The following is a 60,948-nucleotide window of genomic DNA, read 5'->3' as shown; positions in this document are numbered from 1 at the left end:
AACCGTGATGGCCCGAATTTCAAAGGATGGCTTCTAGTTGATCTTCTAGGTTGACCAGCTATGACAGACTCTGCGAGGCAGTTTTAGATCATTGCTTTTTAGCGCTAATCAGTGCTCGCTCTGTGTGCCTGGTGCCAACACTTAATTGTAGCCTAGAGACCCTGAGAGATACAATGATCTCTCTCCACACCAGCAAGCCACAGATTAAGTCAATAGCCTGTGCTGGCAACATTGTTTCGCTGTCGTCTCCTGCATCTCCTCTCCTCTCTTGCAAATCACTTTTATTACTGCTCCTCATTTAATGAGACCATGGAGTTCGCAGCCAGATGGTGCCGTTTGTTAAAACTGGAAGACTCTAATGGAATTGAGTTCAAACCAGGTTAAAAGTAATAGAATTACAAATTTTAGTGGTCATTACCTCATAGCATACTGCTCTGAGTACCTGTTACACACCAGAAATGAGTGGAGGCTGCAGACAAAAACACTGGGATTAAACTCAGATCAATGATGCACTCTCATTCATTCATTCATTCCACAAATGCTTCATTGGGTGCTCCAGTATAGCATCAACAAGACACTCCTGGCCCCGCCCTGTGGAGCTTATAGTCCACCAGAGGGGACTGAGGGCATCCAGGGAACCAGCAAGGTCGCTATGTAACCAGCAAGGTCACTATGTAATAACCAGCAAGGTCACTATATAACCAGCAAGGTCACTATGTAACCAGCAAGGTCACTATGTAATAACCAGCAAGGTCACTATATAACCAGCAAGGTCACTATGTAATAACCAGCAAGGTCACTATGTAACAACCAGCAAGGTCATTATGTAATAACCAGCAAGGTCACTATGCAACAACCAGCAAGGTCACTATGTAACCAGCAAGGTCACTATATAACCAGCAAGGTCACTATATAACCAGCAAGGTCACTATGTGTTTGTGCAAGGAAGGGAGCAAGCAGAGAGCAGGTGCAGAGGGGTAGAGGGGGTGCTACAGGGGGGTGACCCACCAGGAAGCTCTCCCAGGAGCTGCTGCCTAGGCTGGGACCTGAGCAATGGGCAGGAGCTGACTTGGGGGGGGGATGTTAAAGGACAGAAACAGCACAGGCAAAGATCACTTAGTGTCTCCAAGGAAACAAGGATGCTCGGGCAGCTGGAACCCAGTGGAGGGAAAGCAGCCAGAAACTACTGGAGCCAGAGTCATGGCATTTACACCTTGGAGATCATCCCGGGATTTGAAACACTCTTGGGTGCCAAAGCGCTGATCCGTAAGATGCCTAGGAAGAGCACCTGTTGGGTGAGGGCAGGAGATACTCCCAGGAGCATCGTGATGCAGTCAGGGGTGGGGTCGTCAGAAGCGCGATTCTGCCCCTCCATGAAGAAGGCAGGCGAGCCCGAGGCAGCGCTCGGATGTAGGAAGCTGCTTGCTTACAGGGTGCGCAGTGCCCCTGCTGTGCCGCTCTCTGGTGTTGCTGGCTCCTCCCCCACGTGGTAGGCGACAGCAGGCCATGGCTCCGTGCTGTGCTGTCCTTGGGCAGAAAGCTTCAAGCCCCCTCCTGGGTTCCCCTTTCTGTTCTTTCTTCCTGGGCCTCTTGTGTTCTGTTGGATTAGTTTGTATCCATCAAAGGCCAAGTTCAAAGAGACAAATGATCCCTTGGCCACTGGGTGTCACAGGAGAGACCAAATCGCCTAATACCCCACCCTCTCCAGGAAGTCTTTCTTCAGCCCCTCTCTGAATTCTTCTAGGGATTTAAGCCTCCTCACTGGCCCCTCCCTCTTCTTTGGTCACGTGCAGCAGGCTAGCTCTAGTTCCTTTAAGGCCTTCTCTGCACCTGTTGCCTTACAGAGTAAAAAACTATTGAGTTGAATTCTTCCAAGTGGTTGCCCTTTATGGTGCAATCTGCCAAGCACTTTTCTTGGGTCTTGCCATTTCATACTTACCGGGTGATTAATTTTATGGGCCGACTTGGCTAGGCTATGATATCCAGGTATTTTGTTAAAAGTTTAGATGTTTCTCTGAGGGTCTTTTTAAGTGCAATAATGATTCACCACCACGAGGAGGGTGCACCTCACTGAATCAGTTGAAAGCTTGGACCATGAAGATGGACCTCCCCCTGTCCAGGAGGAACTGTGCCAGGAGACCTCAGCTCTCCCCTGGCTCCCCAGGCTGCCGGCCCACTCTGCAGATTCTGCACCTGCCAGCCTCCACTGTGTGGGAGGCTGTTCCTTAATGTGCATCTCACTGGTTCTCTTCCTCTGAAGAACCTGTGCCAACACAACACCTGATACCTAACATTTGTGCCCATTGCACAGCTGAAGAAGTTGAGGTTCAGTGGTGTTGAACACCATCCCCAAGGGTGCTCACCTGGCAAAGGGAGAGCCGAGATCCCGGTGCAGCTCTTCCTCAGGTGCAGGTCGGTGAGCTTCCCATGCCTGGGTTCGATGAGTAAGAACACAGTGACCTTCACATAACAAACTCTATTTCGTGTCGTGTATCCCTTTAATAGCTTACAAATGGCCTGGGGATCGAATAGTACATGAAAATAATCAATAAGTAACTGCCTATCACAGAGGTGACATGCAAACACGCCTGCTGGCCGAGATTGACAAGAGGGGGCTAGTTCACAGCCGTTCACTCACGCCCGTGTTCTTGCTCAGAACTCCAGAGCCCGTGTAGCATTCTCGTCTTCGTAGTCATAATTTCCCTCAAAGACATGACCTTGACTGTTTTCCTGAACGGTCAACTTCCAAGGTCTGGAGAACCGTGAGCGAAAACTCAACACACAACCCCCGAGAGCCGACCGTTTTGATGAGCGAGATTGTATCTCCTCCCACCAAAGAATAGAACTAAGAGGAGAAAACAAGGAGCCCAGGCGGATGAAACCCAGACAGAGAAGGTGAACAGCAAGCGTGGGTGGAGCCCCAAGCCCCTTGATGCCTTTTGCTGTGGGCTAAAGTCCTCCGGTGTGGTCTGAGCTTCCACAGTGGCCTCACGCTGGAACCTTTCCACCAAAGTCAGCAGTAAACATTGGCCCCAGGATCAATCGCTTCTGTGTAGGCCACAGGTTCTGCGATCAGAGAGCAAGCAGCAGGGCCACGTTGCACCGGGCTGGTGGCTCCCGGAAGAGCTGTCACTCCCGAGTCCCCACGGAGACAAGTCCCCTGGCCCCCAGATCGGAGAGATGCTGTCCGGCACGGAGAGGGTGGTGATGAGGGTGCTGCTTGCGTTTGCTCTTGGAGCGGACCTCTGGTCCTGCGCAGGTAAGGAGCTCTGTGCCAGGGCGCCTGCTGCGGGCGGGGCACAGGCCCCCGGCCCGTGCGGCCTGACTGCCGCCGTGTGCTTGTGTGCCCAGGCTTCCCCGTGTACGACTACGAGCCTGCCTCCCTCCGGGAAGCCCTCAGGGCCTCCGTGGCCAAGGTGAACTCGCAGTCGCTGAGTCCGTACCTGCTCCGGGCGTTCGGAAGCTCGCTGAGAAGAGTAAGTGATTCGGGGAGATTCCCCTCCCGCCTCGACTCTGCCTTCTCTCTTGGCTTCTGTCAGCTTATTGGCCGTGCTTTTCAAAAGCGTCTCCAGTTTAAAAACAATAGCGAGTGCACCTCTTCCGGGACAGAGGAAGCGTTTGTGACATCTTTGGCTGTGACGCTTTCAATGCCACCTCTGAAGCCTGATCCTTCTGCTGTCTCCTGCCCCTACATCCTCACCCCCCTCTCCCTGCCCCCGGCCCCTGCCCCCAGCCCCTCACGCATTTTATCAAGAATTTCTCACTGGAAATTCTGCTCCGAAGACTATAGGAAATAAATTCTGACTTCTGAGCTAAACAAATCCACTCTCCTCTGTCGGTGTGACATTCCATTTCCTGCTAGCCTTGGGGACTAAGCAAGGAGGGCCTGGGGTGGGGGTGGGGGCTTCTGATGGCTAAGTCTGTGACGTTAGACCCCTGGGGACAAGTCTCCACACCCCCCCTTCCCCGGGTGATTCCACTGGTTATTATCGACCTAATGGGGCTCATGTGGGGGCAGGGACAGAAATACCCTCCAGCGGATTCAGCTGAAGGTGGCAGCTGGGCGTTGTCTGTGACGTTACAGGTCCTGGGCCTGAGAACTCGGTGCAGCTGGGCTGCGTGGAACAGGCGTGAGGATTTGGCGGGGAGCGTCCCCGCTGCTCAGGCGGACTTCTCAGCTCCCTTCGCCACCCCTCCTGGCTGCCCCCTTAGCTTGCGCTTAGCTCATCCCCCCTGCTGCTCCGCAGTGCACAGGGCGCACGGTTTCCCAGCTCCAATCTCCAAGTACAGAATCTCCACCTTGACCTTCTCCTTGGGAAACTGCCTCCGTTTCACTTTTCCAAGTCCCAAAGGGATTTAATCAAATTGGCCCAGCTGTCTTCCCTAACTGGGTCGGCTACAGCTTACACGTGGTGTGTTTCCCCGAATTCATGCAAGAGTTAAATTTCCAAAGTCCTGTGTTAATGGAATGAAGAGGGTGGGAACTTACTGAGACCCCGGGGGGGGGGGGGTAGAGAGGGGTCTTCGGGAAGTGGCTGGCTTTAGCTAAGTTCGTTAGGGTGGTGGCCCCATGATTGGATCCTGGTGACGTTATCAGAGGAGGGACAGACACGAAAGGCACAGGCCTGTCTTTTGCCTTGTGATGTTCTGTGGTGCCCAAGATTCCACCACTAAAAAGGCACCTGCCATGAAGGCACACAGCCGGGAGCCTTCCAAGAGCCCCCGCCGTGTCGTGCTGACTTTGAGGCTGCACTGAGAGGTAAATGGCCCTCTTGTCTTCATCAGGTAGCCTGCCTCCGGTATTTCATTATAGTAACGGACAAAAGGCCAGGCTTTAGTTAAGTGCCCACCCCAGACCCAGACTACTGTGGGCACAGCCCTGGGTGCTGGGGTGTGAGAACCTCACAAGACACGTGTGGGCAGCTGCTGCGCTAGAGGTGAGCCCCTTCCAGAAGACTGCTGGGTCAGAACAGAGAGTCCCACATGGATTGGCTAGCAGGCACCAGTTTCTGTTGGCGTCTGAAGAAACCCACTTGTGGCTGTGGTGTGGAGGCTGGGTTGTCTTTCCAGGCTGGCAGATGAGCAGCCTGAATTTCCTTGCAATGTAGTTATTGCTCACTACAGAAGAGAGTTCTCATTAATTACACAAACTCGAATGTGAGGGCAGATCCTGAGGGAACCGCTCACTGTTTCCATGGGAATTTGGCCTGGGGAGATGAGCTAGTATGACGTATTAGACACCAGGGCACATTCCAGTGTGGGCGCCATTTTGGTGTGGGCACCATCTTGGTGTGAGCACCATCTTGGTGTGAGCGCCATCTTGGTGTGGGGGCCATCTTGGTGTGGGCGCCATCTTGGTGTGAGCGCCATCTTGGTGTGGACGCCATCTTGGTGTGGGCACCATCTTGGTGTGGGCGTATATAGCCAGACCCAGACTACAGGCTGGAAAAATAAACACCTCGCCCCGTATGTCATGTGATCCTTGATGGGCATATGGGCATGGGAATGAGAGATGCTGCTCTTCTACCATGGAGTTGGCCTGTCCTTGTCTCTCCCCAACCTCTGCTGCTCATCCAGACTTGTCGGTGAAGCTACTACCTTCACTGTGCCCTCTGCGGAAGCTCGATTTTTCCCATCGGAAGGAGGCCGTCCTTGAGCTCTCCTCTTTCCTCCTGGAAGCATTCCACAGGTGGCTTTATGCTGTGTAGTAATCGCATCTTCCACAAATGCCCCACAGCTGGGCCCGGATGCACCAGTGCTAGACAGGGGCCACACCTGGAGACATCGTCCTCAGGGAGAGTTGAGTGATTGGATAACCAGCATGGAGGATGCGGACAATTCAAATATTTGGGAAACATTAGGCCTCTCTATTGGCAGAGAGAGAGACACAGAGAGAGAGAGAGAGAGAGAGAGAGAGAGAATGAAAATAACAAGTGAAAAGGAAGACTAACAAGGTAAAAAAGAAATCTCAAACACTATGAGAGAGGTAGTAATTTGGTAAAATTTGAAAAGCAATTTGGAAGTGTGTGTTAAGTGTATTAACACACACTTTTATTTGCTTATACTTTATAAGTATATGCTTTATATATATAAATATATATAAGCAATATATATATATATATATAAGCAAATACATTAAACTTTTGTCTGCACCCTTTCCCTCCTAGGAACACGCCCACAGGAGATAAGTGCTTTAGTCCTGTGGATGTACATGGGGGAGATCCCAGGTAGAGGGCAGTGGGCTTAGGGAGGAGGGTCTGGCTCTTCTACTTTATCTCTGGTTTTGCTTAATAAGGCCTCTGGTTCTGGACCCCAGCTGCACATCAGCATCACCTGAGAGCTGTAAGTATTCCTGATGTCGAGCAGGGTAGTAGACTGTGTCACCACCCTTGAAAGCAGGGCTCTTCTTCTTCTTCTTTTTTTTTTTTTTTTGATTTATTTATTTATTTGAAAGGCAGAGTTACAGAGAGGCAGAGAGAGAGAGAGAGAGAGAGAGAGAGAGAGAGTAAGTTCTTCTATTTGCTGGTTCACTCTCCAGTTGGCTGCAATGGCTGGAGCTGTGCCGATCCAAAGCCAGGAGAAAGGAGCTTCTTCCAGGTCTCCCACATGGGTGCAGGGGCCCAAGGACTTGGGCCATCTTCTGCTGCTTTCCCAGGACACAACAAAGAGCTGGATTGGAAGTGGAGCAGCCAGGACTTGAACCGGCACCCATATGGGATGCTGGCACTGCAGGTGGTGGCTTTACCTGCTACACAACAGCGCTGGCCCCTGGGGCTCATCTTCAAAGCTCTCCTCATCATTCGAACATGCAGTCAGGCTTGAGAACCACTGGGTTTTACCAATAGACCTGGATCAAATACTCTAGCAACTGACTTCCCTCTCGGGCTCCAAGCTTGCAGAAGGATGAGAGAGGGTGGGGAAACGTGAGCAGCGCCCATGGCTTCCTTGCTCCAGGCTTGACCTTAGCCTCACTTGGATTGTTCCTCAGTGGACCCACGCGAGAAAGGGAAGGTGGGCACAGCCCTGCGCTGGGACAGAGGAGGCTGAGCTCAGGGTCTCCTGTGGGGAGAGAGGGAAGGGAGGTGCGAGGGCCACAATTAAATTCGTTAATCCAGTTCATTTCTTCAGAGAAAACAAAGCATGCTGACAGTGGAAGGTGCAGGGCTGGAGCAGGGGCCAGAGGGGACCAAAGTCCCCATGGAGGCTGTCATGGCTGAGCTAAGACTCACTTGAGTGACAACAGTTTCAGACGTAGGAAGATCTCAACTTATTTCAGCCATACTCTGGGTTCTGGGTTCTGGATTTCTTATTGTGGTGCTTTTAGGCTGTCCTACGTTTGTCACACAGCCTGGAGCGGAAGTTCACCGGCTATGAGTTTGTGAAAGAGCAGACGTGACCGGGGTTTCTCCATTTTCTAGAAAGAGTGGTTGAAGATGCAAAAAAGTTGCAAAGTCATCTGTTTTAGTTCAATAAAATTATCTGTGCCTGAAAAAACCCACAATTGAATCTTTTCAGCTTAAACTTTTGAGTTGCCAGTCTGCTGTCATCAAATGCTTGAAGGTCAATGCTGACATGGGGATGGACACCTGGCCCAGCAATTGAGATGCCTCCATCCCATACCAGAAGGCCTGAGTGGTGCCTGGATTCTAGTCCTGGCTCCAGCATCCTGCGAATGCAGACCCTGGGAGGCAGCAGTTTTTAGGCACTGGGTAGACCTCGGTGGGCTCCTACTTGGTCTTCCGGCCACCATCTTGCCCCTGGTCCCATCTGTTCACAGCAACCATGGTGACTCAGCAGTAACTCTGATGATTCTCCTTGCAATGAGAATGAAATAGGAAAGCCTTCCCAAGGGCTGGGAAAACAGGTGTCTGTGTCTCCCCATCTCTCCAGCACCGTGGGTTCTCTCCTGCGTGTCTCCATGGCTGCACCGTCAGACCTCTCTCTCTGCCTCAGTGCGTTGGCTCTGCTTTATCCTACATGGTGGGCTCCTTCCCAGCCTCCAAGTCTGTGTTCAGATTTCTCTTCTTCTGGAGACATTTTCTGGCACTTTCTCCAAAGCAGCTGCCCCCACCCCTATACTGCACTCTTGTTGCTCTGTTCTCCATGGTGCCTTAACGATCCGGAATGATCTGGTTTAGTTTCCCCTGATGTATTTCCTGGGTGGCATCCCCTCTGGAACCTAAGCTGTGTGGTTTCTTTCCTGTCTGCCTCTGGTGCTCACACACAGCGAGCACTCAGGGAATCAAAGACTTCTGCATCCACAGAACTTTCGGCACTCCTCAGAAAGTCTGGAAGCTTCCCCCAGTGTTGCACCCTTGGTAGAAAGGCATAGAAAATCACGCTCATTCACTCACATATCCCAGCTGCTCAAGCAGGAAGCCAGGGCTGGATAGTATTCTGTGCAGAACAGACACCCGTTGCTGGATGACCTACTTCAGAAATTGAGAAATTATAGAGCATTCCTTTAGGAAAAATGACACTTAAACATGCATGCAGTTGCTTCTGGTTATCTGCAGGAATAATGCTATTTAAAGTCGCCGTAAATACTGGGTTCATAAATGCAGAATCCTAGCTTCCAGGGGGAACACAGGATTAGGTTTCTGCACGTCTTCAGTGACACCGTTTTCACTGACCCATCAATACGTAGCCTTGTTTTTTGAGTTCTTGTTTGAATATAGCTTATTTATTACACACTGTTGGCTCATTAACATTGAACTCACCGCCAAAGGCCCTGTAAATTCACACCTAAACAGAGCTTGTCTAACATTTTCTCCCTAAGGCACATAGCACAGCTTCTGGCTTTTAGGAACGCTACACAGCTCTTCAGCTCTAGGCTGGGGACTATTTTAAACAGGGATAAATTACTGCCCCAAAAACAAGAACTTGCAAAAACTGGAGCAGTAAGCAGAGCGCAGGAGGCACACATGTTTACTGTGGGAGGGGCTGATGCAGAAGGGTGGCCTGTCCTGTGCAGCGGGGTTGGGAATGTGCATGTTATAAGACTCAAATTTCTCCCCTTTCTACACATGTCCATGAGTGGCTGAAAAGGGATTCTCAGTATTGATTTGGGGTTAAAGATAAGCTTTAGTGTACAGACACTGTATAAGTGTGAGATCCATGAGTAATGAAGGTCGATTGTCAACATAAATCGCTACACTATTAGGACGTCAAATTCTGGTAAATCTCTGGTCTTGAGGACTGTGGCACAAAACGAGGTGACTGCAAAGGCAATCGGTAGCTTTGGTGCTGAATGACTGTTTTACCACTGGCCAGAGGGGCTCCTTTCTAGGAGGAGGAACTTCACAAGCCCATCTATCGCAAACTGACCCTTGGTGTTTTGAAGGTCAATGCCTTGGACGAGGACACTGTGATCATGAATTTGGAGTTCAGCCTGCGAGAGACTACGTGCAGGGCGGATTCTGGAGGAGATCCTTCCACGTGCGCCTTCCAAAGGGGCTACTATGTGGTGAGTGTGCGAGGCAAGAGTGGACCCCAGAAAGTAATGTAGGGAGGAGCCCTGGTTCCTCAGTGTCCTGGAGCTGACTTGGAGTCACACGGAGAGCTTGGCTGCTTCCTGGGTGGCATCCGACCACACCGCTGTATCCAAACTCTGCCCTGGTGACAGCAGTGTGGTCCGGTGGCTGAGGACTTGGGCTCTTGAGCTGCAGAGTCTGTGGTCCTGAGTGAGCCTGGTATATTAACCCCTGACACCTGCGTTTGCTGCTCTTTTAAATGGAGAGGAATTGTCAGTGTATTCAAGTGAATACAAAAAGGCCAACACCAAAGAAACATCCCAGGCACATCTCAAAGCTACTACAAGTGACCATCAATCCCCGCCTGTGTTGCTGGCTCATGTGGCTTTATTTTGCTGTTGATAATTGTGTATAATGTCTTCCTCACTGGTCCAGGGTCCGTGAGACTGGGAACATGGTATGACCATGTCTGTGTCCCTGTAACCAGAACAAGGCACAATGCTTGGTCAACACTCATGGGCAGGAGTCCTATCTGAATGGGACAATGCAGGTGCCAATCCAAAATTTGCTTTCCAACGTGTTTGCATTCGGCTTCAAGGTTTGTTGCTTTGAAGAAGATTGATTGTTTAGCTTTTTGCTTCTTGAAACGTTTCACTGTGGCTTACAAAGGATCCCAAACGAAGAGTCATAGGTGTCTATTTCTAAGGAAATGCGGACAAAGATGGGGAGGGAGTGGGTGGACCCGAGGCACCCACTCAGTGCCCATGAGGGGAACATTTGCTTTCCTGAGATATTCAAGGATTTCATTTCTTTCTGCTTTTAGTCCTGAGAGATTTTCATTTTGGAAAATTGAAATGCCTCCGTAAATTTTTCCCTTCTGTGTCATTTTATCAGGTCCTGCAGTACTGCTTGATTTATTACGTAGAGTTCGCTCCTCCCATGACCTTCCCAAGGTGTGACTCATTGTTTTGTCTTTCCCAGCCAACACTCACGTGCAGGAGCACAGTGCAGATGTCTGCAGAGCAGGTGCAGGGTGTGTGGGCTCGCTGCCACTGGTCCTCCATGTCCGACTCTGACAGCAGTGAAGAGGTATGACCGGGGTCACACTGTCTTCGCTTAGCACCTCTTAGGGTCTGGGTGATCCTTCAAACAGCAGGGTGGTTTGAAACAGTCGTTGGATCATCACCCCGGGCTTAGCTAAGCACAACTTGGACACCTACCATCTCATTTTTCCATTTCCTCCACTTCTTCTATCCCTCACCCTCCCTCCCTCCCTCCCTCTTTCTCTTTCTCTGTCTTGCTATCCCACTCCAAGATTCGGGACGCGACCTCAAATAACAGTTATCAGATAGTTTTAGATCCAAGCGTGTGGCTCCTTAGTACTGTGGTTTAGTGGAAGGAAGAGGAACATTTTGGTTGGACCAGTGCTCGAAGCTGGGTACCAGTTCTGCAGTCCAGGTCAACATATTAACCTTCAAGATCCTCAGCTTCGTGGTCTGTTAAAGGATGGTGATACCGATCACCTTATAGGTTGCTGAGGAATCTTGTAATTAAGTTGATGGGTGTGACATGCCCATCCAGAACCTGGTATCTGTGGGTTCCCAGCGATGGCTGCACCCTTCTTTACTTCCCAGTGGCATTGAAGGCGATTCCAGTGAAATGAGTAATGTATAAATTTCCACCTTGAAATTATATTGCAGATTTATTGTATTGAATGGTAGGGAATGATATTGAAGAGTCTGGAGAGTGTGCTTCTGTCAGTCTAGGAAGATGTTTGATACAAGGTGTATTCTTGGTGATAAATATTTTTGAGTGAATAAAGAAAAAAGGAGAAGAAATGATCGAGTATGTGATACACAGAGGAAGTCTGTTGACTTTAAACTAGGGGCAGCGTAATTTTACACGACCTGTTCACTTGTACATTGCTTGTTCATGGGTATAACTCTTAACAGGCATTTACAAAATGTTTCTATTATTATACAAGCTAACCTGTTCCACATCTTTCTCTATTCTCACATTTTTATTAGTCTTTCAGGATCTCATTCTCTAGTGAAAATGACATTAAAAGAGTATGAAGTTTCAACTTCAGTAATTGCATCTACGAGTTAATGTCCCCATCGTATTAATATACCCACACCCTAACTATTTTAGAATTAGGAAGTAATGAAACCAACTACCAGGAAACTCCCATGGTGAGGTATTGTGTGTACAGGCTATTCACAGTTTCCCAAGTTTCTCATGAGTGTAACTTCATGGGCGGATCTCACACGCACACGGCCAGCTTTTGAGGGTCAGTTCCAAGGGATTTCTGAGCTTGCTACAGAGCTGTAGTCCAAGGATCTTTTGGTGATGCCGGGGCAAGTGCCCAGGGCCTCTTCTTTATCAACTCCACTGAAATGTCGGGGGAGCCCTCACACACGGGAGGCCCCGCTGCCACAGAGCTCACGGGGACCCAGTGTATCACCTCACAAGGGTGCTGTTAGCGTTGGCTTTGTGGTTTGTGTGGGGGAGAGGCAGTGGGGAACAGGACAAGCAGGTCCCAGGGAAGGCAGCCACTCTACGGGAGCTACTGTCTCTCCTGAGGCCAGCGCAGGGGACCATGTGCGGAGAGGAATAGACGTCCCGTGCATGTGTTGGGGGCAGGGATAGGAAGAGCAGGGAGAGTGTCCATTCCTGGGGAACTGACCTTCAAACCAAGGGTGGGGGAGGGACGCAGGGTGTGGCGGGCAGGGCGGAAAGGAGCGACAAGCACACTGGAAATTGCTGATCACATTTGAGAGGAGCTGGTGGATTAGGAATAAGCACAGTCCAGTGCTGAGAGGCCCGAGGAGCAGCTGGAAGGAGTGGCAGCTCAAGGCAGGCCTGCGGGTCAGCCAGGCATTCTTGACTTCACCCTAATGAAAAGGGGCACTTTTGAAAGGCAGTGATTAGATGGCCGGCGTCGTGGCTCACTTGGCTAATCCTCTGCCTGTGGCGCCGGCATCGCATATGGGCACCGGGTTCTAGTCCCGGTTGCTGCTCTTCTAGTCCAGCTCTCTGCTGTAGCCTGGGGTGGGGGGTGGGGTGTAGTGGAGGATGGCCCAAGTCCTTGGGCCCCTGCACCTGCACGGGAGATCAGGAGGAAGCACCTGGCTCCTGGCTTCGGATCGGCGCAGCGCCGGCCATAGCAGCCATTTGAGGAGTGAACCAATGGAAGGAAGACCTTTCTCTTTGTCTCTCTCACTGTCTATAACTCTACCTGTCAAAAAAAAAAAAAAAAAAAAGAAAAGAAAAAAAAAAGAGAGGTAGTGATTAGAGGGTGCCCGAATCCCATGAACAGACGGCTGCCCGGTAAGAGTGGGTCCGGAGCAGAGCAGGTGAGAGAGAACAGAACTTAGCAGCCAATGTTGGGAGAAATGGATTCTAGTTCCCTCTATGACCTGTAACACAATCGAGTTAATTTAACCATCAGCCACCTCATTTAACCCGTCTTCCATCTTCGATTCCAGAAGTTCGCTCTGATTGCACAATCCACACATCTATTGCGACTTTCTAATTGTAGGGCCAAGTCCACTCTTGATGTTCCTCCTCCCCCTCCTCCTCCTCCTCCCCCTCCTCCTCCCCCTCCTCCTCTTCCTCCTCCCCCCTCTTCTCTCTTCTCCCGCCTCTTACTGCAGGCAGCAGAAAGGGAAGCCACAAGCTACTCTAGACTCACATCCGCTGAGCTTAGGGGGACGAGGGAGCCTCCCCAGCACTGGTTAGAGAAATATTTTTGCCTCCCTTTCATTGTCTTGGGTCACAGGGTCCTGTGCTTTTTGTTCTCGCCTTTTATGCGTGTAATTTATTTATTTATTTTAAATTATACATATCTGTCCTATTCAATGTGATATTTTACACATATTGTATACTGTTTTGCATTAATTAATGTTATTTGAAAGGCAGAGACAGAGAAAGTGAAGCAGAGGCAGACAGAGACCAGCATCTACTGGTGCCCTGCCTAAACACCCACAGCAGTCAGGACTGGGCCTGGCCGTCAGTCTGCATTTCCCATGGGGGTAGCCAGGGTCCAAGTATTTGAGCCATCGTCTGCTGCCTCCCAGGGCACACGTTAGTAGGAAGCTGGAATCGGAGCAGAGCTGGGACTTGAACCAGGCACCCTGAATTCCAGGTGGCGTTTTAACTGCTGCACCAAATGCTCACCCCAAATAATCCTCATTTCTAAAGTAACGTTTTTATTGAGGCACAATCCTCATACCCTACAATGACTTTTCTAATTAGTGATTTAAATTTCTGAAGGCCATAAATACATGTATACATGGTATACAGAGTGATGCTTTGATACATGTAGACATTATGTAAAGATCAAATTAGAGTAATTGGCACATCCATTTCTTTAAATATTTGTGATGAGAACATTAAAAACCTTGTCTTCTAGCTATTTGGAAATGTAGAATACATTATTAAGCATAGTCACCCTTCACCAGAGCTAGATAGTTCTAGAAAGAGCTAGATGGTCACTTATCCATCACTCTGCACCCACTGACAGCCCTCTCTCTACTCCTCCTGGCCACCCCATCCCTGCCTTGTGGTGGCTGTAATTCTATACTAACTTCTGCGCAGTCAGCTTGTTTAGATTCTACACGTGGATGAGGTCATGTGTATTCGTCCTTTAATGCCTGGTTATTCTCCCTAACATGACGTCCTCTAGCTTCATCTGTTGTCATGAATGACAAGATTTCAACCTTTTATGGCTGACTAGCATACCATTATTTGTGTGTGTGTATTTTATATGATCTACCTATGTATCATTCCATTGTTCTAACTATATCCCCATCCCTATCCCCATCCCTATCTCCATCCCTATCCCCATCCCCATCTCCATCTCTATATATACACATACATTTTCTTGGTCTGTTCATCTACTGGTGGACACTTTGGTGGACTCCATATCCTGGCTGTTGGCAATAGTGCTGTGGTAAACAAGAAGTGCCAATGCCTCTTTGACACTGATTTATTCTCCTGTAGTATATCAGTATTGGAATGCCAGGTCATAGCATAGCTCTATTTACAATTTTTAAAGGATATTATACTATGTCAATACTTTTGGCAACTTATTTAAAGTGAATGCATTTTTTCAAAAACACAAATTGAAAAAACTGACATGGAAATAAAATAATTTTTGATTAGCCTCATATGTATTCAAGAAATTAAATCCATTTAAAATAATCCTCCTCTACAGGTAAGCAAAGGCCTAAGTAATTTCACTAATGCATTCCATCAAACTTTTTAAAAATAAATAACAGCCCACTAATATGTTCTTTCAGAAAATACAGGATAAGTATTTTCCAACTCATTTTAAAAGACCAGTGTAAGCCTGATATCAAAACCTAATGAATAAAAGGGAAAAAAGTACTGGGCCATAGTCCTAATTAATACAGATGAAAAAGCCCCTGACTAACTCTACAGTGAATAAAATCGAGAAAAAAATAAAAATTAAATATGAATAGTCTTAAATCCCTTCTCTTTCTCTTTTGTGTGTCTGCTCTACTGTTGATGTTTGCATTTTTGCATGTTTTCATAATGGCAGTTAGTATACTTTTGCTTTTTTTTTTAAGATTTATTTATTGTACTTGAAAGTCAGAGTTACACAGAGATAGGAAAGGCAGAGAGAGAGAGAGAGAGAGAGAGAGAGAGAGGTCTTCTCTCTGCTGGTTCACTCCCCAGTTGGCTGCAACGGCTGGAGCTGCCCCCATCCGAAGCCAGGAGCCAGGAGCTTCTTCCTGGTCTCCCACCTGGGTGCAGGGGCCAAGGACTTGGACCATCTTCTACTGCCTTCCCAGGCCACAGCAGAGCTGGATGGGAAGTAGAGCAGCCAGGACTCGAACTGGCGCCCATATGGGATGCCGGCGTTTCAGGTCAGGGCATTAACCCTCTGCGCCACAGTGCCAGACCCATACTTTTGCTTCTAATGAGGCTCCCTTAAGCACTCTGTCGGGGCAGTCTGCTGGTGGTGAATTCCTTCAGCTTCTGGCTGGCATGGAAAGTCTTCCCCTCATTTCTGAAGGGTAGATTTGCTGGGTCTAGCACCCTTGGCAGGCAATGTTGTTTATTCAGGACTTTGGATATTTAATCTCTTTCTCTCCTGGCCAGCAAAGTTTTATCTGAGAAGTCTGCTGTTAACCGAATGCAGAGTCACTTATGGGTGACTTGCTCTCTCACTGTTTTTGGAATTCTCTCTCTCTCTCTCTCTCTCTCTCTCTCTCCCTCCCTCCCTCCCTCCCTCCCTCCTCTCTGACAGTTTGACTACGGTGTTACTTGGAGAGTTTCTGGGTTGAATCTGTTAGGGATCCTTTGGGCTTCCTGGACCTAGATGTCCATATCTTTCTCTAGATTCAGACATTTTTCATCAAGTACTTCCTTGAATGGACTTTCTTTGCATAATTTACCCATATTTTCTCCTTCTGGAACAATATATAACTTGATGGTGTCCCATAGTCTTGAAGGCTGTTTTTGTTCTTTTAAATTTCTTTTATTTATATATTTTTATGTATTTGAGAGGCAGAAAGACAGACAGAAATGGAGAGCTCTCACACTCTGCAAGTGCCTGCAATGGCTGGGGCTGAGCCAGGGCTGAAGATGAGAGGCAGTAACGCAATACGTGGCTCACATGTCGGTGGCAGAAATCCCGCTGCTTGAGCCACTGCCTGCCTCCCAGGGCCTGTCTTATCAGGAAGCCGGAGTCAGAGTCAGAGCCAGGAATTGCACCCAGGCGCTCGGATGGAAGATGTGGGCATCCTGATCAGGGACTTACCTGCTGGGCTCTTCGTATTTCTTTTGGGGTAATGGGGTTATTTCAAAAGACCTGTCTTCAAGCTCAGAAGGTCTTCTCACTCAGCTCTGCTGTTGAGGTCCTCAATTGTATTTTTAAATTTTATTCATTGAATTCTTTAGCTCCAAGATTTCTGCCTTGTCGTTTTCGTGTTCTGTATGTTTCCTGACTTTCTCATCCATATCATGAGTTGTCTTCCTAATGTAATTGAATTATCTCTCTGTATTTTTATGAATTTAATTAAGCTTCCTTAAAATCATTATTTAGAATTCTTTGTTAGGCTATTTGTCCATTCCCATTGTTTCACAGTAGAGTTACTATGGTCCTTTGGAGGCATAATGTTATCTTGTTTGTTCATACTTCTGTGCCTCTCCATTATTTTTTTAAGGATTTGTTTATTTGTGGGAAAGGCAGAGTTATAGAGAGGCAGAAGCAGAGAGAGAAAGAGAGAGAGGGAGGGAGGGAGAGAAAGAGAGAGAGGTCTTCCATCTGCTGGTTCACTGTCCAGATGGCCAGAGCTGATTGATCTGAATCCAGGAGCCAGGAGTTTCCTTCAGGTCTCCCACACGGGTGCAGGGGCCCAAGGACCTGAGCCGTCTTCTACTGCTTTCCCAGGCCACAGCAGAGAGCTGGATCAGAAGTGGAGCAGCCGGTACTCGAATTGGAGCCCATATGGGATGCCGGCACTGCAGGCGGTGGCTTTACCCGCTATGCCACAGTGCCGGCCCCCTCCGTTGGTTTTTTGCATCTGGTGGGTTAGTTATTCCACCAATTTTGTAGGGTGGCTTTCACAGGAAGACTTTCTGCTGGGGCTGTGACCGAGGGTGTGGACGAATGCCCTGCATTGGCTTTAGTGATGCGTGGGGTTTCAGTGCAGTGTCTGTTTCCTCCTTCAGCCTTCATCTACACTGGGGTCCTGGGCTGTAGGACTGTGACAAATGCCTGATGATTGTCATTTGTAAAGCTTCCTGGAGAAATACCTACCAAGTCATTTTCTCAGTCTTACTTGTGTTTTCTAATTGCTGGGTTACGTGTGTTGTGTTTCCACTTTCTCCGTGGTGCCCTTTGATGAACTTCAGTTTGCTCTTTTTCCGTTGCAGTTTGCATGTCCCACAGCTAGGCTGTGACCCCTTCTGACTTCTGTTTTGTGTGAGGAAGGGACTGCAGTGGGGATCTCCAGTTGTGCCAGTGCCATTTGTTGAAACCACTGCTGTTTCTCCACGGAATGGTCTTGGCGTACACCCCTCCTAGGCCACTGGCCGGGGGGCACCGTGGGCACCAGGGCCCTCGGGGAAGGTGGTGATCCAAGCAGTCACCTCGCTTTGGGGACTGTTCTGTGGAATTTCAGTGGCTCCATGAAAACCTTTCTCGACTGGAGATGTCATGGAGACCTCACAGAGAGAGAATCCTAGAATTCAGCTCGGTCTGTCAGTATATAGAGCACAATCCTGCTTCCGACCCGCGCCATCTGGGAGTCCGTTTGGAGTGTCCTGAAAGGTTTGGAGTCCGTTTCAACTCCGTGTAGGTTGTTCTTGCCTGAGTGCTTTTGTAAATGTCCATCTTTGGTATCTCATGAGTTAATAAGCCACTTTATTTCATTAGAAAAGAATTCTGTGTCAGAGCCCTCTGGGTAATATTCACTGTCTTACAGTGTGGCTTCTTTTCTTTTCCATGCGTGGGTGTGTACCGATTGCTGCATTTCCTTAGATGATTTTTGGAGACATGGTGCGAGCCTACACATGGAGAAATGAGTATCCACTGGGTAAGCTGAGATGGGTTCCTCATGTTTGTTTTTCTGAAAGGACTTCATACTGAAGCTCTTTGTTAGTGAGTCATTTAAAGCTAGAAATATCTATATATAAAACCTTCAAATATGGTAATTATATAAATAAGCATTTTGTTTCACTTTTGATTCTTTTTTTTTTAATGATTTATTTATTTGAAAGACAGAGTTACAGAGAGGGGTAGAGACAGAGAGAGGTTTTCCATTGGCTGGTTCACTCCCCAGATGGCCACAACAGCTAGAGCTGTGCCGATCCGAAACCAGGAGCCAGGAGCTTCTTCTGGGTCTCCCAGGCGGGTGCAGGGGCCCAAGCACTTGGACCATCTTCTACTGCTTTCCCAGGCCACAGCAGAGAGCTGGATCGGAAGTGGAGCAACCAGGACTCGAACCAGTGCCCATATGGGATGTCAGCGCTTCAGGCCAGGGCTTTAACCCGCTGCACCACAGTGCTGGCCCCACTTTAGATTCTTACCACTAGGTCATAATAACACAAGTGTTCATTTCACACTTTATATTTGTACAGTTTGTTTCAATACACGAGTGCATTTGGTGATTTCAGCATCTCTCTCAGATACACAGGGCCAATAGGGCTTCCCCTCAAGAGGGTCCCCTAGTTGGGACGTGCGGGTTCCTCCCTGGGTACCGCCTCAGTCACAGGGCCCAGGTGTGTCATAAGGTAGAGCCGGGAGAATCAGGGCCGAACCGCACCTGACTGGTTGCAACTGGCCTCTGCGGTCCTCTGGGGGTGCCTGGAGCTGACCGTGCCTTCGAGAGTCTTGGCTGGAGGACAAGGGCTCTCTTTTGGTTCTTTGTCGTGTGGTCTCACCTTCCAGATGGGATTGGCATGTTGTCCGAGGACTTAGGGGCCAGGTCTGCACCCTTGAGAGTTTTTCCTATGGGTGCTGTTGGCAGTGAGACTCCTTAGTAATCTCCCGTTGCTTCTTTGCTTACAAAGCACATTTGTGGCGTCAGTAATAAAATTACAGAGAGTTCTAGAGGCAGGCACAGGCATCTCATTTGTGATGCTGCTGTGTTACAGGCCTCACCCGTGATGAGCCCAGGAGCCAGCGCTTATACGATCCGTCGCTCGGTAAGTGGCCCACCCCCGCTGTGGACACCACCAGCTGCTTTCCTGAGCAGCCCCACCCCTGCTGAGCCCATCTCCTGGGAACCAAGTCCCTGGAATATGACACATCACGAGTGACAGTGAAAAGAATAGTCATACAGGAGCCCACTTTGCAAGTCAACGTAATGGAGCCCAGAGCTTTAGCTTTTCTCCTGCTCCGCCGTGAGCGTTTCCTGAGCGGCCCAAACTCCAAGGAGTGCATCTCTTCTGTGCCCCACCAAACTCCTTAGGAAGCGGATGAAGCTACCACTTAGTCCCGCCCCTCAGACAGATCTGCCTTCTCCTGTTATATTTACCAGAGCTCTGTGACAGGTGCACGTTGACCTGCCTGTGCAGCTGGAGAAGTGAGTCCCGACTCACGGCGTTAATGGAAATACACAAACGCTCACCCTGTATGTACCAGTCGCTTACCACAATTTGCTCCTTCAACTCTCACAACCACCCCGCGAGGCAGCTCTGTGTCCTTCCTCACTCCTTCAGGGAGCAAACCAAGGCTCAGCGAGGCACTCTGAGTACTCAGGATGGTGCTGCCACTGTGGGACTCTGCCGGGCAGAGCGGCAGACAGGACTTTGGACAGGGTTTTGGGGCTCTAGCGCCTGTGTGCGTTGCATGCTGCTTTCCGGAAGCATGGTGGACTCTGCCCCATGTTCAAAGCGTTTCGTTGGAGTGAAGAACACAGACATCAATGCATTTCAATGAGATTAATATTTGGTCTTCCCTAGACAATGTTTCAATTTACGTGAAGTGTTAGTGCTTAGAACATGAGGCTGGATTGAAACAACACAGCAAAGGTGGCTAGGCTTTCTACCTCTTCCAGCTTGACACTTTGGGTTATTGTAACAGTGTGATCACTGCTGAAAAATGTTTTTATTTGAATGTTTCTGGAATGCAAATGCTTCTGTTCTTTTTTGTTTGTTTGTTCCTGGTTTTTTTTTTTTTTTTTTATTCTCTGTACTGGTGTCAGTCTTGCTTTGATTTTGGGAGTAGCCTACAGTCATTTGGAAACAAATCTAATAAGTCAGATCAACAACAACAAAAAACTATGCATGCATTCAAAAAATTTTTTTTGCACCAAAACCAGCTTATCTTTTAATTCCATTTTCCCTGAACTTCCTGAGGTCCCCTTGTATAGGGGAAAATGTGTGTAGATAGGTTATTTGCAGTATCATGCCATTTTATGTCAGACTTGAGCACTCTGTTGTAGGGGGCCCTGGAGCCATGCCCCCTGCGTAAGGAGGGGTGATGTCATCACGTGTGTGTTTTGTTGATCACACAGACTGATGTGGGAGGGGACTACTGGATTATGAACGATGGGAGACCATCTTGGGGGCTGGCTATGGCACTGGACAAATCCATTTAAGAGAAAAACACTGTATGGCCCTAAGTTAAAGTGACCAGTCCTTTTCCATGACTCATAAGGTATTTCTAAGCCAAATTCTGAAAATATTTTGAGCCTTGGGAGCACCATGGACGCAGTCTCAGAAACTGCCTTGAACGTGACAATTTAATTTAACTCAAGAAATGTGTGTGACAGTCATGAGGCAGATCTCACAGAGGACGGGAGGATAAATAGGGCAGTCCCTGCCCTCGAGGGCTTAGAGCAGCGGCTGAGATAGACCACGCATGGTAATGCCAAGGGGGCAGACACAAGCCCTGGTCCCACGGCAGCGCAGTGCGGGAGAGTGAGGGAAGCTTGGCTAAGACTCACAGGGCTGCGGCATCCTTGGTATTGAGTTGGTGGGTGGGTCCACGGAGAAGGTCCTTCTTATTAATTCATAGTCACAACCCCAGGGTGTGTTGGAGGTTGGTATGACCGGCAGAGCCTCTGTGTGCCCTTTCTGTCTTAGAGACCGTGAGAAGGGCTTTTCCCCCTGGAAATGGAAGGTTCCCGAACTACCAGCGCAGAGCGAGAATAAGTCCTGTCTTTGAGTGATGGCCTTGAGGTAAGGACCGGGCCTGGCTCCTGCTTGGAAGGCACGCTGTAACCTGCTCACCACCACGCATCTGTGCATCTCTGCTCACCTGTAAGCCCCGCCTTCGGCCTCCTCTCATCTCCTCCCAGATCCTCAACCGTCTTCCCAAGCTCATGCCCTCTCAGTCTTCCCCACAGCACTCGGGTCTGTTGTCACGGATGTGACCAATTTTCTCTGCTTAAGACCAGCCAACACATGACAAGAAAAGCCACCAGTCCCTTCCTTCGGCCCAGTGCCACTCACCACAGCCTCGCCCCCCCCCCCCCCCCCCCCCGCTCAGTGTGTTGATACAGGTGCGGCCTATGGCTGCTGCCCCAACCTCCCATTCATTTTGCAAATTGGATTTTAATCCTACAAATCTATGCAGTATGACCCAGTTCCATCTTCCTGATAAATAACTTAACTCCCTAGCCCAGTCCTCTCCATATTCTGTAGACTGCTCTGTCATCTCTTCCCCTTGCTGGGTTTTAACTATCACTGATGTGTACTTATGTCCCCATATGTGTCTCTTACCACCTTCTGTCCTGAGATCCAGCCCCAATGTCAACTGACTACTGCAATTGGTTGCCAGGGGTATCCCATGAGCCCCTGAAGCTCAGCTAACTTCCTCCCAAGTTTCTCTTTTGTAACCTACAGCATCGTCATCCCAGCTCAGCTGTAACTCCCTTTGGGAGGTGAACTTTGCCATCACAAACCACTAAGTCACAGATGATGTCCCTTTCTGCATCTCCAGGGAGTGCTCAGTACAATTGCTGGTTCCCTCTCTGCCCATCCGACTGTCCAGGGTGGCCCGAGCAGCTTCCTCTGCCATGGCTCCCCCGTGCCCTGCCCAGAACCAGCCACACCCAGTACTCTCTCAGTACTTTACGTGGTGGGTGATGGACCCCTTTACTTTGGCTCATCGAGGTCTTTTACCAAAAAGCAGTCAAGCAAGCATAGCACAGTTAATGTTTAACCACTGGCATCTGAAAGGAGTCAAATGACATTTTACTAAAATAGAAGAAAAATTCACCAATGAGGCCGCCTTGGATGAAAAATGCAAACGGTAGGGTTTCTTTCTAATCTGTGGCGCACTCTAAAAATAAAAACCAGCTTCATACTGAGATCAAGGAAGCTACTCATTAGGAAGAAATGAACTCATCGTATTCCTCTTTTATAAACCAAAATCATTTCCTTTTGCTTTACAGAGGTTCTCATAGGGCCACAGAGTAAAACTCTCGATGCTCTGGCTGCATTTTGTTGATTAATGGTAGTTTACAATTGAGCATGTGTGCATATATGTACTGCAATTTAAATGCAGCATCTGATTTCTATAAAGAAAGGGATCCCTGCCAACATGTCAGGTTAAAGGCGCCACAAACCAAAGACCGGAGTATGCAGCACTGGCCTCAATGTTGGTTTTGATTGATGTCCTGGTGATGTCCCTGTCTTCCAATGAATGGCCTTCAGCGGGACGAGTGTCTACACTGTGCTCTGAGTCCCTAGAACCAGCAAATGTGGCCAGGAAGCCAGGGACAGTGGGCCCCGGGAAGAGGCTCATCGGGTGGGTGTGGACCCATCAGAGCTGGTTGTGAGCCGTCTCTGATGCCTACAGAGGTGAGGCCGCCTCTTTCTCTCGGGGCTCAGCCTCCCCAGGGGTCTTTTACTGTTTGCTCATTTTTGTCCCTGCGAGGCCGTGGTCTCGAGGCTGCCTTGCCTTGTCGTGTCTGAGAACTACTTGGTCTAATACGAAGTGAACATGTCATCGATGCCGTGTGCATGCATGTGAAATTCTCGGCCACGTCGCCCTTGCTCAGCTTCAGAATGCTAAGAGTGGGTGTAGAGGGGAGTCCATCAGACTGGAAGGAAGGAGTGCGTGAACGTCCGATCAAAAGCAAGGTTGCCGTTTCCAAATCATGGGCATTCCATGAGGGCCACCCCATTTGTCAAGGGATCCCCAGAGCCTGGCCTCAGTCGGCGGAATAAGCCAGGAGCTGATGCATTGATCTGTAATGTAACGAGTGCTCTGGAACTCCTTCCGTTGCTAGAAAAGGCTGAATATGGAAGAATGGAGAGTGCAATGTAACCTTTGAAGACACAGCTCTGACAAAATTACTTTGTTACTTTAAAATAGGAAAGAGAAAGCATGCCCCAGGGATCAGTTGAAAGGCGAGTCCTCTGCCGTCTGGGTGTTTAGAAGTGGAAACTCTTGGGACTTTGCAGCCCTGTCTCTCTGGAGAACCCCCGTCCCCAGCCGAGCAGTGTGAGGAAGGGGTCTCCCTTCAGGCCACCGGGCGGCTCTGCTGGCTTTCCATTTGTTTTGTTTTAAAGATTTATTTATTTGAAAATCAGAGAGCAAGCGAGCTCTTCCATCCGCTGGTTCACTCCCCAGATGGCTGCAATGGCCAGTACTCGGGCCATCACCTGCTGCTTTCTCAGGCACATTAGCAGGGAGTTGGATCAGAAATGAAGCTGCTGGGACATGAACCAGTGCCCATGTGGGATGCCAGCGACACAGGTGGTGGCTTTACTAGCTACGCACCAGCGCCGGCCCCTGTGTGGCTTTTTTTGTTTGTTTGTTTTTTGACAGGCAGAGTGGACAGTGAGAGAGAGAGACAGAGAGAAAAGTCTTCCTTTTCTGTTGGTTCACCCTCCAATGGCCGCTGCAGCCGGCGCGCTGCGGCTGGCGCACCGTGCTGATCCGAAGCCAGGAGCCAGGTGCTTCTCCTGGTCTCCCATGTGGGTGCAGGGCCCAGGCACTTGGGCCATCCTCCACTGCACTCCCGGGCCACAGCAGAGAGCTGGACAGGAAGAGGAGCAACCGGGACAGAATCCGGCGCCCTGACCGGGACTAGAACCCAGTGTGCCAGCGCTGCAGGCGGAGGATTAGCCTATTGAGCTGCAGCGCTGGCATGTGTGGCTTTCTGAAGCTATGCCCTGGAGCCACAAGGGGCAGTTCATCCTCAGGCCTTTGGTCCACAGTGAAAAGAATCCATCTCATGATCCCAGCCATTCACTCAGCTGCGTTCCCCTAATGCCCACTTTGTGCCTGGCCCCTGGCCCCAGGAGCACCTCCACTCCCAAGGGTGAGAACCCTTCCCACACACTGCCTTCTGTGAACCCTGTCACAGTTCAAATGCAGTTGCATTCCTACAGTCTCTGTTTTATAGGTAAGGAAGCAGAGACATTCAGAGACCCCTGCTGTCAGAGGCAGCGGGGGGTGGAGCGGGGCTTTAGCTCTTGATGTCCGTGTGTTCCCGCAGCCTCTCTTTTGCTTCCTGGGACACGTCCCCCATTTGGAAAATAGCACAAGACAGCACAGCATCCAGGGTTACTTGTCTAAGACGCATTTGTCACGTGTTGGGGGAGAGCCGGATGTGTAGCTGCCAACTAAAAGGCAAAGGTTTGAATGGATAGGAAGTGTTGGAGGCAGAGCTCTCCACCACCAGGTACAGGGGCTGCCCAGTGGCTTGCTGAGTGACTTCAACATTTGGATGTCAGCAGTGACTACCCCTTGTCCTGATGCCCACCCACAGAAGGGAGCCAGATCCACCCCCCCCAAAAGTTGGAAAAGACCCAACCAAGGCTCCACAGGTGGAAACTTACGGCAACTAGAATCATGTATGCTTTTCTCTGACGCTCATGTTTGGCACAGTCCTGCCAGCTACTTCACCAAACACAGCCAGGTCTCGTTACCAGCAGTTGGTATAAAGTCACTGCCAACGCTGAATTCGTGGGTACCCAGTCATTACAGGAGATTCAAGTCTCCCTTGAGCCTCTGGTCGTGTTGCCCTCGGTGGGTCCGTAGGAAATCTTGTTTGTGTGTGGTTTTGTTTTGTGTGTATTGTCGACCCATGACATTGAACTCATGGGCAACAGCGGGAGACTCACATCTGAGCGAAGCTGGCCTGACACCCACTTTCTCCGGAACACCAGGCAGCCCCGAACTAGGGGCGCTCATTTTAGATGGTGACATGATCAACATAAAGCATAATAATGGGGGGAAAACCTTGGCACTCCATAGAGCTCCAAAAACATGCTTGTTCACAGCCCGAGAACTGACCCCAGGAAGCGCAGCCTTGCCCTGTCTGACCTCAGCTTGGAGCACCTGGGTAGAGTGACTGAAAGCCCTCCCTGCCCAGTGCATGTCTAAGAATGAGTGAGAAGGCACCCTGCCTGGGGTTACAAATAAGGATTAGTGAGCAGGTGAATTCCCACACAGAATCAGAATAACAGGGGCCAAGTGCACAGTGGTTCCCTGCACCCAGCTTATGCTTAGAATCTCTTTCATCTCCGTGTGTCCTTCTTATCCTGTCCCAAAATAACCAGTCTGCTTTGCTGCCCCAGGACCTGGCCTGCGCAGTGACCGCCTCTCCATTGCCTCCCTGACCCGCTAAGTCCACCCTTCGCCATGAACCTCTCAGCTGCCTGGGCTGCTTCTTTCCTGAAACCCTCTGACGTCTGAGACCTTGGCTCCCTCCGCCAGTTCTCCTCTCCAGCCAACCTTGGCCTGTGCTTCACGGATGGACCCCTGCTCTTCCTGCCGCTGCCCCTGCAACAGGGATGCTCCCCAGGGTTCCCAGCAGGACTCTGCCTCCACTCATGGCCGTGCCACACACCCCCAGGGCTTCGCTGCTCACCTGTGTGAGGTTTACTCCGACCTCTATTCCACCCTGGCCTCCGTGAGTAAGCCACGGCACGGAGACACCCCATCCTGATATTCTACACCATGCTCAAGGCCATCCCCTCTTGGGGACCAAGGCTTCATCCTGCATTGAGCTCATGTCCCAGCTACCCTGGCCTGGAACTGATTCTTCTCCGCCTCTCTCCTCCCTCTCCAATTGGTCACCGTGTTCTTCCAGTCCATCTTCTGAAGGGTTCCACAGCTCTGGCCTCTCTCCACGCTGTCTGCTCCCATCTGGCCTCGTCCTTTCCTACCTGGTGTGTTCAGCACTGGGTTCTTCCTGTGGTTTTGTCTTGTTTCCCTCAGCGGGCACGTGTCAAACATCTCCTTAGCACAGGTTCTTACCAGGCCAAGAGCCCTGCTCACCTGGAGGTTGGGGTCAGAGTTCCTTAGCAATGTGGGACCCTGTCTGGGTCCCAGGTTCCGATCCTTCTCTGTCCCCTGATTCACAGGAAAGGGTCTCCAACAGCTGACTGTTTCACTGCCCCCACTGTGGGTCCCACCTCCATTCCCGGGACCCTGCTGCTGCAGTGCAACCCCCCCCACCCCCCGATCCTGAGTGCAGCCCGCCTGTCTCCTCCAGAAATGCCTTTCCGTGGGGTCTCCTGCTTGTAGGCACCCCTGGAGCTGTTTTACTGTGCTGTGCTCCAACTACCGCCGCCTTCTCCACTAGCCCATGGTTTTGGTTTTGGTTTTTGAAGTTGAGGTCGTGTGTTAGTGATTTTTACAACCCCTAGTAAATGCTGAATGCATATATGCTTACTCAATGGATAAACTGATAATGAAAGGATGATGGATGGATGGGTCTATGGATTGATGGGCGGATGGGTGAGTAGGTAGATGGATAGGTAGACAGATGAATGGGTGGATGGGTAGACAGATGAATGGGTGGATGGGTGGATGGATGGATGGAAGGAAGGATGGGTGGGTAGATGGATAGATGTGAGGACAGATGGATGGATGGATGAATGGGTGAATGGATGGGTGGACAGAAGAATGGATGGATGGGTGGATGCCTAGTCTCATCTCCACATGACCACGGCAGTGGCCAGCCTACTCCTTTAATGGTTTTATTGGTCCCTTCCTTCTCACCATCACATCACCAGTACCTCCTTAAAACAGGCTGAGTCCCAGCACTGGAGTCCAAGTGCAGATATTCTTTCTTTCTTTTTTTAAGATTTATTTGTTTATTTGAAGAGCAGAGTTGCAGAGAGGAAGAGAGAGAGAGAGAGAGAATCCACTGATTCACTCTCCAAATGTATGCAATGGCCAGAGCTGAGCTGATCCGAAGCGGGGAGCCAGGAGCTTCCTCTGGGTTCCCCATGTGGATGCAGGGGTCCAAGGACTTGGGCCATCTTGCACTGCTTTCCCAGGCCATGGCAGAGAGCTGGATGGAAAGTGGAGCAGCCAGGACTGGACCCAGTTCCCATATGGGATGCGGGCACTGCAGGCAGTGGCTTTACCCTCTGCACCACAGTTCCAGCCCTAGGAGTGCAGGTTTTCCTCAGTCTTTCTGGTCTTCCCTTCTTGAGACTCGAGCTTCCTCTCTGGGGCTGGGTCTCCGTTCCCCAGACCTCGAGCTTCCTCTCTGGGGCTGGGTCTCCGTTCCCCAGACCCCGTGATCTCTTCTTCCTGTAGTCCTCTCTCACCTCTGCTCTTTGTTCAAGCAGCTGCCTGCTTTGTACTGTGTGCAAAGAGCCTCTTGGGTCTGTAAGTGAACCATGTCCACGAATCCTGGTCTTGGGCATCCAAGCAGGAGTGTGAAGGCACACCAGGGAGACTGAACCCTCTTCCCCCTTCTCTCTTTCAACAGGAAGGCTCATGGGAGGAAAAGAAGTTCCAGTGGAGAAAGACACCATGTAATTTTGTTTTTCACCAGTTCCAGTCTGTAATAAAGGCCTTACTTTTCCTGCAAAACTCTTGTAATTGCCTGGTTTTTAAAAACAACACCATCAGATTTTTAGATGAGAAACTGATGGCAGAAGAGTGGTGTTAGTCAAGGACTGTGAGAGTTGAGGATGCAGGAAGTGACTGTTTAGCACATTTTACATCAAAGCACAATGGCTGTAACACAGTCTCAGGAAGCTCAGATGACTTGTAGGGCAACAAAACTACTCTGTACAGTACCCTCACAGTGGACATGAGGCATTATCCTCTGCCAAAGCCCGTGGGATAAACGCCACACACACTGAGTCCTATGCAAACTATGAACCGGGGCTAATGATGTATCAACACTGGCTTATCAGTTATAACAAACACACTCATGCAAGACATTAATAATAGAATAAATCATTTGAGGTGGAGGCAGGGAGAGGGAGTAAATGGAAACTGTATGCTCAGTTTTTCTATAAACCAAAAAATAGTCCAAAATATTAAATTTATAGGGCCAGTGTTGTGGCTCTGTGGGTTCAGCCATCGCCTGTAACACTGGCACCCCATGTCACAGTACCGGTTCCAATCCAGCTGTTCCACATCCAATCCAACTCTCTGCTATTGAGCCTAGCAAAGCAGCAGAGACAGCCCAAGTGCTTGGTCCCCTGCTGCCCCGTGTGGGACCCAGATGGAGTTCCTGGCCTCTGGCTTTTGCCTGGCCCAATTCTGGCTGTGGCAGCCATCTGGGGAATGAAACAACGGATCTCTCTCTCTCTCCCTCTCTCCCTCTCTCCCTCTCTCCGTCACTCTGCCTTTCAGCTAAATAAATGAATATTTAAAACATTATTAATAAAAAATTATCTGGTGGCTAAAGAGAAGGAAGAATCCTAGCCAATCGCTGTCTCCATGAGAATACTGTCTTGCTTCTCCTTTGGGTTTGTCAACATAGGAACCAGCAGGGGTCACCAGGAAGCACCCTGGGACCAGGGTCTGTGTTCCCCAGACCCCTTAGCTACAAGGGCACCCCAGTTTGGTGCCACTCCTGGAGCGAGGTCGACTGGGTAGTGAGAGGGTTGATGACGTGAGGGCCCAGACCCCGTCATGTGCTTCGCCACGGCCGGAACCCACCTCAGTTGCTGTGGCTTTGGATGAAGAGGTCACAAGGGCTGTTCTCTGGATGAACGGTCACTAAGTTAGTGAGCCTGGACGTCGGTGATGCAGTTTAATTCTGCTGCCGTAGCACACTGATTCGCTTACTGCCGCTTTCAGTGCCAAGTGGGGCAAGTACCTACAGCAGCCTCGTCCTCACTCCCCTGTTGTTGTCCAGAGCTTTCCTGGATATACCCATGTGCATATTTTAGTACAGCTTTAAGGCCAGTTCTCAAGTTCTGGGGAAAAAAAATCCATCGGCATGCTGAATCAAATTAATCTGATCCGATTTTTAGATTTTTGTAGAAAAGATTGACATTTTTAGATTTTTGAGTTTTGCCCTGTAAAACTAAAATACCCATCTCCATTTTCTGACGTCTCCTTTTATGTCCCTTCATAGAGTTTAAGAATTTTCTGACATGTTTATTTGCATTTCTTTTAAATTTATTTGTGAATATTATTCTTTGTATTGGTTTTAAATGGGATCTTTTGTCATTTTATTTTATAATGCAAGATTGGCTGACACAGATCCAGTGTTGCTCTTGTCTTCCTGCTGAAGTTGTAAACTGTTGCTAATAGGTTTTCAGCTGATACTCTGGGTACTGCACGTAGGCAACCATTGCTTTTGCACATGGTGATCACTTTGCCTCTCCTTCCAGTTTTCAGCGGTTACTCTTTTCCTGTGCTCTCTGCTGAGTGTGTTCCAGCAGGGCTAACTAGTAGATCACCGACCAGCTGCTGGTGTTCCGTTCCTCCCTCCCTTTGCCAGCACTCTCCAAAGCATTTTAGTGTTTCTCCGTTTAGCACAATGCTGGCTTCGGGTTTGGTGGAACTGTGACTGTGTTTTTAATCCCATTAAAGTTGTACCTGTTCTTCCAATATTAAGAGTTTATAGCATAAATGTGTATTGAACTTTGTCAAATATCTTGATGTTATTTGTTTTCTATCAAAAATAGAACAAGGTGAGCTGTGTCAACAGCATCTCAGGACAGCCCCGCTGGTTTCCTGCTCTTTAATACGTTTCATGTGGGATGTTTATGTCGTCATTCATAGAGGAGAAGGCTCTGTAGTCTCTTCTTGTGCTGTCTCTGGTTTGGGTACCAGTGTGAATTCCCTTCTGTCTTTACAGCCTCCCTGCGACACCTCGCTCTGCCTCCCAACCTCCAACGCTAGCTTTATAAAGGCCTCTGTTTTTCAGCATCCATGGAGAGCAGATGTGACCACGTTTACGTTCAGGGCAGGATATTAACTACAGATGTAGTAATTTATAAATTAATCGGCATTTTTTAAGTTGGCCAATCTTTGGGTTCACCAGCCTTTTCCAAATATGTTTTCCCAACACATTTTTTTTTTCACTTTCTTCTGGAAAGAGAGAGAGCTTATCAGCAAACCCTAGGCTTGGACATATTCAGTCCTTGCTTAGCCAGGTCACTGGCCCAGGAGAATGTGGGGATGTGGAAAGACTGATTACAAAACTATCTGGTTTTTTTCTATCGATGTGTACATAGGGTCTGTGCAAGTCAATATTGTTGTTAAGCAAGGTTTCTGCCTCCCAGCTCATCCCAGCCCTTCCCAAACAATTCCAGTTCCATAGGTTTTCGCAGGCCAGCAGGATCAGAGCCATACTGGGCTCACCAGCTTGGTGTCAAAAGACGCAGATGGGGGCCACTGGACCTGTGCACTCGGAACTCCCAGCGAGCTGTACCCAAGAACAAGCATGAGCAGGTCCTACAGGCTAGAATTCAGGAGAGGAATTTTCTGCCACACAAGGGCTTTGTAAATTTTCCTGGAGAGGTACCCATCTGTCCTCAGCGTGGGGTTGAGGAGTGCAGTCACAGCGGGGGTTCCCTTCAGCTCCAACCTCTGTAGAGGACCAGCAGTGCCAACCTCCTCCTGCAGGTGTCGCTGTGCCACCGGGAGACAGCAGCTGGAGTCCCTCGCCAGTCTGATCAGAGCCGTTCTTTCCTGTGGAATCAGCAGCCGTGTGGACAAGCATGACTGTGTGGCTCTCCTGGGACCCCTGGACAGGCGCTCACGGCTTTAAGATGGACTTGGCTGATGCTCCTGTGCCTTCAGAGCTGGGATTAAAAATTGCCAGAGTTCAAATATTTAATGTTCTTCCTTGTTTTCTTTCCCTGGAATGTCTCATGGGGCCTGACTTGTGGCCAACATGTCACACACCGCATGGTCCCTCCCTCGCCCAGGCCACGGCGGGTGTGAGAAGCTGGGTCAGCTCTCTCGCCTGTGAGGCTGCTTCCTGGGGCTACCCTGTCCTGTGTTACTGTCCTTCCCAGGTTGCGACAAGAGACTTAACGTTGAGCATGGAATACATTTATACACATTTATAACATGGGCGTCTCATTTCTTCAGGGTCTGTAGCGTGTTCTCTACGTGTATGTAAGAGAACAGGTCAAGGACAAGGTAAGAATTACTCTGTGAAGAGTCCATATGCAGAGATGTCAAGGTCTGGTTTATTTAAAATCTCCCCCTTTTCAAATGAACAGATTGCTCAACTGAGTATTCCGGGCTGCCCTCTTCCCTGTTCTGTGGTCTCTACCGCACACTCCTGTCACGTCAGACTGCTTGATGAGGGGGAAAACCGAGTGAGGAAGAGGTGCTCTGAGAGGTCACGGAGCAAGCAGACGCCCCAAGTCTAAGCACAGCCTGCAATGGTGTTGTGTGGTCAGGGGCCTGGCTGCAGTTGCCATAGCAACAGCTGTGGGCACTGGTCCGAAGTAGCACGTGGACTCTGCACAGGGGTGAGCTGCAGGTGGTTTCCAGGATGATGCAGGGACAGAGGAACGATGTCTTCCACTTTATGGGGGTGGGGGTAGGGTGGTGGCGTAAACGCCAGGCATTTCTTTACCAGGTTCCTGTGGCTGAGAAGTCTAGGATCAGAGGTTTCTTCCTGGCTCCCAGGTGGCTGCCCTTTCGCACAGAAAGGAGAAAGAGCCACGGGCTGGTCCCTCTTCCTCTTCCTACAGGTGGACCCAATCTAGCATTGGGGTTCCCACCCTTGTGACCTCGCCTAAGTCTATTCACCTCCAAATACTATATTGCGTTAGTGATTAGGGCTTCGACATGAATTTGGAAAGGAACCATCAGACTGTCACGAGCAGTTATGATTACTCCCTCCGTTGCCCCCAGCAGCTTTGAGAGACAGGGTCACAGATTTAACTGTCGACACCCCCAACCCACACTCCCTGCCCACTTACAACTCGTGTTCTGATAAGCAAAAACGCAACTGTTCTCCTGAACTCTAACAGAGAACAGATCGAATTTAAAATAAAAACACATTGCCATTCACATTAGCAACCCCCAAAATGAAATAGTCAGGCATAATTGCAACAAAATAGGTACAAGCTCTACAGAGGGAAAGCCACAGAACTCCAGGAAGGCTATCAGACAAGACTAAACGAGCACAAATTGCCATGGTTAGGACGTTTCAGTATTATCAAGATGTTCATTCTTACGAACTAGATCTATAGATTCAATGTGATTTCAATAAAAATCCAAGTAAGTTATCTGTGAATTTTCATATTAATTAAGTTTTATGGATACCCAGAAGACCCAAATAAGGATTGAAAGACAAGAAGAAAATCAGAGAACTACATGCGACTCAACTTCAGGTTGCAAGTAGTTCTCACCAAAGAAGGTACACGGGTGGAAAACAGGCAGATGGCAAAATGTAGCTCAATGAGGATCTGCAAAATCAGAACAAGTAGGTACTGCGACACATCTAGCAAAGTGACCAAAATCCAAAGCAATGGCAGCACCAAATGCTGATGAGGTTGTAGAGAGACAGGAACGGTCATCCGCTGCTGTGTGAATGTGAAATGGGACAGCCCCTGTGCCAGACACCTTGGCGGTTTCTTACAGAACTGAGCTCGCTATTATCATGTGGCCTAGCAAGCCTATTGGTATTTGCCCAAACGACTTTAAGTGCACACAAAAAGCTTACACAGATATACTTATTGCAGCGTTATTCTTAATTGTCCAAGCAGGCAACTGAGACATCCTTTGCCAGGTTTACAGACAAATCAATCATGGCGTATCCAGACAATAGTTAGAACGAACTCTAAAAAGGAAAGAGCTACCCAGCCATGAGAAGACCTGAAGGAGAGGTAGACGCATGTGCAGAAGTGAAGGAAGTTAACAGGAGTGGCTCCGTGCCGCGTGATTCCAGGGAAGCGACATTCGGGCAGAGGCACAGCCATGAGGCAGTTAAAGGACTCGGGGTTATGCAGGAGACAGAGAGGAAGCGGTGGGACACTGGGGACGTTTGGGGCAGGGAAACCCTTCTGTGTAATACGACAATGGTGCGCGCATTTGTCCAAACCCAGAGGATGCACGCCAGCATGAGTGAACCTTCTGGGTGACAGGAAGTGTCCGTGTAGGTCCCTCAGTTGTCACAAACACGCCACTTTGGTGCTGTATGCCGACAGTGGGAGGGGCCAGGGACATATAGGGGCGGGGACGGTGCCAGAAATCTCTGCACTTGCTGGTCAGTTTTGTTTTGGACTCGCCCCTTCGTGAGCTGCAAACTCGAGGTTCACACCTCGGCTCTCTGAATTCTGTCCTGCCCTCCCCACCCCACCCCCAAAGAACCAAACTCTCCAGTTAGGTGCAAAGCAATGGTGTTGCGAGCCACACCGTGGGCTGGGGGCGGGCTCTCTGGCTCTCAGGATTTGCAAGGACCACTTGCCCCTCATGCGCATTCGATGGCTCCCCAAGCCAGCCCCTTGACCTTGGCTCTCTGAGCCCAAAGCCAGGGCCACGCAGGCTGGGGGGGGGGGCACGTTTTTCACCCCAAAGGACCCGGCTCTGCGTTCACACTGCTGTTACTTTCTTTCATCTTCCCCGGATGGCAGCCTGGGGTTTCCGGACGATGAAATCAGACCAGCGGCTGGGGGCCCTTCCACATTTTCCTTTGCCTGTGACCCTGGCGTTTTTCTTCTGCTATCAAATAGACTCCCCTGGCTGGCTCTCAACAGAAAACTGGCATCCTTGAAAGTCAAATAAAGCCTCGCTCAGGAGGCAAACACAGCACCAGCGACATCTGAGCCTTCTTCGCTGAACCTGGGGCTGTGGCTGCGGGGGCAGCGGTGAGGGCTTTGCGAGTCACCTGGAGGGGCCGGGCGGGAGCGCCACCAGGGCGCGCGGGGAGGAGCGAGCTCCAGGCTTGGCGCTGTCTCCGGGCTCCTGTAACTAGGTCACGGTTAAATCGGAGAACGCGCGCGCGCGGGGCTGCGGCTGCGGCTTCCACAGCAGCGCTCCCGGCGGCGGCAGCCCCCTGCCAGGCTGAGCCCTCCGCTCTCTGCGGCTCGTCCCCCTCCTCGCCCCCTCCTGGCCCCCTGCTGGCCCCTGCACTGGGCAGCAGGGCCTGGCTGCAGGGGGTGGGGGTGGGGGGTGAGCTCAGTGCTTCTCATTCTAAACCTCTCACCAGGCCGGAAGCCTTCCAGTCTCTACTCCCGACAGATCGGCTTCGGGGATGGCAGGACTCACAGGCTGCGCCCCACGCGTGGGAACATGAAGACTCAGCCAGAATCCCACCACGTACCTTTGTCTTCTGCTCCCTGTAAGCGCTGTCCCGGCCACCTTCCCCCATGCGGGAATCATAGCGCTGGCTGGCTGGCTGGCTGGCTGGGATCGCTGTGACATCACACAAAGCGTTCTGGTTGATTTCAGTCCTAGAAGAGACCCCCATCTTTAACTAGGTTGATGCCGTCTTGTAGGACACAGTACCACACACAGCACATGCTACCACATACGTGTTAGCACATGTGCCACCATGCAGGCAACGCTGTAAGCCAAGCAGCTTACAGCTTCCTTCCTCCTCCTCTCAGACATGTTTGGGGCTGAGTGTGCAGTGGGGGACAGACGGGGGTGGGGTTTGCACTCAGCCTACAAGCATGGGTAGGGGGCTGGGAATTCTCAGAGGACGGGGCCTGGCAGGTGGGAAAGGCTGCACTTCTGTGGGGTGCCCTTTAGAAGTGCACCGTGTTCCTGTCTCTGCTGGGTTCCCTTGCCCGGCCCGGAGCACATACAGCTCCCTCCCCAGGAGCCCTTGTTCAGCCCAGGCCATCTTCCAGCATAAGCTGCTGGCTCTCTCTCTCTCTCTCTCTCTCTCTCTCTCTCTCTCTCTCCCCTCTCTACTCAGCCATACTGGACTCAGTCAAGATCACCCCATCTTGTACTGCTTATACAAGCATTCCCCCCAAATTCACGTCCGTGCAGACCTCGGAATTATTACTTTACACAGGTTCTGGGCAGACGTGACCACTCGAGGGGAAGGCACGCTGGATTAGAGTGGGCTTTTCTACGGCCACTTAGGTCCATGTAAGAGGGCAAAGCAGAGACCTAGAAGGAAGAGGTGATGTGCCCGTGTCGTGACGGGCACCAGGCAGCGACACCTGCGTTCAGATCTCGTCTCCACGACTGGCAAGCATCAAGATCTGCTGTTTAAGCCCTGGGTTTGTGGGACTTCATTAACACTGCACTGACTCTCTCCTCTTAGCTCACATCTGGGGCCAGGAAACACCCACAGAGCAGCCCCGCCAAAGCCCGGGACAGCGCTCCTCTTGTCCTCTTTTCATGGTGGCTTTGGACCCTGGTCCTCCCTCCAGTTTTCCCCCCTCACTTGCAGATCCAACCCCAGTTCTGGGCAGCAGCGGCGCCCAGCAGTCTCCTTGAACCTTGCTGCCTGGGGCTGTGGGTGCAACACGGTCATGCCTGCCCACCCTCCGTGGGGTCCTACCTTGGGCCACAGGATCTCCTCCTTTCCTTTTGAAAACTTTGCACCTGGGAGCCGTGTCAGGGGCTTCGCAGCCTCACTGTGGTTCTGTGGTATGTGTATATGGCATATATATTTTGGCTTAAAAGCGGGACTGTGTATGGTTATACTCCTATATTCTGCCTTTCAGTGAACATGAACTTTTACGGGGAAAGGGTCTTTGTGTCTATAATTCGGTAAGCGACCTTGTGAGGGGATCATCCTGGGTTTAGGGTAAGCTCTAAACCCAAGCACAGGTGTCCAAGGAAGACAGGCACAGAGGTGAGAAGGCGCTGTGACCATGAAAGCAGGGGTGGGAATGAGGTGAAGCCAGGGAGCCACCAGAGGCCGGAGCGGACAAGGAAGGGTCCTTCTGAGTGTCTCCAGAGAGAGTATGGCCCCGTCTATGCCTGGATTTCGGAATTCAAGTCTTCCCGGTGTAAGAGAATCAGTTCTGCTGGGTGACGCCCCGCCCCGCTGGCGGTGATCCGTGTGCAGCCGCAGGCATAAATACTCCAGTAACACTGTAATGGGAGCGCACTGTTCCGCGGGATGAGGAAGCCAGTCGGTTCTCTATTGCACAATTTGTGGCCCTTTAACATGGGATACAATAAATGGTAATGAAGTAAATGCACTTGAACACACATTTTTGAGCGTCTGATAATTTCCGTAGGAAGATTTCCTAGGGGTAGAATTACTGGCTCAAAGAACACACCCTAAGCTTTGGTCCCTACATGCCTCTCTTGCACAGAACCTGGCCCTCGGAGCCTGTAATTTCTGTAAATATTGTTTTGTGCTAGTTGGTACAAGACATGTAATAACTCTGTGACTCATTTCTATAACAGTGATTGCAAGTGTTGTCCCTGTGAGCGGGGGAAAAACCAGGCACAACCTGGTACTTTGGCTGTCTGGGTTCCTCCTTCGATGTATTTTAGTCCAGCCGGCTCCCATGCCTCAATTTTGGTTTCCCAATGTGTATTTAAAATGTGCTTCTTTGTAACTTTTGTTTTATTGGCCTCAACCCTAACATCAAGCCCTGAAATGCAGCAAGTCCTTAAGTGCCTTGAACACAAGTGGTTTGGGTCAGTTCCCTCGGCATTCTGTAATGGGCAATGAAAGAACGTAAAAGCCACTGGCAGTGAAGTGAGCCCGGGAAGTCTTGGGGGCATCTGTTCCGAAGAAGTCAGCATAGCAAAGGCCCAGGAAACATTGCTGAATCTGACTCGGGATCTGGAATCCGACTTCTGTGTTTGCTGACGTCTAATTATTTTTGGCTTGGGAATGTTTGCGAGTGTCACTTGCACTTGCTGACGTATTCTACGCAAAGAGCGTAGTGGACTAAATACACTCTAAGATGTCCAAGACTCCCTCCTCCTGCTTGCGTTTAAATGACCCTTTGGAAGTTCACGTGCTTGTCTGTTTCCAAGTATTGAGGCAAGTGTGCCCAAACCACGTCACCTGCCAAGTCTTTCTGTGAGCTTTGTTCAAAGATGGCCTCTTGGCGCAGCGGCGTCCGTGTTTGGGGCAGGGGCTGAGCCACCACTTGGGATGTCCTCATTCCATGTAGAATGTCTCAGTTTGAGTCCCAGCTCTGTGTCTGATTCCAGCTCCCTGCTGGGAGGCCACGGGCGATGGCTCTAGCACTTGGAACCCAGTCACCCACATGGGAGACGTGGATTGAATTCCTGGCTTATGGTTTTGGTCTGGCCGACCCCAGCTGTTGTAGGCATCTGAGGAATGAACCAGTGGATGGAAGATCTCTCTCTGTCTGTCTTTGTCTCTGGCTTTCAAATTAGAAAAAATGAAAGAAATGAAAATTAAGGAAATAAAGGATGGTGCTTTAAGTCAAGAACTTACCAAAATACAATCCCAAGTGTCAGAATTACATCGCGCAGAAGCAAACCAGGAGCTCATCTCATTTTTTTCTCAGTTGAATAAAATGTTTGTTTTATGAGCTACTATCTGGACACAAAGGGTTACTATTAAAAACAAAAAAGAAATCATAGAATTATTCCCAAAATATCTGTTGTTCAAAGCACAAATATGAAGTACAAGTTAGCCAGAGCCCTATGGCTTGGCAAAAGCTTGTATGAAAGGTCTGTGTTACTTTGACTTGGAGTCTAAGATCTTGCAAATTTTTGTCTACAAGAAACTTATATGTACAAGCAAATAATAGAGTCATTATTTCTCTGAGAGCTCTTGCATAGTCCTTGATTCCGAGAGAGGAACTCAAACCCACTGCACACATACATATGTGTGTCCACGCACATGACCACGCATGCACAAACCTGCACACACGTGCTTACACAGGTGCAGAGTAGCTCTCCCCACCTCCCCACCCCTCCCATTCTCCTTCCTTCTTTCCTTCCTTCCTTCTTTCCTTCCTTCCTTCCTTCCTTCCTTCCTTCCTTCCTTCCTTCCTTCCTTCCTTCCTTCCTCTTAAGGTTTATTTACTTATTTGAAAGGTGGAGTTGCAGAGGCGGGGGTGGGGGGGTGTCTTCTATCATCTGGTTCACTCTCCAAATGGCTGTAATGGCCAGAGCTTAGCAGTACTGAAGTCAGGAGCCAGGATCTTCTTCCAGGTCTCCCAGGCGGGTGCAGGGGCCCAAGCACTTGGGCCATCTTCTACTGCTCTCCCAGCCATAGCAGAGAGCTGATCAGAAGTGGAGCAGCCGGGATTCGAACTGGCACCTATATGGGATGCTGGCCCTGCAGGCGGCAGCTTTACCCACTATGCCACAGTGCCAGCCCCTCAACCTTCCCTTTCTTAGCACCTTCGGGCCAGTCCCTCTCCTTTAGGAAGAGAAAATAGCACCACAGGTGATGAAGAGAGGTCTGTCGTCATGAAATCCCACAGGGAAGGGTGGCATTCACACAGGGCATCCCTTTCGAAGCTCACGGACATTTGTCCTTACGTTGTCCTCTAGAAGACTCAGGGACAACGCATCTACATGAATAGGAAGCACTTTTGCAACATCACACTTCTGTTTTTATTTCCTTAGTTTTCCTAAGTTCCGATTTGTGTTATTTCATAAAGCTTGCTGACCCTTCAGAGTTGGATGAGCCGTGGAGCCCTGCAGCACGTGTACAGAGTCCCGGCTTGCTTGTGGAACACTAACTGCAAGGTTGTTACCATTATTAAAATGCTCATTAAACATTTTGCTGCTTCAATGGCTGGTGGTGAGAGCGAAGTGCCATCTCGCTCATGCTCTCCCTTGTGCTATAACCTTCTTCCCTGGCACAGCCGGGAGCGTCACAGGGGTCACGTGGCCGCAGCACTGGCCGTGCACTTGTGCACCGCTGTGGTTTGAGGGTGCAGGCTACACATTGTAAGTCAGGGCTGTCCCCGCCACAACTCTCCTCTTGTTTTCTGTTTAACCAGTCACACACCGACTCCTTCAAGAAGTCAGGAAGAATCCAGAAAAGATTAACTGGTTTAACTTGCAAGACGGTAGCATGCTCATTAAAAGTGTCCTTGGAACATATTATGGGTTGAATTTTTCAACCTGTCCCGAACGTGCCCCAAATAAGGCTTTGTGAAGCTCTAGCACCCAGTAGTTCAGAATGCGGTTTAGTGTGGAAGGAGATGAAGCAGTGGAACTGAGACGGGGCGGCGCTGAGGCAGAGTGGCCCCTAACCCCGAGTAGGTGGTGGCTGCGTGGGAGAACGGTGGGAAAGAGACAGACGCCCGGGGGACGCCGAGTGACAACAGAGGCCGACGTCCCAGCAGCCGGCGGGAGCCAAGGCAGCCTGAGAGCCGAAGCAAGCCCAGAGAGGGAAGAGGAAGGCAGGGCTCCCCTGCCGGCGGGGCTCAGAGAGCGGCGCGGCCCTGCCCACACCCCTGTCAGAGCTGGGCGGTGACAAATTACTGCTCCTGCCAGCACCCCGCCGCCGGCACTTTGTTCTAGAAGCTCTGGGAAGCTACTGCAGTGTGTAATGAGCTTGGGAAGAGGAGGTTTCCCAGTGGCGCTGTATTAGTTACCTGTGGCTACATAACTAATTACCATAAACTGACCAGCTTACAACTGCACACGCTCGCTACTTTGTGGTTTCTGTGTATCAGAAACTGGGCGCAGCTTAGCTGGAGCTTCGGCTCCAAAGACTCAAACACAGGCTGCATTCAAAGTGCTGGCCAGGGCTCAGGGCTCAGGGCTCAGGCGAAGGCTCGACTGGGGAAGGATCCGTCGCCAGCTGATGGGCATGCCTGGTCCCAGCTGCAGGTGGGGCGTGCTGGCCATGGCAGAGGCCCCTGGGTGAGCTCTGGAGACCAGCAGGGCAGGCTCACTGGTCTTCAGGCGCTAAGGGAGGAGAGAGTTCACCTTGGTCTAACCAGAGATGAAAAGGTGACTCTACATAATGCATGTAAACTGTTACCCACAGTAAAACTGCAGGGCTGGGGCCGGCGCTGTGGCGCAGTGGGTTAACGCCCTGACCTGAAGTGCTGGCATCCCATATAGGTGCCGGTTCGAGACCCGGCTGTTCCACTTCTGATTCAGCTCTCTGCTGAGGCCTGGGAAAGCAGTAGAGGATGGCCCAAGTCCTTGGGCCCCTGCACCCACATGGGAGACCAGGAAGAAGCACCTGGCTCCTGGCTTCGGATTGGTACAGCTCCGGCCGTCACGGCCAATTGGGGAATGAACCAGCGGATGCAAGACCTCTCTCTCTCTTCTCTCTCTGTGTAACTCTGACTTCCAAATAAATAAATAAATCTTTTAAAAAATTGTAAAAATAAAAAGACTGCAGGGCTGTTTTTTTTTTTCTTTTTTCTTTTTTTGACAGGCAGAGTTAGACGGTGAGAGAGACAGAGAGAAAGGTCTTCCTTCCATTGATTCACCCCTCAAATGGCCGCTACAGCCGATGCTGCGCCGATCCGAAGCCAGGAGCCAGGTGCTTCTCCTGGTCTCCCATGCGGGTGCAGGGCCCAAGGACTTGGGCCATCCTCCACTGCCTTCCCAGGCCACAGCAGAGAGCTGGACTGGAAGAGGAGCAACCGGGACAGAATCCGGCGCCCCAACTGGGACTAGAACCCGGTGTACCAGTGCCACAGGCAGAGGATTAGCCAAGTGAGCCTTGGTGCCGGCCTTTTTTAATTTCTATATTTTGGAAATGAAATGGGATAGATTAAAGACTGGAGAAATTTAGCTTTCTCATCATTTGGTTCTGTGATACATTAGGGAGATCTGGGTGAGACCTCTGTCCTCCTGCAAGCTGGGATTGTGGGAGAAGGGAGAGAGCAGCAGCCATGTCCCGGGCCACTTTTTCAGCAGAAGCTGAGTAGGACACGGTCCACCGATGCCAACACAAATTGGGCAGCCGCTCCGTGGCAGGTGCTGTGCTCGGTGCTGGCCTCTAGTGATAATAAGCCAAGGGTCTGTTTGTTTGTTTGTTTGTTTGACTGAGGCTTAAAGGGGGTGAGTAACTGAGCCCTCACTCTGCACAGTTGGACTGAACTGGGACACGTCATCAAGGGGGCTCAGGGTCCCTGCCTTGTGACTGATGGGCTGGAAACCCAGGCTCGGGCCCAAGTCTTGTCTTTCTCCTGTCCACTATGCAGGGAAGACCTGGACAATGTTCCTGCCCACGACAGAGGCCAGAGGACACAGTCTGTGGTCTGTGGGTGGGGGAAGGGGTGAGAGGTGGGGAGACAGAGAGAGAGAGAGAGAGAGAGACTGTATCCGTCTACCCCCGTGGGATCAGGCAAAGTGGGCGTGGCTGAACTGGGCAGCAGGTGTTCCCTTGGCTCCTGGCTGCCTTCAGGGCAGATGTGGCCTCGTGTGCAGTGTTTTGGAGGAGAGGGTCTTCATCTTCATCTGCAGCTAGGGAGGGGTACGTCCAGCCCACAGGCTGTATAAGGCCTGCAAAATCATCAGGTGTGGCCCTGCCAAGGCAACCGCAGGAGAGACTTAAAATTCAGTGAAGCTGAAACTGTGTATGGCCCACGAATGATGTTGTAAATGGCCCAATGGCCCCAGGCAGAAAAAAGGCCCCCACCCAGCAACATTTCTTAATCTTCTCTGGGGCGAAAAGCATGAGCCAGTGAGACCCAGAGTGGAACAGAACTTCACATTTCCAGGGCCCTGTGTCCGCAGGGAAGTTGTTCATCCTCTCTGACCTCAGCTTGCCTATCTGTAGAATGGGCTGTCTACCTACCAAGGAGAGCTGGGAGGGTTAAAAAGGAGCCACGTGTGATGCCAGCCTGGACTTGTGGCACATGTGGGTGGGTGCACAGCAAGTGCTGACTGCCTTCCCCGCCTTCCAGACTGCCCTGTCCACCCCCACGGCGTTCTCCTGGTTCTCCTCCCTCCAGTCTGAGAAGGCGTGAGTGCAAATCCCTTTACGTTCTCCGGGCTTAGCAGAGGTGGGGGAAGGCAAAGGAGGGTCTGCTGTTGCATATGGGCGCCTCCCTGGACTGCTCCAGGGGAGGAATGAGATGGGGGGCAGGAGTGACACCGGCCGGTAACACAGTGGCCGACATTCACAACCAAACAGAGGGAACTGGAGATCAGTATGTGGAGTGAAATAAGCCAGACCCAGAAACACAGATATCTCATTTTCTCTTACTTGTGGAAGTCGAGATAGAGAGAGACAGTATAAAAAGTGTGTGGATGTTGTATCATTTGGTACACAGCGGTAAATACTGCTTCACCAAACCATACCGCGTACGTGCCCACGCGCCCCCTTCCCTGCGTTATGATCACGGGCATGAGCCCCTCCCTTTGTGGTATTAATATCTGTTTTCAAGAAAAGTAGTACATATGTCTGCATCTGAAGTGGCTGTGGCATAGTGGGTTAACACTCTGGATTGATGCGCTGGCATCCCATGTGGATGCTGGTTCTAGTCCTGGCTGCTCCACTTCTGATCCAGCTCTCTGCTGTGGCCTGGGAAAGCAGTAGAAGATGCCCCAAGCCCTTGGGCCCCAGGACCCACATGGGAAACCCAGAGGAGGTTCCTGGTTCCTGGCTTTAGAATTGGCGCAGCCCCCGCCATTGCGGCCATCTGGGGAGTGAACCAGTGGATGGAGGACCTCTCTCTCTCTCTCTCTGTCTCTCTCTGTAGTTCTGTCTTTCAAATCAATAAAACGAATCTTAAAAAAAAAATTGTTAAACTGGGGCCAGTGCTGTGGCATTACCAGTAAAGCTACCGCCTGAAGCACTGGCATCCCATATGGGTGCTAGCTCAAGTCCCAGCTGCTCCTCTTCTGATCCAGGTCTCTGCTGTGGCCTGGGAAAGCAGTGGAAGATGGCCCAAGTCCTTGGGCCCCTGCACCCACATGGGAGACTGGGAAGAAGCTTCTGGCTCCTGGCTTCAGATCTGCCCAGCTCCGGCCGTTGCGGACATCTGGCAAGTGAACCAGCGGATGGAAGACCTCTCTTTCTTTCTCTGCCTCTCCATAACTCTGCCTTTCAAATAAATATATAAATATTTTAAAAAAAAACCTTAAATTTTAGGGACCAGCGTTGTGGCATAGTGGGTAAAGCTGCCTCCTGGGACACCAGCATTCCACTTGGACGCCGGTTCTTGTCCCAGCTGCTCCACTTCAGATCCAGCTTCCTGCTACTGTCCTGGGTAAAGCAGTGGAAGATGGCCCAGATGTTTGGGTCCCTGCCACCCATTTGGGAGACCCTGATGAAGCTCCTGGTTCCTAGTTTTGCCCTGGTCCAGCCCTGGCCATTGTGGCCATCTGGGGAATGAAAAGCAGATGGAAGATACCTCTCTCTCTCTCTCTCTGTAACTCCAATTTTCAAAATAAATATATCTCTTAAAAAAGTGTTAAATTTTAAAACTAAGAAAGCAAACTTAGAATTTTAAAAAAGAGCCAGGAACACCCAGGTCCCTCCACCGTGCCTCTTTGTCCTGCCGACTCTACAAGGCCGTGGGGCTCCAGTAGTGAGGACAAGAAGGCAAAGCCGGTTCCCTGCACCCCAAACCCCTGGACTAAGTGCAGTTGTCTGGGAGCTGCTCCTGGTCAGCTGGCTCTGATGGGAATGGGTCTCTGGGTCATGAGTGGGCACTGCAGACAGAGCCAGATGTGCATTGAATTACTGTTATTTTTAAACAAGATGTAATTATTGTATTTGAAAAGCAGAATTACAGAGAGGCAGAAAGAGAGAGAGGTCTTTCATCTGCTGGTTCAGTCCCCAAATGGCTGAAATGGCCGGAGCTGAGCTGATCTGAAGCCAGGAGCCAGGAGCTTCTTCCGGGTCTCCCATGTGGGTCCTGGGGCCCAAGGACTTGGTCCATCCTCTGCTGCTTTCCCAGGTGCATTAGCAGGGAGCTGGATTGAAGTGGAGCAGCCAGGACTCGAATCAGCACCCACATGAGATGCCAGCCCTGCAGGCTGCGGCTTTACCCGCTACACCACAGCGCCGGCCCCCTGTTAAGTTATTGTTAAAGTAAACATCTCTGGGCACGTCATTTAGCTTCTCTAAGTCTTAGTTTCTTTGTAGGGTCAGGTGGAAGGATGTCTGGAAAAGTGATCAATAACAGCACTGTTTTAATCTGGGGAGAGAAGAACCAGGCACCAGCGCTCTCTTTGCTCCCCTGGAGCTCCTCCTCCACCATCTGTGAAATTCCTGCATGTGAAAGCTGACCCATTCCTGGGCTGCTGGGACTAGGGTTTGTGTCTCCTGGGGAGTGTGGGTGGAGAGGGGGGAGGCATTATCCTCACAGGTGGGGGTCATTGCAGCCGGCATCCTTCATGGGCACTAGTTCGAGTCTCTGCTGCTCCGCTTCCCATCCAGCTCTCTGCTATGGCCTGGGAGAGCAGTGGCAGATGGCTCAAGTCCTTGGGCCCCCACAGGGGAGATCCAGAAGAAGCTCCAGGCTCTTGGCTTTGGATTGGATCAGCCCCAGCCATTGTGGTCATTTGGGGAGTGAACCAGCGGATGGAAGATCTCTCTCTCTCTCCCTCTCCCTCTCCCTCTCCCTCTCCCTCTCCCTCTGCCTCTCTCTCTCTCTTTCTCTCTTTGCTTCTGTCTTTGTAACTCTGACTTTCAAATAAATAAATAAATCTTTAAAAAAAATTAAGAAGGAACCAGCATGGAATCGGCAAAAAGCAATCTGTAAAAAAAAATGCAAACAGAAAACATGTAGTAGATAGGCAATTCTCTAAGAAAAATGTTGCCATCCGTCAGATAAATATTGTGATAAATTTATTGCCAAGAATTTTTTTTTAAATCTTAAGAAACAGAAATGATAGTCGGCGCCGCGGCTCACTTGGCTAATGCTCCTCCTGTGGCACCGGCACCCCGGGTTCTAGTCCCGGTCAGGGCACCGGATTCTGTCCCAGTTGCCCCTCTTCCAGTCTAGCTCTCTGCTGTGGTCCGGGAAGGCAGTGGAGGATGGCCCAAGTGCTTGGGCCTTGCACCCGCATGGGAGACCAGGAGGAAGCACCTGGCTCCTGGCTTCGGATCGGCACAGTGCCGGCCGCAGCGGCCATTTGGGGGAGTGAACCAATGGAAGGAAGACCTTTCTCTCTGTCTCTCTCACTGTCTAACTCTGCCTGTCCAAAAAAAAAAAAAAAAAAAGAAAAAAAGAAAAAAAAAGAAACAGAAAAACAGAAATGTTTATTTTAAAACTTGACCCCTAGGGGTTGGTGCTGTAGTGTAGTGGGTAAAAGCTGCCTTCTGCAGTGCCGCCATCCCGTATGGCCACCAGTTCGAGTCCTGGCTGTTCCATTTCCAATCCAGCTCTCTGCTGTGGCCTGGGAAAGCAGTGGGGGATGGCCCGAGTCCTTGGGTCCCTGCACCTGTGTGGGAAACCCGGAAGAAGCTCCTGGCTTCGGATGGGCCAGCTCCAGCCATTGTGGCCATTTGAGGAGTGAACCAGAAGATGGGAGATCTCTCTCTCTCTCTAACTCTGCATTTCAAATAAATAAATAAATAAATAAATCTTTTTTAAAAATCTTAAAAAAAAACTTGAGCCCTTTATAAAAGGGTGTGCAAGGACGACACAGCAGAACGGAGCTGAGTGAGTTCTTGGAAGGCGTGTGTGGGAAATGGCACAGTGACAGAAAGGGAAACGGAGCGGGAGGCATCAGGAAGGGGCAGAGCTGGTGGAGGGCTGAGAAAGTCCTAACAAAATGAGTAGGAGCTAAGCGTTATCAAACAACCAGAGAGAAAGCGAGGAGATCACACACACACACACACACACACACACAGTGGATGTCTCCCCAGGGGATGACAACAAAGGGGGCAGAAACAACTTAAAGACCCCATTCCAACACAGCTCCCCGAGGTAAGGAAGACTTGGCTCTGGGGTTAGAAAGCTCACAACAGCACGCCCTAGAGGATGAGGCCCACACAGCAGCACCCAGGCCGGGAGGCCTGGTTACCCGGCTTCAGGCCGGCTCCGCGCTACAGGACAGCTAGTTCAAGAGATGGAATGATTGAATTGCAACAGTCCGGCTCAGAGCACTGTACAGCATCCCCCAGCCCCTTAAGAACCAGCATGATCAAGACAGGCCAACACTGTCAGCGCGACTGCTCTGTCAACTAGAAACCAAAAGATGAAATGCAGTGTGGTGCTATCTCCACCCCGGACGCTGGGGGTGCTGGGGAGCTGCCCTCTGGCCATGCCGAGCTCAGGCTGGGGCAAGCAAAGCAGACAACGTGAGTGTCAGGCTCCCCTCCTCCCTGTGGCAGACTCGAGTGATCCCCCGGACCCCTGGTCTGGACCCCTGGAGGTGGTGCATGCGTCCCCTGGAAGGGGGTTCCTGGGGTGATTTTCCTGCCCGATGGCTTCCGTTGCTGGCCTGTGTGTGCTTTCCATCCCTGTGGGCGTCCTTGTGTCCCCCATCTCCCCCCTGGAGCTGCTGCCTTCTTCCTGGCCCCAGAGGCTGCAGCTCAGCAGCCAGCCCATGGTGGCGTCTGTGTCCTCAGAGCCTCCCAGGCCCCACGTAGCAGCCACGTTGGTCTCGGTGGGCCTCAGTTTCCCGGCCTGGGTTTCTGCCTTGTTTTATTCTGCTGATCTGCTTCCTCCATACAAGGTAACTTTTTCTTTGAACCTTGGACTGGCAGCCAAGACCCTACAATTCCTGAAGACAGATTGCATGGACTCCCCCTTTTTCTGCAATGCCCAATGCTGTTTTGACATCAGTTTTACTGTTAGTGTTGGTGTTGGTGTCAGTGGTGTTTGGCCAAGGTCAAACTGGTTGACCACCTGCAGCTCCACCGTGAACCTGTGAACTTCACAACCTGTAGCTTTCCTACCAAGCTCAGGAGTCCCTCCCATCTTCACTCTGGTGCAACAAAGAAGCGCCTGTCTGATGCCTGGTTACTTCAATAAATGACCCATGGAAGTGTGTCTTGAATTTCAATGTGCCTGTGACTCCCCGGGGGTTCTTACCAGGTGCAAATGCAGTTCCTTGGATCTGGGATTGCCCCGGGAGTCCACGCCCCTGAGAGACCCCCAGATGAGGACACCAGACCCTATCAGAGACCACACTTTGAGCATCAAGGGGCCCACATCCTGCCGCTTTAACAGATGAGAGCAAGACTTAGCTAAAGGACTTTAAGTAGAGCAAAACAATTGCCCCTACTCCTTGCTGTCTGAAATGCCCATCTGATTCCCCCGGGGACTGGGCCTCTCCTCTGGGCCAGAGTCTATAATCTAGCTAACAGGTGACTTCCAGTCCTGTATGCTCAAGCCCAGTGACAAGCTACCATGATCCTGGTTGTGCCCCGCCGTCTGCCTAACGGGAGATTTGCTGACCCTGGAAGTCACCTCCAAGGCTGCTTCTCCATCCTGGACAAGAGACACAGGGTGCTTACAGAGGGAGCCTAGGAAAACACTTCCGTTCTTTTAAAATCGGAAGGAAAAATAGCACTTCGGGGACTGAAGATGATATTTCAGTTTTTAATACAGCCTGGGTGGTATTTGTTTTAGCCCCTGGGAGCTGTAAACTGTGATTTTTGAAAATTCTTCTATTTTTATGGAGGTCAAGGAAGGACAAAATGTCCAGGGCCATGATGTGAATTTGCTGAGGGTACCACAGAAAACAAAGTGACATTTCCTGGGATTTTTTTTTTTTTTTTGCAATTGAAGAACCGACATTATAGATAATAAGTTGCCATGCATTTTTCTTAGCCTGGTGAGTTGCAGTACGCGTTGCAGCAACACTGATGGCGGCAGGCAAAGGCCCTGAGCTCTGCCCGTGTCTGTCCCCTGATCTGAACAGATCAGAAGACCTGCAGCCCGGCAACATCGCCTGGGAGCCTGAAGGAAACCCTGATGGGCAGACCACGCCCACGCCAGGGAAATCAGCCCCTGTGGGTGGGGCCCAGCCATCAGCTGGGTGCGAATCCCTCTGGGTGGTGGCCGTGTGCAGCCAAGTGACTCCGTTCCATGTAGGGAGCTTATCAGTCAGCTTTTCATTATTGTAGTGAAATACGGGGTAACTTTATATATATATATATTTAAAGAGGTTTATTTTGGTTTCCTGGTTTGTTTGTTTGACAGGCAGAGTTAGACAGTGAGAGAGACAGAGAGAAAGGTCTTCCTTCCGTTGGTTCACCCCCAAAATGGCCACTATGGCCAACGCTGTGCCGATCCAAGCCCAGGAGCCAGGTGCTTCCTCCTGGTCTCCCATGGGGTGCAGGGCCCAAGCACTTGGGCCATCCTCCACTGCCTTCCCGGGCCACAGCAGAGAGCTGGCCTGGAAGAGGAGCAAACAGGATTAGAACCCGGCACCTGTATGGGATGCCGGCGCTGCAGGCGGAGGATTAACCAAGTGAGCCACGGCGCCGGCCCGACTCCCTGTTCTGCAGGGAACTGGGAGATCCCGGGGCCTCACCTGGCAGAGCCTGGAGGCAGTGCCCTGCATCCCAGGGCAGGAGCCAGCGAGCCGGTTTCCGTCAGGGGGCTCCCTCCGCCAATGACCTAATCACAGCCAATCATCTTCAAGGCCCCGCCTCTGGACCTCGCAGGTGGACTCAGCGTCCACCCTCTTCACACGGCTAACGGCTAACAGGAGTCTCTGGGGTACCGAGCTCCTGCAGGGGCTTGGGGGTGGGGAGGGCAAAGATCCGGATCCTGCAAGCAGCATTTCAGGACAGGTTCCGCGGGACCCCGCTCGCAGCGGCTTTGGCAACACCAGGGCGTCTCCATGGATGGTCCTCAGGGAAAGGGGGTCTCCAGTTACACGCCTTGGGGAGCACCAGGGGAAAGAAAAGGCAGCCGCCAGCTCTCTTGTAGGACTCCCGGGAGAATTAAGACCCTCCCAGGAGCGGAAGACGCCTGAGGCAGAGGGAGGCTGCCCAGCACAGCCTGCGGTGTTAGCTCAGGGACCTGGCCCACTTCTCTGAGGGGTTTGGGGAGAACCGGCCCAGAGCTACATTTTACTAGGTCACCTTTGAACCCCCTGCGAGCTCTGGGATGCGACCTGGAACTCATCGTGTTGTTGTCCACAAAGTGATGAAGCAGCTGGAGCAGCAATTGGGGGCGTGTGGGTTCCACAAAGGTCAGGCGCAAGGTTGCCGGGGGTGGGGCTGGTTTCCCTGGCGTGGGCGTGGGCGTGGGCGTGGGCGTGGGCTGCCCAGCAGGGCTTTCTGATGGCTCCTGGGCTGCAGGTCTCCTGATTGGTTCCAGGGGTACCGGCGGGATTCCACCTGGGCTGAAACGGGGAACTCATTTTGTTGGAATCCTCAAAGCAAAACTCTTCCTGGAGCTTAAAAAGCCCACTCACTTTTTGAATGACTGAACCTACCGCGAGAGGCTCTCGCTCGTGGCCCAGTTGTGTGCTTGGAATTTCTGGGACGTGTTCTAGCACGTTGAGGTTTTTTTTCATGAATTGAAGAAAAAATCCTGAGTAAACGTTTTTCAGGGACAATCGGCTTTAATTACTTGTTGCTATGGAGTTGTGCTTGGTTGCAATTTCTGTCGCTGCTTCTAATTCAGCTCGTGTTTCAACAGCTTAAGGATATTCTGATTCCAATGAGAGACAATATGTAAATTTGTGTGCGTTTTTGTCTTTAGCAAGAGCTTTTTACAGAGTGCCAACAAAACAAAACAAGCGAGTGGTATTTTATAAGAGCTCCAGTGCAGATCTTAAGAAAAAAGGTTTGGGTTTTTTTTTTTTCTTTTTTTTTTTCAGGGTGGGAATTTTGTCGTAACAGCTTGAGGACGAGAGAGAGAAAAAAACCCCATTTGTCAAAAGACTCACTTGAAACGCAAGCTGTTGTTGGAAGCATGCTCCGGAGCAGGAGTTTCATGCTAACTAGTTCTTCCTGGAGGAATGAAGCAGTTTAATATTTGTCAAAATGATTGTGATCGCTTCAGTCTACATTTGGTGCGAGAAAAAATAAAAAATCAATGCCAGATGAGGCCAGAGAAATGTTAACAAAGTCTTTTTCTTTTTTTAACCTTTATTTAACAAATATAAATTTCCAAAGTACAGCTTATGGATTACAGTGGCTTCCCCTCCCCCCATAACTTCCCTCCCACCCGCAACTCTCCCCTCACCTGCTCCCTCTCCCCTTCCATTCACATCAAGATTCATTTTCAATTATCTTTATATACAGAAGATCAGTTTAGTATATATTAAGTAAAGATTTCAACAGTTTGCACCCACATAGAAGCACAAAGTGTAAAGTACTGTTTGAGTACTAGTTATAGCATTAAATCACAATGTACAGCACATTAAGGACAGAGATCCTACATGAGGAGTAAGTGCACAGTGACTCCTGTTGTTGACTTAACAAATTGACACTCTTGTTTATGGCGTCAGTAGTCACCCTAGGCTCTTGTTATGAGTTGCCAAGGCTATGGAAGCCTTTTGAGTTCGCCCACTCTGATCTTAGTTAGACAAGGTCATAGTCAAAGTGGAAGTTCTCTCCTCCCTTCAGAGAAAGGTACCTCCTTCCTTGATGGCCCGTTCTTTCCACTGGGATCTCACACGCAGAGATCTTTCATTTAGGTTTTGTTTTTTTTTTTTTTTTTGCCAGAGTGTCTTGGCTTTCCATGCCTAAAATACTCTCATGGGCTTTCTAGCCACATCCGCATGCCTTAAGGGCTGATTCTGAGGCCAGAGTGCTGTTTAGGACATCTGTCATTCTATGAGTCTGCTGTGCATCCCGCTTCCCATGTTGGATCGTTCTCTCCCTTTTTTATTCTAGCAGTTAGTATTAGCAGACACTAGTCTTGTTTATGTGATCCCTTTGACTCTTAGACCTATCAGTATGATCAACTGTGAACTGAAACTGATTACTTTGACTAGTGAGATAGCATTGGTACATGCCACCTTGATGGGATTGAATTGGAATCCCCTGGCACATTTCTAACTCTACTGTTTGGGGCAAGTCAGCTTGAGCATGTCCCAAATTGTACTCTGTTTCAACAAAGAAGATACTAGAGAATATGAGAGCGAGATCAGACTTGAAGGCTGAGCATCTGCTTTGCTTTATTTTTTGAAGTAATACAGACCTGAGATGTAGAAACTTTGTTAAAAAATATTTGTGTATTTGAGAGGCAGAGAGAGAAAGATAGACAGGGGGCTCCCTTCTGCTGGTTCACTCCTCACATGCCCAAATCAGCCCCCCTGGGGGCTGGGGAGCCAGGAGCCAGGGGCTCAAGGCAGGTGTCCCCTGCAGGTGGCAGGGACCCAGGGTGGGCATTAGCAGGCAGCCAGAGCAGGAGCAGAGCCAGGCATTCACTCTCGAGGGATGTGGGCATCTTAACCGCGAAGCCAAGCTCTGGCCCCTTTGCCGCCGCCACTTTCTCAGCCGACGTCTCCAGCCCTGCAGGAACGGACAGCTGAGCTGAGGCTGAGGGATTCAGGGTGAGCTGGCAAAACTCCGGAAACTCGCTCTGAGCTGGCGCCTGGGCAGCGTCTCCGCCGGGTGCGCTACTTTCCCGGGACCACCGCTCTCTCAGGCCGCGTTCCTGGTTCCCGGGAGCTGCTGGAGGCAGCAGAGCCGCCTGGTTATTTCTGGGCTTGGTCCCCGTCCTCACCCCACTGGCAGGAAGCAGCTCCACTCCCACCTGCCCCGGGCTCCTCCGTCAGCTGTGTGTGCTTAGCCCTGTGAGGAAGGGACCAGGGCTACCTTGGTCAATGGTCAAGGCGGCGGTGACAAGCGTGGTGCTCCTGGTGGGGGCCGGCTCATCTTGGAGGGCTGCAGCCAGCCCTTGACCTCTGTTATTTCCCACTCATCCTCCCTTCTCATCTCCTACCCCGGAACCTGCAGTTCCAGCCTCAGAGAGACAGCAGCCTTATGGACAGCTAGGAATTCTAATTCTATGTTTGCTGGCATGCTAACTCATACGCAGGCTACCTCCAAGTGCAAATACGTACCAACAGTCGGACCTCCATGTCCAAGGGGTCAACCATCCACCATCAAAGATTTAAAAAAAAAGTCTCTGTTCCAAACAGTTAAAAGGCTTCTCTTCTTGTCATTATTGCCTACCAAGAATATAGCCGAACAACTACTTCCGCAAGTAACGTAGAGACGATTCGAGGTCTATGAGGGTGCTTGGATGCACAGGTTATAGGCAGACATGCAGGGATCTTGCAACCCTGAGTGCGGAGGGTCGACTCTGTTTAGCCGTGCATATGATGTGTGTATCTCTATTACAGATATGCATATTTGTATTTGCATGCATTCACAAATATAAACATGCAAAAGTATATATGCAATCTTGGAAGAAATCATCCAATGCAGTAAATTGTTAACAGCTGTTTAAACTGCGTAACGGGCAAACGAATGCTTATTTTATTATTTTGCATAAATCATTTAGGGAAAGGAAGGGCGCAAATAATGAGGAAAGCGACCCGATTCTCAGTCCAAATGCCATAAACTAATGTTTCAGAATTTTTTTTTAAAGTGGAATTAAGTGTGATATTATTCAATGAATGTTTAAGTGCCACAAGGCACCAGAGACTGTCCCAGCTGTCGCGAAGTCCCTGGTGAGCACGTTCCTGCCCTCAGAGAGTTTGTGTTCTACTGTTTTCCTCAGTATGCACAGTTCTCCACAAGTCTGATGTCCGGCTCCTCGTGGCCACTCCTGGGGCCCCGCAGTGCTGTCAGGGAGGTCACGGTCACCACCACGCACTGCCCCTCCTGTTTGTTCCCAGTTGCACCCCACCCCCAAGCTTATCCAGATCTTTTTGGTTTGTGGTCTTGCAAGTGTGGACAAGAGTAGAACTGACAGACGGGCCAGAACTACTGACATTTCTAAAGTTCCCTTCACGGGGGGCTGATCAGGGCCGGTCCTGTGCGCCCCTGAAAGCGTAGCAGGAGTGGCGGTGTGCTGTGGGTTGTGAGGTCAGCATCAGGGCTGTTTGCTGCCGGCCTTGGTCTCCTGCTCAAGTTTTCTGGATCTCTACTGGCTTTTGTCCACTTATCCTGTATTTTACCAAGTAGAGTGGGAAGCTCAGACTGTAATTATAGATTTACCAATTTCTTTTCATTTCTGTCTGGTTGCATTCTGTGTATTTGAGGCTTGGTTATTTGATACGTAGACATGTAGATGGCTATGTCTTCTTGACTAATTAACTCATTTATCATATACTGCTGCTTCTTTGTCTTTTTTATTGTTGCTTGTTTTAAAATTGCTTTGTAAAAAAAGGGGGGGGGCAGGAGTGGCCAGCACTGTGGTGTAGCGGGTAGAGCCACCACCTGCAGTGCCAGCATCCTATATGGATGCCAGTTCGAGACCCAGCTGCTCCACTTACAATCCAGCTCTCTGCTATGGCAGTGGAAGATGGCCCAAGTGCTTGGGCTCCTGCACCTGTGTGCAGAGGAAGTTCTTATCTCCTGGTTTCAAATGGGTGCAGCTCCAGCCATTGTGGCCATTTGGGGAGTGAACCAGCAGATGGAAGACCTCTCTCTCGCCCTGCTTCTCCTCTCTCTCTGTGTAACTCTCTCAAATAAATAAATAAATCTTTAAGAAAATATAAAAAACGTTTATTTCCTTGACCTTCATGGATCTGAGGGTTTACAGTTCTCATAAAGTTTGTGGAACATCCACTGTGGCCATTCTTGCTTTAGCTGCTGTTTCTGCCTCCCGCCTGCATGTTAGACCAGCTCGCGTGGCTGGCTGCCACTGCCACTCTTGGCTGCTTCCCTGTCCTGTTCCTCTTTCGCTGTCAACGCTTCCCATTGCTTTCTGTGCACGGCTGCTGAGCTGGCCTTCTGCAGGGTCCACTTTGATGGAAATCTCGCTCCGTGCATCTTGCACATGTTCCTATTCATCCCCAGAAGTTCTCTCTGAGGTTTTCCTACGCTCCGTTTCTCACCTTGTGGTGCTTCTTGGAGAGGGGAGAGGGGACAGGGGAGGGGGAGAGGGGAGAGGGGAGAGGGGAGGGGGAGAGGGGAGAGGGGAGGGGGAGAGGGGAGGGGGAGAGGGGAGGGGGCGTTTCTCACCTTGTGGTGCTTCTTGGAGAGGGGAGAGGGGAGGGGGAGAGGGGAGAGGGGAGAGGGGAGGGGGAGAGGGGAGGGGGAGAGGGGAGAGGGGAGAGGGGAGGGGGAGAGGGGAGAGGGGAGAGGGAGAAGGGAGAGGGGAGAGGGGAGGGGGAGAAGGGAGAGGGCAGAGGGGAGGGGGAGAGGGGAGAGGAGAGAGGAGAGAGGGGAGAGGGGAGAGGGACTAATTACAACAACCCTTTTGTCACCCTCTTTGCTTGCTTCATCATCACCATCTCTTCTGGCTCCGCCTCCAGTGAGCCATTTTTCTCACACTTCTTCATAGGGGAACTCTCGTTGGATATAGGACATTGCAAGTATTTTTTCTTGAGCAGTAGATTTCTTGTGTTCCTTACTAGTGTTGGATTTTATTCTGCACTTAAATGACTTGGAATCCACTGGGCATTTTTGGGACTTGCTTGGAAGCTATGTTAGGGCTGGCCTGGGGTGATTTAGTCTAGAGCTAATGTCTAGAGTGTTGACCAATAGACTGAGGCTTTTTTTTTAAAGATTTATTTTATTTATTTGAAGGAGTTACAGAGAGAGGCAGAGACAGAAAGAGAGGTCTTCCATCTGCTGGTTCACTCCCCAGATAGCCACAACGGCTGGAGCTGCACCGATCCGAAGCCAGGAGCCAGGAGCTTCTTCCAGGTCTCCTAAGGACTTGACCCATCCTCTACTGCTATCCCAGGCCATAGCAGAGAGCTGGATGGGAAGTGGAGCAGCCAGGACTAGAACCGGCGCCCATGTGGGATGCCAGCTTTAACCAGCTGTGCCACAGTGCCGGCCCTCTTCTGAGGCTGGATCCTGGATCCCTCTAGATGGTGGTAACACCAAACATGCCCAGCGCCACGGGAGCCCAGAGAACTGTTCCACGTTCTACTTCCTGGTCATCCTGCTCCTGGACTCAGACGGTGCCTTCCGCACGGTCGCAGGTCACCACCCAGCCAAAGAGCGACGGCTCTGCCCTGCAGTCCCCAGAACGGGCACTCTTCCTTGGAGCTGCTTCCTCTCCAGGATTTTGCCCTGAAAATTCTTGCCACTTTCTCCTTCCCAGACTTCAATCTTTGCCCTCCACACACACAGATACCAGGCTCTGTTTAGACCCCCAATCCCACCCCTTAGCCCCCATGCTATGGCTTGGAAACTGCATCCAGGCAGTGAGCTGGGGTCTCTCGGTGAACTTGGGCTACTCTGAGTTGGCCACGTTCTAGAAAACATCATCTCGTAGATCCCAGCTGGGGGAGGGGGTGGGGCAGAAAGGCCAGCATGACCACATCTGGGCCAGGAGCAGAAATGTTCGGTTGTTTCTTTGGGACAGAACAGAACATGAAGAGTATCTTCAAAATTCCATTAAAAATGCATTCTGAAAAAAAGCTGTGTGGATATCAAAACAATTTGCACTAAAACAAACAATTTAAGATTTAAGTTTTTCATGATCTTTTGTGGTATAGTCTTGTATTGTCATACAATAACCTTTCCATGTTTAAAGTTTAACATCCTACACAGAAGGAAACAGGAGCGACCCTGACACTGCAGCTGAAGTGTAGAATACAGTTTTCTGCGGAGTAATTAAGTTCATAAACCATTAACCCTGCCACGGTTTTGTCAGCCACGCTTTGTGCACCAGCAAGGGGTTCTGCAGGCTCCCTGCCTTTGATTACTCTTTCTGCTTTATAGGAATCTCTCCAGGCCTCCAGTTCATTACCCCTGGAGCTGGTCAGTCCATTCTTAGGCAAATCCGAATGGAAAATGAGCCCTCACTCTAGGGATGCGCTAGGTCACCCCCAAACCTCATAATTCTGGTGGCTGGTAGCTTTCCTGTGAAGACGACATAGCAGGCAGCCGAGACTACTCAGACAGACAGCATCATGAAAATGATTTGAGAGCTTCAGGCATGTTGGAGTACCAGTGCTGAGTTCCGCATTGGGTCTGTAGGGTTGTCACAGGTATTCCATTATTTTCAGGCATATAATGGCTCCTTCCATTTAAGTACAGTTCTAAAGTTAAAAAATGACTTTTCATTAACAATTACCTTAAAAACTAAATTTTTATAGCACCATATGTTGCTATAAAACCCTGATTTTATATTGTTGTCTTTTTTTTAATTTATTTTATTTGACAGGTAGAGTTATAGACAGTGAAAGAGAGAGACAGAGAGAAAGGTCTTCCTTCTGTTGGTTCATTCCCCAAATGGCTGCTATGGCTGGCGCTGAGCCAATCCGAAGCCAGGAGCCAGGTGCTTCTTCCTGGTCTCCCATGTGGGTGCAGGGTCCCAAGCACTTGGGTCATTCTTCACTGCCCTCCCGGGCCACAGCAGAGGAGCAACCGGGACTAGAACCCGGCACCCATATGGGATGCCAGTGCCGCAGGCGGAGGATTAACCAAGTGAGCCACGGCGCTGGCCCCTATACTGTTGTCTTAAAACATCAAACACTTTTCCACTATCATAATTCCTGTAAATTCCTCCTTGAATAGTTTTATAAACATGTATTTATTTATTTGAAAGGCAGAGCTGCAGAGAGAAAAACAGGGAGAGAGAGAGAGAGAGAGAGAGAGAATCTTTGATCTGTTGGCTCACTCTCCAAATGACTGCAACAGCCAGACTTGGGCCCAGCTGAATCCAGGAGCCTGGAACTCCATCTGGGTCTCCCACATGTGTGCGAGGCCCAAGCACTTGGACCACCTGCTGCTGCCTTCCCAGGCGCATGAGCAGGGAGCGGGATCAGAAGTGGAGCAGCCGGGACTCGATGACATCTCAGGCAGCGACGCCACCTGCTGGGACGCAGCTGCCCATGCTGCCCTGATACTTAAACTCTCCTAAAAGGAAGGCTTTTTTCATCTCAAAGTCCTTCAGAAATCGATTATGGTACAACTCCCTGATTCCTTCCAAGTTACTTTCTTAATTCATCTTCAAATCCTACATCCAGTATTTTTCCTTTGGAAGAAAGAAAATTTTCATCTCATCTCACTTTGAAGCATAGTTTTAACAATCTGTCGCACTCAACATTGTTAACGATAGGAAAGCTTACTTTCAGAACAAGGTCTGCAAGTCGCTCAGTCATTGTATTCACCTGTATCATTGGAGAACTGTTGAATAAAAATTTGTTTTATAAAATTCCAATATTTCCAGTCTTTAAACATCTGCCGAATCCCCACTGTAATAATAAATAATCCACCATGTCTGGGAATGTTAGCAGCTTCCAGCATGAAACATCTTTGCTTGGTTGGTATATTTGAATTCTCATTCCTTTTTCTTTGTAAATGCACAAATCATGCCACAAGTAATCTTTTTAAATGCCTCTGTCATAAAAATTGTCATAAACATTTGTGATAGAGGTTACCTTTGTCCTACGCGATGTCCATTTTCTGGTCTTTCTTTGGAGAATAAGAGAAACAGTCCTGATGTTAGCCACTGGGAACACAGAGTGACTTTCCCAGCTCCCCTCACGTCGCAGGCGGGTGTGGCTTTGTGATGGAGCCTTGGGGGAAGGGACAGACGCAGGAGCACTTCTGAAAACAAAGATTGATTTATTTATTTCAAAGGCAGAGCAACACACACACACACACACACACACACAGAGGAGAGAGAGAGAAAGAGAGAGCGAGCTTCCATCTGCTGATTCACTCCCCAAATGCCCACAACAGCCAGGGCTGGGCCAGGCCCAAGCTGGGAACTTTATCCAGGTCTCACACACGAAGGCAGAACCCAGGTACTTGGACCATCATCTGCTGCTTCCCAGGCATCTTAGCAGGGAGCTGGATGAGAAGCAGAGGCAGGAACTGACCCCAGGCACTCCAGTGGGTGATGCAGGTGTCCCAAGAAAGAGGTAAATCTGCCACACCACCCCCCTGCCCCGTGAGCACGAGCCTCGCGTGGGATTTCCAAGACGCTTCTTAGAGCCGGTCGGCCCTCTGGCTGTTCCTCCTCCTCCCTCGTGGTCTGGAATTCAGACTGCTGGAGCTCGGCTAGCCACCTGGAGCGCGGAACTAGACTCGACACGACAAGGGTGGGAGGGCTGACTTGTAGGCTTCTTTTGGGGAGGGGGGATGGAGAGAGAAAAAATCTTCCATTTGGTTTACGCCATTGTGTTTTATATGCACAGCCCCGCCTCCTTTTGCTCTCTGTCATAGGCCAGTTCACCAATCTGTCAAAACCAATTGTGATGCTTTATAGAAATACTTTATAACTGGCGTACGTCTATTTAAGTCACCTCTTTATTAATGAAAAACATTACTTTTGCTTGTATTAAAATGTCCATGGAAAATGTGAACTAGATTGGCTGCCATTCTTTGGTTGCACTAAAATTATGGACTATGCTTTTTTTTTTTTTTAAGATTTATTTATTTGAGAGGTAGAGTTACAGACAGTGAGAGGGAGAGACACAGAGAGAGGTCTTCCATCTGCTGGTTCACTCCCCAAATGGCCGCCATGGCTGGAGCTGCGCAGATCCGAAGCCGGGAGCCAGGAGCTTCCTCTGGGTCTCCCACGCGGGTGCAGGTGCCCAAGCTCCTGGGCCATCCTCCACTGCTTTGTGGTGATTTGCTCTGTAGACACATGAATGATTCTTAGATTTTTAGGACACTTTTAGAAAAATCAGATTGAGCTCCTCAGTAGGGCTCTTTGTTCTTCATCTTATCCTCGATGTCTAATAATTCACAAAAGCTTTTTTTCCCCTTTTTTCCAGGAAAACACTCAGTAATAGTAATCACAGTTCTCCAAGAAACAGACCTCTATGATTCTAAGTTTCAGGTATACCATATTCTGTTTTTTCAACTTGTTTTGTGAGTAGATAACAATTTACTGGCTAGAGTTTCATTTTAAAGAAACAGTTCCAGAGGCCGGCGCCGTGGTGTAGCAGGTAACGCTGCTGCCTGCAGTGCCGGCATCCCCTATGGGTGCTGGTTCAAGTCCTGGCTACTCCACTTCCCATCCAGCTCTCTGCTGTGGCCTGGGAAAGCAGTGGAAAATGGCCCAAGTTCCTGGGCCCCTGCATCCACGTGGGAGACCCAGAAGAAGCTCCTTTGGGTCAGTGCAGCTCCGGCTGTTGTGGCCATCTGGGGAGTGAACAAGCAGATGGAAGACCTCTCTCTCTCTCTCTCTCTCTCTCTCTCTGCCTTCCAAATAAAAATAAATAAATCTTTAAAAAAAAAGTTCCAAAATTATTATTATTCCATCTGTATTTTGGGCATTCCATTTTACACTTGTTAATATTTTCTAGAAACTGCTTTGTAATGCAGCTGATCTGTTAGCGACATAACAGTTGGCACGAATAAGATGTTTGAAATAATACATCTTTGGTAACTATATTCAAACTGCTAAAAATATGAAGTTCAACTTCCCTTGATATTTTTACAACTGGCCTGAATGATTTCTGATCTTCCGAAAGGAGACTTAATCGCTAGCTGTGTCCCACGTTCCCGGCCTGGGTGAGCTCAGGTATTTGGATTGTGGGTCCATAGATTCCCTCACAAGCAGCAGTGGCTTAGCCTTGCGCCGGTATGCAGGTTCCCAGGATCCAGGTGGTACCTTCCCCCGTCTGGGCAGGTGGACTTGTCACTCTGCTCTATGCCCGCCTGAGGGCCCCTGGCAGGTCCTGCGGAAGCTGCAGCAGGTGACGGAGCAGAGACCGAAGCTGACCCTGAAGAGGCCCGAGGGCAGGGAGACAGGGAGCTACGTGACAGCTTCTTGGGTCGCGAGAAGTCCCAACACAAGGGACGGTGATCCTTTAGCTACCCAAGCAAGGATTTGTTTGAAATATTCAGGGGCTTCTACAAGTTCAAGTTCATGGTGCGGATGGATGGCAGTCAAAGGGGAGGTTTGTTCTTTCCCAGGAAGCATCTGGGATTCTGATCACGAAGGAGGAGAAGTGCAGGGCCTGTGCCACGGAGGCTTCCTTGCAGAGGGCTCTGCAGGAACAGGGGTGGCGTGGAGCTTGGCCGGCCAGCCCAGCAGAGGTGCAGAGACCCGGCTCCAGGCGGAGGCTGAGGGTGGTACCCAGCTGATGGCGGCTGCTCCCACGGACTGGGAGCGACTGGCTTCGGAGCTCGAGAAGTCCCTATTCACCAGCAGCGGCCCTTTGGAAAAATGTCTCAGTCTTCTCCCCATAAAGTCAGGGTAAGAGGACGCCCTTAGAGGGTTGCTGCTGGAACTGAGTGAGGTGGAGGAAGCCCGGTGCTTTGCTGCACGCCAGGCGAGCGCTTGGGTGATGAGAGTGCATGTTCTCACCCTGGTGACTTCAGACGGTGGCAGAGCAACAGCTGGACAGAACCCTCTCCTCTGCTCTCCCCCAGGCGCCCGCCACCACCCCAGCTTGACCCAAAGCTGAGTCAAAGGCTCAAAGAAACCTCTGAGATTGACAAAAGATTCCTGCACCCTCCGAAGATCTGGGCGTGAGCAGGGGAAAGGGAGGGCTGCCGGGAGGTGTAGACAGGGAGCAGGATCCTGTCGGGAGGTGTAGACAGGGAGCACGCTCTGAGAAACGCTGTGCTAGGCAGCCTCATCCCCGTGGGAGCATCAGAGTGCATGCTCAGAAGCTAAGGTGGCCGTGAGGGAACAGGGATTGAACCCCGAGGGTCCACCGTTGTGTACATGGTCCCCTGCTGAAACACCGTTACCTGGTGTGTGGTTGTGTCAGAATAAGGGAGCATTCCTTACTAACGTGAAGACATTCTGTTCTTAATTAACGGGGCTTCCCTGCTGCAGGTGACGGGGGCTGCCTGTGCCAGCCCTGGAGTGGGGACCTCTCTGTTCCTTGAGGGCTGGGACAGGGTCCCTGCCCTGGAGCAGCCCTGTGCCTTGGCCCTGAGTGTCTGAGTGGCCTCCCCAGGTCACAGCTGCCACCTGGGTAACACGGAAAAGAAATGCCCATCACGAGATGTTGTTCTGGGGGAGCAGCTGGCCAGCACTGGCAAAGCCCTCGGCCTTGTGT

General features: G+C 50.4%; 1 protein-coding gene across 3 annotated transcripts; it reads left to right on the top strand.

Annotated features, from left to right (window-relative positions):
- The first annotated feature begins 3,074 nt into the window (after positions 1–3,074).
- SPP2 (secreted phosphoprotein 2) lies at positions 3,075–30,956 on the top strand. Of its 3 annotated transcripts, none has more exons than XM_051834144.3 (8): positions 3,075–3,259; positions 3,352–3,476; positions 9,344–9,466; positions 10,455–10,562; positions 17,989–18,043; positions 19,104–19,154; positions 21,039–21,134; positions 30,748–30,956. In XM_051834144.3, exons 1-7 carry the CDS (start codon positions 3,181–3,183, stop codon positions 21,122–21,124), a joined length of 627 nt encoding a protein of 208 aa, XP_051690104.3. In that variant the 5' UTR covers positions 3,075–3,180; the 3' UTR covers positions 21,125–21,134; positions 30,748–30,956. The 3 variants fall into 3 exon arrangements, with proteins under 3 accessions (XP_051690104.3, XP_051690103.3, XP_051690105.3); XM_051834143.3 differs by lacking the exon at positions 30,748–30,956 and adding an exon at positions 27,641–27,744; XM_051834145.3 differs by lacking the exon at positions 21,039–21,134.
- Positions 30,957–60,948: the final 29,992 nt, after the last annotated feature.

This window comes from Oryctolagus cuniculus, chromosome 3 (assembly GCF_051225735.1).
Source record: "Oryctolagus cuniculus isolate XC-2025 breed Fujian yellow rabbit chromosome 3, ASM5122573v1, whole genome shotgun sequence".
Taxonomy (NCBI): domain Eukaryota; kingdom Metazoa; phylum Chordata; class Mammalia; order Lagomorpha; family Leporidae; genus Oryctolagus; species Oryctolagus cuniculus.
The sequence above is the reverse complement of the archived record's forward strand: the minus strand, read 5'-3'. Positions and strand labels throughout refer to the sequence as shown.

Excerpts from the sequence above, each read along its gene's own strand:
- SPP2 (XM_051834144.3), top strand. The coding sequence starts at position 3,181 with ATGCTGTCCGGCACGGAGAGGGTGGTGATGAGGGTGCTGCTTGCGTTT. Across the intron at positions 3,260-3,351 it reads GGACCTCTGGTCCTGCGCAG|GCTTCCCCGTGTACGACTAC; the intron begins GTAAGGAGCTCT and ends TTGTGTGCCCAG. Across the intron at positions 3,477-9,343 it reads TCGGAAGCTCGCTGAGAAGA|GTCAATGCCTTGGACGAGGA; the intron begins GTAAGTGATTCG and ends GGTGTTTTGAAG.